This window comes from Pipistrellus hanaki (genome assembly GCF_964339955.1).
Source record: "Pipistrellus hanaki genome assembly, chromosome: 2".
Lineage (NCBI taxonomy): Eukaryota > Metazoa > Chordata > Mammalia > Chiroptera > Vespertilionidae > Pipistrellus > Pipistrellus hanaki.
This window is the reverse complement of record NC_140504.1, coordinates 185,147,458-185,217,620: the sequence shown is the minus strand read 5'-3', so window position 1 is coordinate 185,217,620 and position 70,163 is coordinate 185,147,458. Positions and strand designations below refer to the sequence as shown.

Below are 70,163 nucleotides of genomic sequence, written 5' to 3'. Positions count from 1 at the left end.
CATTTCCAGCCTCAAACAAGGAGCCCGGGACCTCAGGATTCCTCCTTCCAGGTTCCCGGCCTCCCTCTCCCTCTTCCCAAATGTCTCCGAAGCCTTCCGTGGGTCCTGGGACACCAGCTACCCATAACGCGGAAAGGAAGTTGCTGCCCGCGCCCCTTTCCCTTTGGCTGGGGTTAGGGGTTGGGCTGAGAAAAAGAAATTGCTAATCCCAGACGGAGTAGGGTGGCACCCAGGCCGGGCAGGGAGGGGTTACTCCTGGAAGGTTGGCTCTAGGAGCCATGGGGGAGGGGAGGGGAGGGGAGGGGAGGGGAGGATGTGGGGATTAAGGGTTGGAGCCTGAGGGATGGTATTCTGGAGGGGGAGGGGTGGGGAAGGGAGGTGCTGGGTGGACTGGTTGGAAGGCCTCATCGAGGATGCAGAGTGAGGGGAACAAGGGGGATGGAGGATGCAAGATGGGGACCTGCCCGTTCATGCTGGCGACTTGGGGTCACTGGACTCCTTGAACATCTGCAAAGGACGCTTACCTACCCCCTTACAGCACGGTCTTACCCCTCACCCCCGCCAGACAACTAGTTCTAGCTGGGGACATGGCCACCTTTCCTGTCTCATTTACATATGTGTTTGATAACCACAGGAAGTAATTGTGGGAGAAAGAAGGGAATTGGCCTCTTTAGATCTATTAAATCACTTTATTACAGGAACCAGTTTTGAATGGCCCTCCTCGGCAGGGTGCCAGCCCCCCCACGGCCATCTATCTCATCACAAAGAGATTATAATCCCTCCGGGCCTGGAGATGGACTAGACAGCTTCCCCAACTTTGGGAGTCTTGGGAGTAAGAGTCAGAACCAACCTTTTCCTGCTTTCATTCCTGAGGCTGCCAAATAGGGAGGGGCTTAGGGGAATGTAGCCCCAACCAGAAACTTTCCTCTACCCTCAAGGCTCTTTTGGCTGGTCTAATCCAGTAGACATTTGACAAATGATTAACTCCAAATAACTACTGAATTTAATATATTTGTATGGGAACCCCGAATCTAGGAGACTCAGAGACCTCCACATGCACAGAGATTTAAAAATATAAAGGGAACTTGGGTAAGACATTCTGAGCTAGGGATGGGGTAAGGTGCCCTGGGGGCTTCAAAGGGTTACTGCAGTACAATAAAAGCAGATGTTTAGTAAATAGGAGTTTGTCCAGCTCTGTAGATAGGTCAATGAGGTCACCTCTGATACACTCTTACTGTGGGCTAGGGCCCTAATTCAAGTTCTTATAGGTAGGGGCAGAAGTCTCTCTTGAGCCTATAGCTTCATCTTGAAAACAAACCACATCCCACAGAGGCACATCTTGGTGTGGCTAGTTCTGAACTCCCACAGTGACCAAGCCCAAAGCCCAGCCCGGGGAGGATTTTCCTGAGCAAATGGATCTGTGCCTCAAGGCACTTACCCCGAGGATCGAAAGCAACTGGGAATGTTGGATTGAGGAAAGCAGGAACCTTCAGTTTGGGGAGTGGAGCCCACACACACCATCCGGTTCAGATGCGTCATCCAGGAGATGACCTGGACTTCGGTTTTGGAAGGACATTCCACAGGTGAACCAGTTATCTGGAGGGAGTTGAGCTAGGATAAGGAATCAAGAATTTACGAGCCACAGTCACGGGGCCGTGACGGAGCCTTACTTGCTGGGTCTTGAGAGCACACTGCCTGGGCTTGAATTAACCCTGAAACCCTAGCGTAGCAGTAAGTTAGACTAGTGATTTCAGTCCCTGCGCTTGAGAAATTGGAATTATTCTTGTGGAAATCTAGTACAGAGGAATTAAGTAGTTGTAGGCTGATCCCTAAATATTGCCATGGGGGAGGAAAGTGTTCCCAAAGTGAGGGGAAGGGTAAGACATTTCTCTTTAAGAAGAAAAACACCCCTCCTTTGGCTGCTGGTGGTGGGCAAAGAGAGGGGAGGGGGGAGCCATTCACCATTTCTTTTCCCTTTCCAAGTGAGCCTGTTTAGTGCCTAACCACTACTGCTCCCTCTCACTTCACGCCCCCCAGGTGTGAACGAGTGAGAAACAGAATCCAGCCTCGGCCTTTAAAAAACTAAAGCAGCGATTTCTCATCAGCCCCAGGTAGTTGGATCTGGAACTCTGCCTCCTGCACATGCCCCTACTGGGGATTGAACCCACAACCTGGGTTAGGTGCTCTTACCAGGAATCGAACCCACCACCTTTTGGTGTATGGGGTGATGCTCCAACCAGCTGAGCCACACAGGCCAGGGCCCAAATATTTAAGAAATAGCTTTCTGGCTAAAGGGCTGTAATAGAAGACTTGAAAGCAAAGGAAGAGCCCTAATTTGACCTAGGGACCGAGTTTGGGTTGAGGGGTGGGTAGTATGTGTGTAAAGAGATCTTTCACCTGGTTTAAACATTTCTGGTATCTGATTGCTCACCTCATATCTAGGTTAGTGATGTGCTTGTCTTATCTCCTCACCTAACCTGTAAGCTCTTCCATGAGAGGGACCCGCTAGCTATCTGGTTAGTTTTCTAGTTCACAGTTGGTAGGCTGAAGGAATGAATGCAAAGCAGCATGGTATTCCTGAATGATCCGATACACAGTTTGGGGTCCTGGTCAGCAGAAATCGTCCTCCGGAGCAGAAAACCTGAAATGGGGAGGGGATGTTAACTGTTGGCTGCTCTCTGGCTGGGTTTGGTGGTTATTCATTAGTTATTTCAATTCCATCTTAATAGGGTAAAACAGATTTTGACTTTCAAGGAAGTTGGCAGAGAAGTACCTGGGTTAGTTTGAGCATTATGGGTTTTCTTGGGTCCTTTTCTATCTGAGAAGACATGCTTACTACACAGTTGTCCCCAGTAAAGCCTGAACCACCATCCTAAGCAAAGCTTCCACCATGACAAATTTAGAACATGTATTTGGTGACATTACTACTTGCCCTGGATGTCATTTTCAGTGCCTTTCCCCAGGGCAGATAGATTCTGGAACATTCTTAATCAAAGTATAACGCCATCCTTCTGGGTTAAATTTGGGGGGTGGGGTAGAGGGAAAACCTCTACTCCTCCTTCCTGCGGGCATGAATAATAATTGCTTAATTACTATGTGTTCAGTCTTGGGAGGTCAAAGAAGGTGGTGGAGGAGGAAGAGGAAACATTAAAGAATAGTACACAATTAATACAGGCTAATTTTAAATTATCTCAGCTTGGAGTTAATTTAATTTAGATAGGAATCCGAAATCCAAGTTAATGGCTTTTGTAAATGGCACAGGCGCAGGGTTACTGGCTTAAAATTCCAAGATTCTTCTGTGCTCCGAGTGGGAGTGCGGGGGCTGGGTGAGGAGTGAGCACCCCGCCTAATTGGGACTCACCCTGGACGGGTCCTCCTCTGAGTGCAGTCCCCTTGACACTCCACTTTCCTGAGGACAGAAGAGATGTGCTCGTAGTCTCTGGGAAGAGAAATCTAGGCGAACACTTCTGTCCACGGGCAGCTCCTTCTGCTGCTGGTCTCCCTCTGGCTGCCTTTGTACCGATGGGCTGATGAGCAGCGCCATCTGGTGGAGAACTCCAGGCAGGAGCTGCGGTCCTGGCTACTGTGTCTGAGCAGAAGTGATTGGGGGTTCTGGACAGATCTTTCCTCATCCTCCCTAACAAGTAAACTGTCATAAACTGGAGAACCAGCTGGTTTGTTCTAGCCCCACCAAACCCTTCTATTTTCAGAAATGAAACTCAGGTCCAACCCTGAGAACACCACAGGACTGAGTCATTAACATTAATTTCACCTGCTTTTTAATATGTTTTTTAAAAATATATTCTTACTTACTGATTTCAGAGAGGAAGGGAGAAGGGTAGAAACATCAATGATGAGAGAGAACCATTGATCAACTGCCTCTTGCATGCCCACCACTGGAGATTAAACCCAAAACACTGACTAGGCATCATCATAGGTCGATGCATAGCCACTGAGCCATGTGCTTTTTACTTTTAAATGTGGCTTTTCGAAAGTTTTAACATGTCTATGTGACTTGCATTACAGTGCATAGCGCTAGTTCTAGAGGCAGGCTAGTTGCAATCAGTCCAGCTGTGCCCCTCACTGTGCTTTGGGCAGTGCTTAACTCCTCTGCCTTCATTATATCAGCTGTTCAACGGGGGTCATAATAAGGCCTACCTCACGAGCTTGGCATCGATGTTTCTCCCTCTCCCTCTCTGAAAATAGGAAGATTTAATTAAAAAAATAATAAAAATGAGAAAGGAGTGGTGTGACAAAAAGAGGGCTATGTTAGAGCTGGCAGGACCTCGTTAAGCAAATTGGGAAAGGACGATTGGAGACCTGCCCTCCCCCGTCGCTTTTAAAATAATTTATCTGAATGAGTAACCCTAATTCTGGTTCTTGTTTATAGGATTTGACTGAAGGCACTGAATTGGGGGGCAGGGGGCAGAGAAGGGAGTCAGATCCTGTTTTATTTCCATCCCTGGAAGAGTGGGGTGGCCTGTCGGAGAGAGGAAAGATGGCTGCTGGAGGTGACTTTGGCAGACCCAGCAAGCTTGACTAGGGAAGATGGTTATCTCTATGTCCATTTCTCACACATGAAGAGGAAGGAAGGAACGGTGAATGTGGTGGGTGGGAGTCCTGGGGGTCGGGTGGGGTGATGTGTGGAATCTTGCAGCCTCTGGAACTCCAAGAATCTGACCATCAGAACCAACCAGTGTCAACTCTTTGTTTCCTGGGGCTGGGCTCTATTGGGGGAGCTCCAGGCTCGCCCCTCCCCCCCAAGCCTTTTCTTTCTTTCTTTCTTTTTTTTGAGGGGTTGGTTGGGGAGAGAGGCTGGCTCTGCTTTGTGTGTGGTTGGGGGCGGGGAGGGGGTGGTAGCAAGAATTTCTGGCTCCTTTCTGATGCAGGCCCTGAGAGGCTGGCTCAGAGGGCAGCATGCTGATTACCTAGCTGATAAGAGAGGAATTCAAAGTATGCCTTTTAGGAAGGGGCAGAGGGGGCAGGGAGCCTCCCCTGGAGACCTCCAGTCCCAGACCAGTTGTGGGGAGGTGCCTGCAGGTTTTTTGTTGTTGCTGCTGTCGTTTTTAACTAAGTGAAAGTCTTAACCAGACCACAGATCCTCCAGTGATGGCGTGGGTGACCTGAGCGGACCAGTCAACTTCATATCGTCCCCACGTCCCCATTTATGTTATCTCCGTAAGCCTATGAGGCATAGATAAGGAGAGTCATCCTCTGTAAATTGAGCTCACAGGAGATAGTTTTCTGGATTTCCACTGCTCGTTAGTGATAGAAACCCTGAGTGAAAGTTCCCACTGTTACCCTACCCTGATCCAGTTTGAAGAGGTTGATAATAATTGCTACTCCGTGGAGATGTATGTGTTCATTCATTCTCATGCATAGAACCTCCCAGCACTACCATAAAATCGGTATTTACTTCTATTTTGTAGGTTAGAAAGGAGGAAACAGGGCCTCAGACTTGTTCTTAATCACGTATCTGCTGAATCACAGCCAGGCCCGGGGGTGTATCAGCTTGGGAGAGGCTGGAGTTGCCTGCGCCTGGTTCAACTCCCCCAGCATCGCCTCGTTCACTCTGGCTTGTCCCAGCTCAACAAAAGACAAGTCAAGTCTAACTTCACATTCAGGGCGTCACCATGCTATGGTAGAGCCTTTTGGCAGATGCCGAGGGTCTGAGGCAGAGGGGGGAATGGCTGACCACGGTCATGCTGCCAGATATTGGTAGAAGTAGCATTTCCTGAACCAGGATGTGTCTGGGACCTAATCAATCAACACGTAAATCTCCACTGAGTAGCCTGTGCTCTTAACTTGCTTCTAAATGGCTTCGATGGAAGTTTCTCCTTAAGCAATACCATGTGGATGAAAACAAAAATGTAAGCAACTGATGAGCTGGGGCTAAAGAGCATTGTCACCCGAGACCCAGTTTGAAAGAGTCCACCCCCACCACCAACAGCATAAAACACTGCTCGTGCTGATCCTGCTCCCTCCAGCCGCAGGACAAGGGCCACGGTGATCCCTTTTGCTTCTCTGAGCCTTGTTTTCTATGATGATGACACCTTGCTGACGTTTGTCCATGTAAATGGAAGAAGCTGGAATGGAGTCTGTTCTGGGTAGGGCCTGGGAGGGACTGTCCCCTCCAGCAATGCATTGTTGTTAAGCAGTAAGTGGTGAGGTGGAATGGCTGTGAGCTTCAAACCAGGAGCCCTAGGTTCTTCTTTATTTTTAAATATATTTTATTGATTTTTTACAGAGGGGAAGGGAGAGGGATAGAGAGCTAGAAACGTCGACCAGCTGCCTCCTGCACACCCCCTACCGGGGATGTGCCCGCAACCAACGTACATGCCCCTGACCGGAATCGAACCTGGGACCCTTTAGTCCGCAGGCCGACGCTCTACCGCTGAGCCAAACCGGTTTGGGCATGCTCTAGGTCAGGGGTCTTCAAACTACGGCCCTCGGGCCACATGCGGCCTGCAGAGGAGTCTGATCCAGCCCGCCAGGTTTTTTGGGCAGTGAGCGCAACCGAGGTGTTACAGTAGGAATTAGTAGTTCATATAGTCCTGCCCTCCAGCTCTCTGAGGGACCGTGATCTGGCCCCCACTTTAAAAAGTTTGAGGACCCCTGCGTCTAGGTTCTTCTGACACCAGGCTTTGCCACACAGCTAGCTGTGCGAGTAACTCCCACGGCTATCAACCATCCAGGCGGCCACAGCCACAGCCACGGCCAGTATTTTAATGCAGTATTTTAATGGGATTGCTCCATACGTTATTCTAAATCGTTTTTCCTTTTAAAAATATTTGGTCATTTTTCCAAGTCAAATAATTAAAATCTACTCCTTTCTCATGAATCCAAAAATGTGTGAGCCATTATTTATGTACAAAATGCAGCAGTGAACAAAACAGGGACTTGACATTCTTTTAAATGGTTGCATGGTTGGTTTTTATTTTTTTAACTTTTTGTTTTGTTAATCCTCACCTGAGGATAATTTTTCCATTGATTTTTTTTTTTCTTTCTCCTTTATAGTGAGAGGCAGCCAAAAGGGAAGGAAGGGAGGGAGAGGAAGTAAAGAAGGAAGGAAGGGAGAAACATTTGGTTGCCTCCTACACCAGGGCTGGGGATCAGACCTGTAGCCCAGGTGCTCACCCTTGACCTTGACCTGGAATCAAGCCCACCACACTTCAAGTACTGATTTTTCTAACCACTAGCACACCGATCAGGGTGCTGTGTTTTTCAAACCAATTAGATTGTCATGGACACCCCCCTGAGCCAAACCAGTTTTGGCTATACTTGTTGGCTTCTTAAATGCTATCTTTAAATTATTCCCTCCTATTTTACTTAGAAATTTAAATAAGAATAGCTGTATAAAATGTAATGTTTATATAACAATTGTACTTGGTTAATGTTACGTAGATTTCTTGTTCAACATTAAAGTCTACCGTGTTCCCCTCCCGCAGAGTAAACTGCACATGGAGGGCTTCCGGAGCCTGAAGGAAGGCGAGGCGGTGGAGTTCACCTTTAAGAAGTCGGCCAAGGGCCTGGAATCCATCCGAGTCACCGGCCCTGGTGGGGTGTTCTGTATTGGGAGCGAGAGGCGGCCCAAAGGGAAGAACATGCAGAAGCGCAGATCGAAGGGAGACAGGTATGGATTGGACGGTGGTTTGTGTGGGCATGCTGGGGATGGGGAGGGCTCTCTCCATCTTGTCTCGTTACTTGGACCAGGTTGCCATTGACCCATGAACCCGGAGGTCACTGTTCGGTTCGGTGGGCACATGCCTGAGTTTTGAGCTCAATCCCTAGTAGGGGGCATGCAGGAGGAAGCTGATCCATGATTCTCTTATCACGGGTCTTTCTATGTCTTTCTCCCTTTCCCTTCCTCTCTGAAAGCAATAAAAAATATACTTAAAAAAATAAAGCAAAATGAAGCCTATGGTCCCTGGCAACGTCTCTGTGGTTGGGGTACCCGCTATGGGTGTGGAAAATGAGAAGAGGGCAGATGTGAGGAGGGCGTTTGAAAGTCATTTTGCTCTGCGAGCTCTAGACTCAATTACTCAATGGGAAGAGTGATGTTAACCTCACATGATTATTTTAGAACTAAAGAAGAATGAAATGAAAGTGTAAGTTGTGGGGACAAGACTGTGTGTCTGTACTTGTTGCTCCTTCACCGGGTCTCCATATGACGTCTCGTTCATCTTAGCTTTGTGCTCAAACAGATCTTATAATCTGACTCCTTAGTTTTTTTTTGTTTTTTTTTAAGGGTATGTTAGAATCTTACCTATCCCCCAAACTGCAGTGCTCCCTTGGGGTCTGTGGTTTCTCTTCTTGGTATTTCAGTATTTTCTAGATGACATGAATCTGAAGATCATCCAGACAATTGCAGGTTTGGAAAGGATTTCAAGATATCTAGTCAGCCCTAGCTGGTTTGGCTCGGTGGGTAGAGCGCTGGCCTGCAGATCCATATCCCTGTCCTGCTCCCCAGGTTCGATTCTGGTGAAGGGCATGGACCTCAGTTGCAGGCTCCTCCCCGGCCCTGGTCTGGGCGCATGCAGGAAGCAACCAAATAGATGTGTTTCTCTTATATCAATATTTCTCTCTGTCCCTCTCTTTTCCACTCTCTGTAAAAATCAATGGGAAAATAGCCTTGTTGAGGATTAAAAAAAAAAAAAGGCATCTGGTCAGATTTCTCCTTTGATGTGGGGAGAAATTGGTTTCCAGGAAGGGAAGAGCTAAGTGTCCTCACTCAGAGAAAGGCTTCTGAGCTCTTCTCACTCCTTTCTCAACTTCACCATCCTGCTTTTACCAGGTGCTACAACTGTGGAGGTCTAGACCATCATGCCAAGGAGTGCAAGCTCCCGCCCCAGCCCAAGAAGTGCCACTTCTGCCAAAGCATCAGCCATATGGTGGCCTCCTGTCCACTGAAGGCCCAGCAGGCCCCCAGCTCACAGGGCAAGCCAGCCTACTTCCGGGATGAAGAAGAAGAGATCCATAGCCCTGCCCTGCTCCCAGAATCCCAGAATTGAGCCCGAGTGGGTGCCGGGGGCTATGCCTTTGTGATCAGAAAGGTTCAAGGAGCAGGCATCAATCGGCAGATCGGAGAAAGTGGGGACAGGGTGGGTAGGGGGCAGCAGGCACTGCCACGTATCTCTGACCGGGTTCCACAGCATCACCCCCTCTTCCCTCTTGGCAGGGGGGGAGGGGTGAGGCAAAGGAACTCCAACTACACTCGATCCAAATGCGAGGGGGTTATCTGAATCTCCACCCCCAGAATCTCCAGCTTTTGAAAAGTGGCCTGGATACAAGGCAGTTGTTTTCCTTTTAAAGGAGGATCTGTAATCAGGATATTTCCCCTGCCAAAGTGAAAAAATGAACATGAAGCCAGAACCCAGACCACAAACAACTGCATTCTGTGGGAGGGAATCTCTCAGGGCTACGGCAGGGTTTTCCCACATCTTGTCCCCTTGTAACCCACTCTTGGGATCGGGTGCTGAGAATTGTCCCAAGCAAGGGGTTGTGATGATAGGCAAAAGGGATGCTCTCCCCCACCCCATTTCTGGACCAATACAATTTTATTTATTTGGTCCCTTGGGTAACGGCACCCTGGGCCCCACTTTCTCCAGGAGGCAGCTGCACTAGCTGTGTGCGAACGACGTATCTTGTGCATTTAGACTTTCTTTTTTTCTTTTTCGTAATATAAATATTCTGGGTTTGTATTTTTGTGTATTTTAATCTACAGCCCTCCTTCCTGCACTGTGTTCTCAGGTACATGAGCAATCTCAGGGATAAGTGGGCGGGAGCTCCGGGTCTGCACAGCAGGAATACTTTGTTTTCGCATCAGGGAGAACACCTATTTGGAGTGTATAGTCTATGGAACTACCTCATTTTTGCCAATTAGAGCCGGATTTTCTGCCACAGTATCCTCTTGAAACCCCTCCACCTTCAGTGTTTTGTGGATGGCTAGAATTTAATGGGGTAGCCTCATTCCTTGATCTCCTACTAGAAGACTGGAAATTGGTCTGAACGGGAATCAGTGGTTGGTGCAAAGGTGAGAGGCTGGGCTAGGTGAAAGGCACAGAGGGGAAGCCAAGGTGAGATGCAGGATGTCTATATATGTGTAACCAAGGATTCCTGTCCCATACCTGCAATCCCAGGGGTTTGGGACTCACATTACATACCAAATCCATCCCTACCTGGATTGGGCTAGGGCCTACAAGGCACAACAAGGTGTATGTATGTATTGATAAAGAGCTTTTAAGAACACTACCTCTCTATCCATCTTGAGCTGCCCAGGGATGGATATATGAAGCAATGACTACATTCCTTAACCATTAAAAACTCTTTGCTTTTTCCTCTTTGACTTCCAGAGACACCATAAGCAATGGCTTCTTTGTGGTGCTCAGAGCCAGTGTCCTTCCCTGCTGCAGCGATGATTAGTGTCTTAGTAGCTAAAGGAGAAAAGCGGGTTTCGTGAACATGCTGTGAGATCGCTGAAATCCTACCTCACTGTTGAAACGGGGCAAATGCAATAGAATGCATTGGGTGATCCTGGGTTCTTGTCCCCCCCCCCAATTGCTGCCCCTCTAGTTATTGTGTTTGTCTGGGCTCTGTAGGACTTCACAGTAGCTGATTTGGTGATTGCTAGGTGGCCTAGTCTGTGTAAATGTGTTGGTCTTTCTCCATGTTCTTTTGGGGTTTATTGTTTACAACCTTTTTTGTATTGAGAAAAATAGCCAAAGCATCTTTGACAAAAGCTTCTGCACCAGGCAAAAAGGATCTGAAACATAACCTTGGGAACACCTCTTGAAGGATGGTCTTGAACCATCCTTTCTTTTGCTTTCTCTTCTGCTATTTCCTATTTTGGACCAGATCTTCTGTCCTTAAAATTTGACTCTGACCCTCTTCTATCCACACCCCGAAAAGCCCATCTTCCCACATGCATACACATTTAATGTGTGGGCTTGTCACCCCGTCTCTTAAATGATTTGTGCAAAAATCCTGAAGAAGTTAAGAACGCTTCATCCCTTCTTCCCAATATCCTGAGTAAAGACGATCCTTTGATATGTGATTCATGCCAAACATTCAGATTGCTGTTTTAATTTCTAATCCTACGGTAGAGAGCAGCAATGATGGCGCCTTTCATTTTAAAAATGGGGATGGGAAACCAAGAAAGGGGAGATGAATGTATATCCAATTCGCTCAGGAACTTTTATGCCGGTGCAAAAAAAAAGACAAAAAACTTATGTCAAAGTAGCCACAAGATTTTTTAATAGGAGACGGACGAATGTAACTCCCATGTTTACTGCTAGAAACCAAAGCTTTGTGTGAAATCTTGAATTTATGGGTGGGAGGGAGGGAGGGTAGGAAAGCATGTACCTGTCTGTTCTTTCCCTGATTCCTTCCCATTTCTAAACTGCAGAGGACTGAGCCCCCTGGGGCTTTGGTGACCTCCGTCACCGGGGACTGTTGATTTGATGGTTGATTTTGCTGTGCCGGGTACTCTCACTTGCTATCATTTTGTAAAACACATGCTGACTTTTCCCCTTCCCCTCTTTTCCCTGGGAAAATAAAATGAATGAATAAAGACTTATTCCTACTGAAACTGTCATCTCCTTGTTAAGATATTTAAGGTGCTTTTCTCCTCCCATAATTCTCACCTCCTTGGGTTGGGACTCAGAAGTCAGAGAAGAACCATTAAGTTTCCGTTCAGTCATTTTGATTTGATAGGAATGAATCTTGAAAGTTCAGTCTTCTTAGCACCTCATTACAGTGGATTTCTGTAGGCCTCTTGTCCTTCCCTTGGAAATGGCCACATTCAAGAGGGGATTAGGAGCATGGCATGCATAAGAATGGGTTTGTCTGCCACTGGCTGGGATGAAAGGATGGGGCCATGCCTTGGGGCATGAGACCCTAATAATACCTTGTCCCTTGCTCTTCAAATCCCTTCACAAATCTTAATTAACCCCCTGAAGCACCCTGTGGAACTGGGGAAATTGAGGCTATAAGAAAACACCTTAACATTTTATTTGAGCCCAAGTTTGCTAGATTGCTAATGAACAATGCTTTTTAAACATCTAGCCTTCCCCTAACGGAAAGAATTTAAAAAGGAAAAAAAAAAAAATTTTCCTTTAAAAAGGAAAAAAAAAAAAGGCATACCTTTTTTTTGCCGACTAAATTCCTAAAATTGACAGAAACAGGAGAACAAGGATAAGTTTGATACATCCACTCCAGATACCTTGTACCAACAGTCTTATTTTTTGTTTTTTGTTAATTCTCACGAGGATATTTTTGCCATTGATTTCTAGAGAGTGGAAGGGAGGGGAAGAGACAGAAATCTCAATTGGTTGCCTCCACACCCACTCCTATGGGGGCTGGGGAACCTGCAACCAATGTATATGCCCTTTAAAGGGGGGGAGGGGCGGGCAATAGAACCTGTGACCCCTTTGGTCTGTGGGTTCTGTTGAAAAAATCGGCCAGGGCTGTACCAAAGTCTTAAAGCAGGCTGTTGAAGCCAGCTAGGCGGTGGTCGGCAAACTCGGTCAACAGAGCCAAAGATCAACAGCAAAACAATTGAAATTTTAAAAAATATATATATTTTATTGATTTTTTTACAGAGAGGAAAGGAGAGAGATAGAGAGTTAGAAACATCGATGAGAAAACCATCGATCAGCTGCCTCTTGCACACCCCCTACTGGGGATATGCCCGCAACCAAGGCACATGCCCTTGGCCGGAATCGAACCTGGAACCTTTCAGTCCGCCCCAACGCCCTATCCACTGAGCCAAACGGGTTTTGGCTGAAATTTCTTTTGAGAGCCAAAATTTTTAAACTTAAACTACATAGGCACGTACATTGTTATTAACTTAATTAGGGTACTCCTAAGCTGGCCTTTGCTAAAATCTCAAGGGGCCAAAGAGCCACATGTGCCTCGCGATCCACAGTTTGCCGACCACTGAGCTAGGCTGAAGCAAAGCAGAAAGAATGGATAATACGCTATTGCCCAGCCGGTATGGCTCAGGCTCAATGGATAGAGCATTGGCCTGCGGGTCCTCGGTTCAATTCAGTTTAAGGGCACACCGTGTTTGCAGGCTCCTCCCAGGCTGGACCCTAGTCCACGCAGGAGGCAACCAATAGATATGTTTCTTTCCTATCCATGTTTCACTCTTTTCACTTTGGAGAAATATCCTCGGGTAAGAATTAACAACTTAAAATATTGTTCATGAGTGGGTTACTCATCTGGAGAACCTAGTAAAATTCGTCAGAAAGAGTGGAAGGCACAGTGAACTGGGGATTACTAGTGCCATATTTCTTGCCTTGATTCCTTGGTGAGAGACACTTCAGAAAGGTTCTTTGAAAATTGTAAAGGTGCGGAAACCGGTTTGGCTCAGTGGATAGAGCGTCGGCCTGTGGACTGAAAGGTCCCAGGTTCGATTTCGATCAAGGGCATGTATCTTGGTTGCGGGCACATCCCCAGTAGGGGTGTGCAAGAGGCAGCTGATCGATGATTCTCATCGATGTTTCTAACTCTCTATCCATCTTCTTCTCTGTGAAAAATCAATAAAATATATATATAAAAAGAATTTTAAAAAATAAAATAAAATAATTATAAAAAAAAGAAAATTGTAAAGGTTTCTTTTTGCTGCTTTTTTCATTTTGAGAGAATTGAACTCCCAATTTCTTTGTCAGTGCCTCAAATTACTGCAACAGTTTCCTGGGAAGATTTGGTACAGAGCTAATGCCCTTGATTTTTCTATTAGGGTCAACGGATGGCCTTCCTGTTTAATAGTAGAGCCCTTAAAACAGCTCTTTCTGGCTTCAAAACTGGTTTCCTTGGTGTAGGTCCTGAGAGTCTGCACATCCTGAAAACTGAGTGCCCGACATCAGCACAAATGGATTGGTATACAGTGCGTCTGCGCGCTTGCCTAGGGCTGGGAACTTCCCAAACGAAGAAATCCACTTAGACTTGCACGAGGGGCTCTGCCGCCCAGTCCTGCGGCCTCCTGAGGCCTTCCGCCAGGACGCTGCTTTACACCGTTTCCCAGCAGGCCCGAATACCACCAGCAGCTGAGAAACCCTCCATTCTGGTCGAGGAGCATAGCCCCCTGGCGGCCTACCGAGGTACAGCTAACGACCTCTCCGCTCCCGCGGGGGCCTTGGCTCCGCCTCCCCCAGCGCGCGGCCTGGAGCCCGGCCGCCCTCCCCATGCGGTCACGTGAGCGCGCATTGCTCTGGGCTCCGGGGAAAGCGCGAACTGCGGCTGCGCACGCTGGGGCGGCTCCGCCTCCGAGCTGGCAGGACCACGCCCACCAAGGGCGTGCCCGGACGGGTGGTGATGACGTCATCTCCCAGCGCCACGTCGAGAGGAAGTGTCTGTCCTCAGGGGCAGTGGAAGGCGCCTGCAGAGCCGAGAGGATCCTGCGTTCTAGCGGTTAACGAGAGGAGAGGTGACTGGACGGGGAGGCAGCCATAGGAATGAGGGGACAGACAAGTGAGGGGATAATTAACCGGGAGGCCCTGAGGTAGGAGGTAACGGGGATGACAATTGAAGGGGTTAGTCCGTGGGAGCGCGGGGAGTGGGAAACGGCGTGGGGGAAGATGGAGAGGGAAGAAGCGGGGAGGATCGGAGTTTAGGCACTGTGATCCGGCAGGAAGCGGACTTAGAGGTTCGGGAAAAGCCGGTGCACATGCCGAGGAAAAGGGGATGGAAGCAGGGAAAGCCCTCCGCCCCAAAGGTCCCATGCATTGGCTTATTGAGAGGCTTCGGCCAGTCTTTGGATTCTAGTGCTGGCTGCTCTCCACTGCCCGGGTGAGTCCCTTACAAGTCAGCCGCAGCTGTCTGCAAGCCTTGGTGACTTCTGTTCTCTTTCTTGTTTATCCAAGGTTACCCGATTGATATCTTCTTATTCTGGGCTTATCTTCCGCTCGGGCAAGAACTATGTCATGGATCAAAGAAGGACAGTTGACACTGTGGGAGCGGTTCTGTGCCAACATCATAAAGGTGAGCCCACAGCACCAGTTGGCCTGGCCAGTTGTGTAATCTTGTATCATAGTCTGTTAATTCAAATTGAGTAATCCACGATGCTGAGTAGAATTTAGCAATTTTGTAGGGTAACTTCTAGGTCTTACATTTCTGCCAGATTATTGTCCTAACTCACATTTTCAGGAAATCCAAGTCTTAATATCATTGGGCAGCATAGACTATTAGGTTTTCCTTATAGAGAACTGAAATTTATTTTCCTGAGACTTTTTTTAAAATATATTTTATTGATTTTTTACAGAGAGGAAGGGAGAAGAATAGAGAGCCAGAAATATCGATGAGAGACAAACATCAACCAGCTGCTTCCTGCATGCACATCCCCCACTGGGGATGTGCCCGCAACCAATGTACATGCCCTTGACCGGAATCGAACCTGGGACCTTTCAGTCCTCAGACCGATGCTCTACCACTGAGCCAAACCAGTTTCGGCTCCCTGAGACTTTTAACTATTATTCTTAATACTATCCTCTGGATTTAGAGAAACTAACTAAACTTTGTTTGTAATGATTGTGTTTTGGTTTTTGGGGACAGACAAAACAACAACAGAAGCCCTAGCCTATCATTTATGAACCATGTGACTTTACATGTTGTTGTTGTTTGAGGATTAAGTGAAACATACATGGAAAGCGTTTAAACTCAGTGTCTAGCAGGTGCATGTGTTTTTTCATACTATAAGAGAAAGTTTATTTGGAAAGTCACAGAGGTAGAAGTGAGCAGTAGAAGAAATGGGCTCAGGAAAGAAGTTATAGAGGCAAAAGCACGGGTCCTTGGAGCTTAGGAGAGAGAAGAATAAAAGTTCTGCGCCTGCCGAATCCGGTTTGGCTCAGTGGATAGAGCGTTGGCCTGTGGACTGCAGGATCCCAGGTTCAATTCCGGTCAAGGGCCCGTACCTTAGTTGCAGGCACATCCCAAGAGGCAGCTGGTCGATGTTTTCTCTCTCATTGACATTTCTAACTCAATCCCTCTCTGTGTAAAATCAATAAAATATATTAAAAAAAGAAAAGAAAAGTTCTGTGCCTGGGGAAGAAGACTTGGACAGAAAGGCGTGGGCATGCTCCCGAGAGAGGGAGAGAGAGAGAGAGTCTATAGCAGTTCTTAATTACTACTGTCACAGGGCTGACTTTTAGCCATTTCAAGACTGCAGTCCCTCCATTTCCTATACTCTCCCTTGCTTTCCTAAATCTTCCTTCAGCTTGTTCTCTTAAGATTCACAACAATGTTATATACTCTGCCCATGATAGGTTTGAGGTGGAAGCTAGTCAGCTTGGATTTGTTTTCAGCCACAGACTGTCAAGCAGTGGGTAGCAATGAGTTTATGAGTCAGTAGCCTTATACCCTCTCACACACTAACACAAATACCAAGATCACTCAGGCAGGCCAAGATGTGGAAATGCCTCCTCAGGCGACCACTGCAGTCATGTGTTGGGAAGAACAAGCTGCATGATTTGATTGGCATTTCTTTTAAAGGCTGCGTGTGGATCCCAGCCAGTGCGGCTCACTGGTGTGACCCATGAGTCAGGAGGTCACAGTTTGATTCTCAGTCGGGGCACGTGCCTAGGTTGTGGGCTTGATCCCCAGGAGAGGGCGAGTGGAAGGCAGCCAATTGATGATTCCTTCTCATCATTGATGTTTCCATCACTCTCCCTTTCTCTGATAGCCATAAAAACATTTTTTTAAATATATATTTTATTGATTTTATACAGAGAGAGAGAGAGTTAGAAACATCGATGAGAGAGAGTCATCGATCAGCTGCCTCTTGCACACCCCCTACTGGGGATATGCCCGCAACCAAGGTACATGCCCTTGACCGGAATCGAACCCGGGACCCTTCAGTCCCCAAGCCGACGCTCTATCCATTGAGCCAAACCGGTCCCGGCGCAATAAAAACATTTTTAAAAAAATATTATTTTATTGATTTTTCACAGAGAAGAAGGGAGAGGGGTAGAGAGTTAGAAACATGGATGAGAGAGAAATGTCGATCAGCTGCTTCCTGCAACTCCTACTGGGGATGTGCCTGCAAGCAAGGTACATGCCCTTGACCGGAATCGAACCTGGGACCCTGGAGTCCGCAGGCTGACACTCTATCCACTGAGCCAAACCGGTTAGGGCAAAACATTTTTTTTTTTTTAAAAAAAGGGCTGTATGTGGAGACAAAAGTAGAACATGATGGAGAGGTGTGGGGGAGCAGTTTGAAGAGCCCTTCCAGTGGTGACAACAGGCCACGGGGTGACTCTTTGCTGTGTTAGACAACAAAAAGCTGCTGTGAGCCCGATACCAAGTTTTCTTTGGCCCCAAAATGTCCTTTGTTTGCTTTGAAGTGGCTCCTGACATTTATTTTTTAATAAAATTCCTGAGTAATGGCATCATTTGTAAAATTAGAAGATCCAACAATATTAGCCCCGTTTCTGTGTGTCAGCGATCAGGTAGAGCTGAGGAGTGGATATCTCCATTCAACCGCACTGTCAGTATATCCTTTCTGGGCCTTCCAGTTGGAGACTGACGAAACCAAAGTTATGGTTAAGAACATACGGTTAAAAGATGAAACCTGGGTTTAAGTCCCCACTTTGCCTTTTAGCTGTGTGACTTGTGCAAGTTACTTGACTGCTCTGAGCCTCAGTTTTTTCGCCTGTAAAATGAAGCTAAAACTATATATATATACTTTATAGATTTTTGCATGATAAAAACACTAAGGTGAGGTATAAAAAGCCTAGAACAGTTTTTGGCATGTAATAAGTGCTTACTAAACACATAAATAAAAATAAGTAACCTTGGTCCAGCCGGCGTGGCTCAGTGATTGAACATTGACCTGTGAACCAGGAGGTCACGGTTCCATTCCCGGTCAGAACACATGCCCAGGTTTCAGGCTACTGGGACAGCCAGGCAGCAGCTGATCAATGATTCTCTCATCAATGATTGAACCTGCAAAGTAGGTATCAAACCCACAACCTGCCGAAACCGGTTTGGCTCAGTGGATAGAGCGTCGGCCTGCGGACTGAAGGGTCCTGGGTTCGATTCCGGTCAAGGGCATGTGCCCTGGTTGCGGGCACATCCCCAGTAGGGGCGTGCAGGGGGCAGCTGATCGATGACTCTCTCTCATGGATGTTTCTAACTCTCTCTCTTCCTCTCTATAAAAAAATCAATAAAATATATTAAAAAACAAACAAACAAACAAAAAAAACCCCACAACCTTACGGTGCACGGGATGGTGTTTCCTTCTCTCCCTCTCTCTCTAAAATTAATAGAAATACATATTAAAAATAATAATAAGTACCCTCGGTTGGTGTGGCATAATTGGTTGCAACATCATCCCGTGCGCCATAGGTGGTGGGTTTGATTCCTGGTCAGGGCACATACCTACTTTGCAAGTTCAATCCCCTGTTGGGGTGCATATGGGAGGCAATTGATTTATGTATTTCTCTTACATCAATGTGTGTGTGTGTCTCTCTCTCCCCCCTTTACACCCCTTCTTCCTGTCTAAAATCAATGTTTAAAAATAAACAAGTAAGCAGATTGCTTAATACCCAATTCCCTTCTTCAGGGCTTTTATCATCTCGCTCAAGCCTCTCGGCTCAGGGTGTAATGCCATCCTTTTCTTTGAGGAGCATGTGACGTGTTCACCGTTTGTCTTCTTACTTCACAGGCAGGCCCAATACCCAAACATGTTGCATTTATAATGGATGGGAACCGTCGCTATGCCAAGAAGTGCCAAGTGGAGCATCAGGAGGGCCACTCACAGGGCTTCAACAAGCTGGCTGAGGTGGGTGCGGGTGGCAGAGCAGAACATTGGATTATAGCTAGAAAACCTGAGTTTGCTGTGGTGTGAGAGTGGTTTTTTTCTTTTTATTTATTTTTTTGAGTGTTTTGTATAGCTGTTTTATTGCTTGCTTACTAGCTATAGGTGTTATATCAACATTAATAAAAACTGAATCATCCAGACACATCACAAAATATTAGAAATAAGAACAAAATTGCCATCTCTCACCACCTTTAACCCATCAACAGCTAATTTTTTTGTGCCTGATCCGAGTCCTTGTAACTTGTTCTAACATGACCTAACATTTATAAAATTCCATTTATAGCTTCAATAACCTTGTTTTTACTTGACATTTTTGGAAGTATTTTTCTAGGTTATTAAAAGAAAAAAAGAAAAAAAGTATTTTTCTAGGTTAATATATATATCCTTTCTAACTACACATTTTAATGACTGTAGAGCCTGTTATCATAAAGAGCTGACAATTTGTTTAGTTGCTCTACTATTATTGGACATGATGAATAGTACTATTTTAGAATAAATTCTAAGAAGTGACGTTTCTGGAGCAATAGTGAAGTGACTGCTCTTTCTGGTTTGCCTGAGTCTGAGGTTTCTCAGGACACAATTCTTGCAGTGCTTAAACCAGGAAACGTGCCAAACTGAGGAATCACTTTAAGCAAAGGTCATGAATATTTTATGGTTCTTAATATCTACTGAAGATTGGAAAACATTGACTCTAACAGTAAGATCGGAATATGTTAATTCTTGTGAAACTAACTTTAAGAAGAGTGGAAACGTGGCCTCTAGCTTCCTGGCACAAGAACACGGCCTGATGCTGGAGCAGTGATATTTTTTGCTTAAGCAAGTGGCGGTGGGGTTCTCTTTCATACTGTGTGGAGGTCTTTAGGTTTGTTGACCCCAGCTTCTCCTTTGTGACTGATTAAGAGACAGTTTTTGCCAAAACCTGTTTGGCTCAGTGGATAGAGCGTTGGTCTGCGGACTGAAGGGTCCTGGGTTCGATTCCGGTCCAGGGCATGTACCTTGGTTACGGGCACATCCCCTGTGGGAGGTGTGCAGAAGACAGCTGGTCGATGTTTCTCTCTCATCGATGTTTCTAGCTCTCTATCCCTCTCCTTTCCTCTCTGTAAAAAATCAATAAAATATATATATATATAAAAAAAGAGAGAGACAGCTTTTCCTGGTGCTTAGAAACTTAAGCTCTGGAGTCACTCAGAACTCAGTGGCACCCCTGCTCTGCCACCTCCTGGCTCTCTAACCTGCAGGGAGTTATGTCGTTCCCTATTTCTTAGCCTACTTTCTTTCTTTTTTAAATATATTTTATTGAGCTTTTACGGAGAGAAAGAGAGAGTGATAGAGAGTTAGAAACATCGATGAGAGAGAAACATCGATCAGCTGACCCCTGCACACCTCCCACTGGGGATGCGCCCGCAACCAAGGTACATGCCCCTGACTGGAATTGAACCCGGGACCTTTCAGTCCACAGACCGATGCTCTATCCACTGAGCCAAACCGGTTTTGGCTTAGCCTAGTTTCTTGATCTGCAAAATGGGGAGAGCAATAACCTCTACCTCAGAGATTATGTGAGGATTAAACAAGATGTATAATAAAATGAAAAGCATGTGGCACAGAACCTGGCATAAGGGAAGTGCTCAAAAAATGAAGCTGTTGCTATTGGCTTTTTTTTTTTTTTAAGTGAAAGAGAGTTTATTAGTGAAGCACTGAGACAGAATGGCTACTCCATGGGCAAGCAGCCTTTTGACATGTTTTTTTTTTAATATATTTTTTATTGATTTTTTTATAGAGAAGAAGACAGAGGGGTAGAGAGTTAGAAACATCAATGAGAGAGAATCATTGACCAGCTGCCTCTTGCACACCCCCTACTGGGGATGTGCCTGCAACCAAGGTACATGCCCTTGACCAGAATCGAACCCAGGACCTTTCAGTCCACAGGCCGACGCTCTATCCACTGAGCCAAACCGGTTTCGGCTTGACATGTATTTTGAGTGAGGTCAGTGGTGGATACCAACCCAAGTGTACCAGCGAAGACCATGTAAGGTCCAGCTTGACCCTATTTAAGTATCAGGATTCTCACTGGTGATCTTCCTGAGGTGACAATGAGTTGGTTTGTGTGTGTGTCTATGAAGGGATTAGTGTTAAAACAGGGAACCTTGAGGTTAAAGGTAGGGGGTGGAAGACATTTAAACAGAACTAAAGAAATAAAGCTGAAGAGGTATCACCATACATTAGTTTTTGTTCATATAATGGATTCATTGTAGGCTTTTTGACACATTTCTTCAATCCTCTGAGCCTCAGTTTTATCCTCTATACCACATGTGTCAAACACAAGGCCCGCGGGCCAAATCCAGCCCGCCAGGCCTTGCAATGTGGCCCGCACCACGCTGTCATCACTGCACTCCGCTGTCAGTTTATGACATTGTCAGTTTATGACTGTTCAGTAAACCATTCGGCCCGCGATTTAGGCTGGATTTTAGATTTTGGCCCCTTCTCTGATTGAGTTCGACACCCCTACTCTATACAGTGGGTATGAAAACAATAATGCCAGTCTCAGGGGGTTGTTTGAAGAATTAGTTGAAATAGCATATGTGAAAACCCTTTGCAGACTCAAATGTTGCTTTTTTTCTTCTAACCCATTGGCCTTTTTGTCTACCAGAATAATGAAGTTACATTGTGAGTAATAATACCTTGTGTTTTATACTGTTCATTAGCCACTTTGTGAAGGATGGATTGTAATCTCTTTTTATTTGCATTTTTATTTTTTAATATATTTTTATTGATTTCAGAGAGGAAGGGAGAGAGAGAGAGAGAAAGAAACATCAATAAAGAGAAAGAATAGTTGATCGGCTGCCTCTTGCACGCCCCCTACTGGGTATTGAGCCTCAACCTGGCATGTGCTCTGACTGGGAATTAAACCATGACCTCCTGTCCTGATTTATAGGTCGACACTCAATCACTGAGCCACACCAGCTGGGCTCTTGTTTTTTTTGTGTGGTGTTTTTTTAAGATTTTATATATATATATATGTATGTATACTTCAGAGAGAAAGGGAGAGAGAGGTATAAACATCAATGGCTGTACTGGGGATCGAGCCTGCAATCCGGGCATGTGCCCTCAACTGGAATCAAACCTGGGACCCTTCAGTCCGCAGGCCAGCACTCTATCCACTGAGCCAAACCAGCTAGGGCTAGCCAGGCTCTTTTTACAGACAAGGAGACTTAGGCCCAGAAAGGTTAAATGATTCACCTATACTCACATAGTAAATGCATGATGGAGCCAAGGACTTGAACCTGGTGGTTGTTTGTTTGTTTGTTTGTTTGTTTAATATATTTTATTGATTTTTTACAGAGAGGAAGAGAGAGGGATAGAGAGTTAGGAACATCGATGAGAGAGAATCATCGATCAGCTGCCTCTTGCACACCCCTTACTGGGGATGTGCCCGCAACCAAGGTACATGCCCTTGACCGGAATCGAACCCGGGACCTTTCAGTCCACAGGCCGACGCTCTATCCACTGAGCTAAACCGGTTTCGGCTTGAACCTGGTTTTTTATTCTCTCCTTGGAGAGTTCTTTCCAGTAGACAACAGTGGCATCAACCTAGTAGCAGTCATTAGGTTCACATATTTTGGTTCTAAAGTGGTGGCTTTCTGCATATTTCATTCAATATTCTGACAGAAGCATTGGTGTTATCCTAGCTTGATGCTTTCCTGAGTCAGGGCCAAGGCACCTCATTTCCCTTCCTACTCTTCCTTGCACCTTAGCTCCTTGTCTTCTCCCTTCTCAGACTCTGCACTGGTGTTTGAACTTGGGCATCCGAGAGGTGACGGTGTACGCGTTCAGCATTGAGAACTTCAAACGCTCCAAAAGTGAAGTGGACGGGCTAATGGATATGGCCCGGCAGAAGTTCGGCCGTTTGCTGGAAGAGCAGTAAGATGCTGTCAGTGGGGGAGGGTGTTCTTCTAGGACCTCCAGTGAGGACAAGCCCCCACCGCCCCAATATCTGTGTCCATTGATTATGCTAATATCTCTCAGCTCTCCTACTGAGGCTTATTTAAGGAACTTTGCACCCTTTCAATGTTAGTCAGATCTCTGGAGTGGCAAATATGACAAGCTAGTTTTTCTTTTGTTTTGTTTTGTTTTTCCAAAGCGAACATTTACTTGAGGATATAGAGGTATTTCACAGAATTCAAGGACAAGTCAAACCAGCCTCAATCAAACCTGAAACCAGGATTCATATCCATTAGGTAGCGCCTCTTTGGACATTTCCTTCTCTGTACAGACCTGCTTTCCTGCTTCACGAGAAGAACTGGATCCTTTCATTAGCCCACCTTAGATCCCATTTCCATGCCAAGACCAATAAGCTGAGTGATAGGAACATTGAGTCATTTTCTGCTGTGCAGTCATCTCTAGAAAGTTACTGTATTCTCTTGGGAGGCATGGATGACCATAAGAGGTCTTTCTGGGGAAGCATCACTTAATGTTAGCTGTCATTAAGTTTAAGCTTGGGGAGCAGAGCCAGAAAGGGTCACAGAAGATTGAGAGAGTTTGTTTGCTTTAAAGTATGGAGCCCTTTCCCAGACTGCCCAGAGTCTTCATTATAATCATTCTCCGCCCAGCTCCTTCCCATCCAGGTCCGGGACAACGAGAGAACAGAGCCGAGAGCCCAGTGGAGCTGGGCCTAGAACACTGTCTTTTCTGTCCCTGTGTGACTCAGGATGGAGGGGAGAGGAGCCAGCCTCTCTGTCCATTTTAGGATGGAGACTCTGGGCCACAGACGTTGCTCCCTGGTTCTCAGCAGAGTCCCTGTGGCTCAGAGTTCACACTCAAGGGGCTGGAGATGGAGGCGTGAGTGCGTATTCCAGGTGTTCAAATTCCTCTGTACTGCTCTCTAATCTTAGCTTTTTAAAGTACTCACAAGGCCTTGAACCTAACATGTATTCTCGTTTAATATTCACATTACCCTTGAGAACGATATCACCCCATTGTAAAGAGGAGGGAAGTGAAGCCTAGAGGAGTTCAGGTGTGTATCCTGAGTCACACCGCTATTGGAGAGGCAGAGCCCAGACAGACAGGATCTTTCTGACTCCAGCTCTAAGCTGTTGTCTACGTTAGGAGGCAGTCTTACAGTTCCTGAAAGTTCATGCATGGTGGTAGAGGTGCAACTGAGATTACTCTAATCAGTCAGTAGGAAAGACAGTCTTAGGTTACGAAGTCCCGGACAGAGCAAGAAAAAACCCTAGTGGTGGTTTTCCAACAATGTGAGATAGAACCCTAGACTATCTCTGGGTGTGCAAAGAACCCAGAGGGAATCGCATATGGGGTACTGGTTTGATTCTGTTTATGATTTGATTTGAAGAAAGAGTACTTTGGGTGAAGTAGGGGTAGGGAACATCTAGCCCGCAGGTAGTATAAGACTTGTGAAATCGTTTTGTCTGATCCTGCCAAGGCAACCACAGGCCAGACTTGAAATTCAATAAATCTAGGAGCTTTTTTCATAGCAACATAAATTTATATTAAATGAATTATAGTTAGCAAATCCTATATAATAAAAGGGTAATATGCAAATTGAACAGCAGAATGATCGGTTGCTATGTGTGCATTGACCACCAGGGGGAAGACACTCAATGCTGGAGCTGCCCCCTGGTGGTCAGTGCGCTCCCCCTCTCAGCCAGAAGCCGGGCTGATGGCTGGCGAGCGCTGCAGCAATGGTGGCTCCCACCTCTGCAGCAGTGACCTCTGCAGCGGTGCTAAGGATGTCCAACTGCAGCAGGGAAGCGGGCCTAAATCGTCATTTGGACATTCCCTGAGGGCTCCCGGACAGCCAAAGGGTGCAGGCTAGGCTGAGCGATCCCCCACCCCCCACTCCCCCAGTGCATGAGTGTTGTGCACAGCCTCTATGGATGTTATGTCTAAATGGCCCTTGGCAGAAAAAAGGTTCCCACCCCTGGGCTAAAGGAAGGTTGGAAAACTACGGGCCTACTTCAGCTTCATCAGTTGGGAAGCTAAACCCTAGTGAAGAGAAGAGAAAGCTTGCTCATGGTCACAGAGCAAGCTAGTGGTAGAGCCACATTGGGAACCCAGGTCTCCAGGTTCCTCACCAGGGCTTTTGCTATAACCTCTAGTTTATTTTTATTATTTTTTTAATCCTCACACAGGACACGCTTAAAGGAAGAGAGAGAGAGAAATAGACAAGCAGACACGGATTTGAGAAAGAAACGTTGATCGGTTGCCTTCTGTGTGTGCCCCAATCGGGGACTGAACCCACAACCCAAGCACTGACCTTTCTATGCACAGGACGATGCTCAACCAACTGCATCACTGTGGCGAGGCTGTAGTAACCTCTACTTTATAGACCTCGCTCAAGTCATGCACCTGGTGCCTGAGAATAAGCACATTCATGTGTTTTTTCTCACTCAACACGAGCCGATACTGAGACTATGGCAGGGATGGTTACCCCGTTTACAGAGCGAGGGAGACTTGGGCTCAGAGAGGCTAAGTAGTTATTCAAGATTTGGCACTAGGACTTAAATCTAGGTATTCTTATTCACGTTTTGCTTTGATTTGTGTATACATTTGTGTACTGTAGCTCCAGTGGGTTCTCAAAAGTAGGTGATTAGGTCTCGTTTCACCCTTAAAGAAATGTGGTTGAGGGTTAAAGGATGCATTGGCTGAGGACGTGGCCTTCAGCTCTGGATCAGGGTTCTCCAGAACCTGCCGGATACCTCCACTCCACAGTATACTTCTTGTTACTAAGCTTTCATTTCCCAGTCATTAGTTGTTCAGTTTCTCCACACCTTCCCGGTAGAGAAGCTGGCTGGGTTCATGCTCACTGCCTTTTGGGAGTTGCTGTGTAGAGGCTGTGGAATGTCAAGATGAGGAGGACAGGCTCTGGAACCAGACTCCCTAGGTTCAAATTCTGGCTTTCCACTCACCAGCTTCTGATTTTGAGCAAATCACCCAATCTCCCTGTGCCTACTGTCATCATCTGTAAAAGGTGAATGACAATGATCTCTGCCTCCAAGGCTGGTGTAAGGATGGAACGTGCAGGTAGATATCTGAAAGTGGTTAGACCATTGACCGGCACTTAGTAAACATGTAAGTATTTTAGATGTCACTATTATTACCAAATTTTTCCAGAAGATACAAAGGTAACCAATAGTACAGCTCCTGCCCTTGAGAAGTTTATTTAGTTGTCAAAATGGGACAAACATAGCACAGAATATGTCAAATGCAACTTGCCGACAAGGACACATGAGGCGACGTCCTGTGTGGTAAAGAGTTGTTATTTTCGGCTGGTTGGTGTGGCTCAGTGGTTGAGCCTGGAGGTCACGGTTAGATTCCCAGTCAGGGCATAAGCCTGGGTTTTGGGTCCAATCCCTAGTAGAAGGTGTGCAGCTGATGATTCTTTCTCATCATTGATGAGTCTCTCTCTCTTCCTATCTCTGAAATCAATTAAAAATAAACAGACATTAAAAAAAAGAGTTTGGATTTTCAAATCAGACAGACCTGGGTTTCAATTTTGACACAACACTGATGTGTATATGATCTTGGGCAGTCTGACTATCCTATCAGTTTCCCACTGTAGCATGGGGAATGGGGCGAACTCCTTTCAGAGTTCTTCGGGGGGTTGCAGTGAAGTAATACATGTAAGACAGTGCCTGACATGCAGGAAAGCACTCAAAACTGCTAACTGAGTATCATCTAAGCACCCTGTCTCCAGCTCAGCAGGTGCTGTGTCCTAGCCCTGCCTCCTTTTCGCCAATCAGGGAGAAACTGCAGAAGCATGGAGTATGTATCCGGGTCCTAGGTGATCTGCATTTGTTGCCCTTGGATCTCCAGGAGCTGATTGCACAAGCTGTGCAGGCTACCAAGAACTACAACCAGTAAGTTTTCGGATTGCCCCTTGGGGACTAAACCAGTCTTTGACTCCCTCTACTGGGAGACATTTTTGGTCAGAGACACTGAGGGGGTGGTTTTGGATGCTTAGAGACGATTCTGCAGTACTGCGCTGTACGCGTGTATACCAACTCATACAGTTTCCCATCTTCTTCCTCCTTCATTTCATGTACCTCTTCCCCCCAACCCTCTCCAAGGGATGGCTTGGGGATGCAGCAAGCCTTATCTCTGTCTCTGAAGACAATTCCTTTCAAGAAATTCTTTTTTTTTGGTCTCACTTCTTTAACCACAGATAGGATGACCTTGGGAGGTGGTGCAGATGCAGAGGGGAACAGAGTTTAAGAATCCAGGCTTCGCCAAAACTGGTTTGGCTCAGTGGATAGAGCGTCGGCCTGCGGACTGAAAGGTCCCAGGTTTGATTCCGGTCAAGGGCATGTACCTTGGTTGCAGGCACATCCCCAGTGGGGGGTGTGCAGGAGGCAGCTAATTCTCTCTCATTGATGTTTCTAACTTTCTATTCCTCTCTCTTCCTCTCTGTAAAAAATCAATGAAATATATTTAAAAAAAGAATCCAGGCTTCATTTTGTGTTGCTCTGGAATATAGTGTATGCTTGGCAGTGGATTTGTTTTTGCATCAAATTTCCTTTCTGATCTCCTTGTTTGTGGTATGTGCCCTTGACCGCTAATATCACAGTGGATTCTCTTCCTCTGAAAGCTGGTTGGTAATAGAAGTGGGAGAGGACTAGAAAGGTAATAGGTCATTTAATACTTGTCTTATTACAAAGCTAGTAACATGTTTATTTCAAGAAAACTTGGAAAATTCATAATCTTGGGGGTAAGGGAGAGGTGGAGGAGGTTGTAGGGGGAATGAATGGTAATGGAAGGAGACTTCACTTGGGGTGGTAAACACACAATATAGTGTACAGATGATGTGTTGTGGATGTGTGGACCTAAACCTGTATAATTTTGTTAACCACTGTCACCCCAATAAATTAAATTACAAAAAATTCATAATCTGCCCTAGCTGGTTTGGCTCAGTGGATAGAGCGTCGGCCTGTGGACTGAAGGGTCCTGGATTTGATTCTAATTAAGGGCACATGCCCAGATTGCAGGCTTGCTCCCCAGTGGGGGGCATGCAGGAGGCCACTGATCAATGATTCTCTCTCATAATTGATTTTTTTTTTCTCTCTCTTTCCCTTCCTCTCTGAAATCAATAAAATACATATATTTTTTAAAAATTCATAATCTGACCTTTCAGAGGTGTCTACGGTTAACATTTGGTGTTGTGTTTTCTTCAAGGGGAAAGGTGCTCAGGAATAAGTGGTTCCAATCCTCAGTCTCTGTCCTGTTTTGGTAAATTATTCTGTTCTTCCTTCTCAGGTGTTTCCTGAACGTTTGCTTTGCATACACGTCCCGTCACGAGATCAGCAATGCTGTGAGAGAGATGGCCTGGGGAGTGGAGCAGGGTCTGCTGGAACCCAGGTATCGCTATTTAGCGTGGCCACTGACAGGGGAACCAGGCATGCACCAAACCATGAAATCCCTCCTAAGCCGTGTGCTTGGGCCAGTCAAATCAGGCGAGCATGTGGAAAGATTGGGGGGGGGGCCTTGCCTCAGAATGTCTCTGTGTTCACTGCACACCAGGAAGCCCCAGAAAAAAATGGCATAGCAGGTAGAACTCTGTGGTATTTGATAAAAAATGATACCCTCCTAGCTCTTGGACAGTGTTTCTTCAAAATTGTTTTTCAGGAATGCAGTTTGTTGGGGGAATAATCTCTTGGGGCTCTCGTGTTACAGTTTTATGCAAGATTCAGGTATTTTTCAAAAAGAAAATTGCCCATCATTGGCAACACAATAGAATCCTAATTATTAGAGCTCGGAGAAACTTTAGAAGCCACCTGGCTACTCAGTTCCTCTCATATTATTAAACTAATAAGAGCAATAGTAAAATAATAGAAGCAAAAAATAGCCCAGGCAATCTGTTATTTGTATTTTATTAAGTCATTAACCTCATATGTAAGAGATTTGCGTCTTTTCTCCATGTAATAGATGAGAAAACTGATCTCAGCATTGAAATTATTTTCCCAAGGTCATTCTGCTAATAAATGCCAAAGCCAGGACTCCTTTCTAAAGCTGATTCCAGAGTTCTTCTCCTTTACCTCTGTTATATGGGATCTTGGGACCGAGGAATTTTTCTGATCCCTTTCTGAGGTATAATTCAACTTATCTGGGAAATGAAATTAAAAATCAAGAGGTTGCTCAGTGAGAATGGATTTAGATAAGAAGAAAAGGAGATGTTTTTGTTTTTTTTGTTAATCCTCATTTGAGATATTTTTCCATTGATTTTTAGAGCGAGAGAAAGGTAGAAAGAAAAGCCAGGCAATAAGTATTGCAGAAGCCAAGAAAAGAGGGTCAGGTATTGGTCAGGAGGGGCCTGGGCACTGGTGAAAAAAACTGTCAAATACTGTAAGGAAGTCAGTTAAGATGTGGATTGAAAATTATTCAGCTTGGCCAAGTAGTTCAATTGGTGTTGATTACAGCATCATCCCAATATGCCAAGATTGTGGATTTGATCCCCTGTCAGGGCACACACAAGAATCAACCAATGATGCATAAATAAGTGAACAACAAATCAATGTTTCTCTCCAAAAATCAATCAATAAAAATGTTTGCTTGTTTTTAATATATATATTTATTGATTTTTTACAGAGAGGAAGGGAAGAGGATAGAGAGCTAGAAACATCAATGAGAGAGAAACATTGACCAGCTGCCTCCTGCACACACCCCACCGGGGATGTGTCGCAACCAATGTACATGCCCTTGACTGGAATCGAACCTGGGACCTTTCAGTCCGCAGACCGACGCTCTATCCACTGAGCCAAACCAGTTTTAGCTCAATAAAAATGTTTTAAAATAGAAATTAAAGCCCTAACTGGTTTGGCTCAGTGGATAGAGCATTGGCCTGTGGACTGAAAGGTCCCAGGTTCAATTCTGGTCAAGGGCATATACCTTGGTTGCAGGCACATCCTCAGCAAGATGTGTGAAGGAGGCAGCTGATCAATGTTTCTAACTCTCTATCCCTCTCCCTTCCTCTCTATAAAAAAATCAATGAAATATATATATATATATATATATATATATATATATATATATATAAATTTTTTTTTTTTTTTAAGAAAGAAATTAAAATGAACTATTGGAGGGAAAATTGAGATAGTAAGTTTTGAGGGTTCTTACCAGACAAGAAGATGAGATATATAAGTAGAAACAAGTTATTGGTAATTTTCTAATTCTTGGCGTGGGGGTGATTTCATAATTATTCATTATAATATTGTGTTTTATAATTGACGTTTCATATAGTTTTTTGTGTGAGTGAAATAATACAGTTGATCTTTTAACAATGTGTTGGTGGGTTAGGGCCACTTACCACTCACATAGTTGAAAGTCCATATATAATTACAGTCAGCCCTCCACAACCTTGGGTTCCTAACCATGGTTCGAAAATACAGTTAACCCTTAAACAATACGAGTTTGAACTCTGCAGGTCTACTTATATGTGGAATATGTCAACTGTATATAAAAAACAGTAAGGGATATACAATAACAAAGGATGTATTAAAAAATAGTAAGGGACAATTGTTTATGCTAGAAAGAAAGCTATTTAGCAAACAGATTGTAATATGCATTTCTGCCTAAGACTAGTGTTCTGATCTTGACTCCTAAATTCAGTGCACTTTATACTCATACCACATTCCAATAACTACTGACCTTTATCTTCTTTCTGCTTCTTGTCCAGCAAGTTTTTCCATATCCGTTTTCCCGGCCCTGCATGGCTTACTAACTTGTCTACGTGGGGTTGGTCATGCAGACATGGTTTAGGCTGGGCAGGGTGACTCCACCCACCAGCTCAGGAATCTTGGTGTTCAGCTAAGACGGGTCTAGTAATCAGGACCTGAGGCAGTGCTCTTTACATTATTTAAATTTAGACAAATCTGCATTTATAACAGAGTCAATGAATTAATTACAATTAGGCTCTACCCTTCCAATAGCTATAACTTTTCTATTCTCGCATTACCATCATCCAACTCTTCGTTTTCCTTTCTTCCAGGGTATATTTAAAAAAAAACACATATTAATGTTAGATTGATTTTTGAATCTGGAATTACAGGAAAGAGGTTAGTTTGAGCATAAAGGACAGTTAATAAACTCTTTCACTGAGTTACCTTGAGCAGGTCACTTGACCCGCTGTAGGTCTCTGTGTTTCTCTTAGAACAATAGTGTTAATAATATTAATAATTGCTAACCTTTACTGAGCATTTACTCTTTGCCAAGCATCTGCCAGGTACTCCCTACAAGTTTATTTTATTTAACCCATTAGAGCAGTGGTTCTCAATCTTTCTAATGCTTCAATCTTTTAATACAGTTTCTCATGTTGTGGTGACCCCCAACCATAAAATTATTTTCATTGCTACTTCATAACTGTAATTTTGCCACTGTTATAAATCGTAATGTAAATATCTGTGTTCCGATGGTCTTAGGCGACCCACTGCTGTAAGAGCTTAAAACCATCGGAAAACATAGATATTTTCATTATGATTCATTAACACCAAAATTACAGTTATGAAGTAGCAACGAAAATAATTTTATGGTTGGGGTCACCACATCATGAGGAATTGTATTAAAGGGTCACGGTATTTGAAAGGTTGAGAACCACTGCTTTAGAGGCTATGAGGTAAGTATTTTTTATCACCATTTTTAATATGAGAATATTGAGATATAAGGAAGTTAAGTAACTTGTTCAAGCCCACCTAGTTGGCAAAGCTTGGTGCCAGGATTTCAACCTGGCTCCAGGGCCTTGCTGTTTCATTCACTACTAGAAGTGCAGTGCACTGGGGTCCCTCATCTTGGCCTGCGGGGATTGGACAAAAACCAGCTCTTTAGCATTCCCTGAGGGGTCCCGGATTGTGAGAGGGCAGTTCTTGGGTAACGCACCCCAGAATCAGGCTCCCTCTTCTCTGGTTCCGGGTCCATCACCCAAGAACTGCCGCTGCCAAGTCACTGCAGCTGGGCAGCTCCTGCTTGGAGTGTCTGCCCCCTGGTGGCCAGTGTGCATCATAGCTACAGTCAAATGGTCAGCCGGTCACTAAGCCTTTTATATATATAAATGGTGTACTTAGAGTGTGATATATAGGAAAGTTAACATGAACAAAAATACAATATAAAAATAAAAGTTACTAATATTTATTGGATCTTATTATGGGGTAGGTGCTAGACTAAGACTTTATTATACATATTCTCATTTCATTTTCATATAAGGTAGTGATTATTATTTGCCCCATTTTATAAATCCAATTAACTGAGGTTTAAAAAGGTTAGTTGACCTACCCAAAGTAATGTATGCTTTTAAATGGAACAGCCTGGATTCCAGTCAACTATATCTACCTCCAAAGTCTATGCTGTGTTTGCTTTTTAAATATGTTTTTATTCAATTCAGAGAAAGGAAGGGAGAGGGGGCGAGAGATAGAAACATCAATGATGAATCATAGATCAGCTGCCTCCTCTATGCCCCACACTGGGGATTGAGTCTACAACTGGGCATGTGCTCTGATTGGGAATTGAATGAACTGTGATCTTCTGGTTCATATGTCAACACTCAACCACTGAGCCATGTTGGCTGGGCTGTTTTGTTTTATTTTGTTTTGCTTTGTTTTTTTATTTTTATTTTTTTTAAATGTATTGGGGTGACATTGGTTAATATGATCATACAGGTTTCAGGTATGGGTTTCTATGTTACAAGATTTGTATATTGCACTCTGTGGCCACCACCAAAAGTCAAATCTTCTCCTGTCACCATGTATTAGGATCCCTTCAACCCTCACCCCTTCCCTCTGACAACCACTACATTGCTGTTTGTGTCCACAAGTTTCAGTTTTATATCCCACATATGAGTAAAATCAGATGATTCTTAGCTTTTTCTGATTGAACTATTTCACTTAGCGTAATATTTTCAAGGTCCATTCATGTTATTGCAAATGGCAGTATTTCCTCCTTTCTTATGGTTGAGTAGTATCCATTGCCTGTATACGCCACATCTTCTTTATCCAGTCCTCTATCATATAACCTATATTTAGGTTATTTCCATGTCTTGGCCACTATGAATAATGCTGTAGTGAACGTAGGGATGCATATATCTTTGAAAATACATGTTTTCAAGTATATACCTAGGAGAGGGATTTCTGGGTGGTATGGTAGCTCTATTCTTTTTTTCTTTTTTTTTTTTTTTTCAAATCAATCTTTATTGTTCATATTATTACAAAGGTTCCTCATTTCTTCCCCCCTCCACCAGGTTCCCACCCCACCCTCCGCCCCCTCCCCATCCCCCATTGTCCTCATCCATAGGTGCACAGTTTATGTTCAGTCTCTTCCTCCCTCCCTTTCCCCGATAGTAAATCCCTTTTCAGATAGTAAATCTGTTACTTAGCATTATCTCATATCAATAATACCTCCACATGCCCAATGATACACTTCACACAAAAGACATTTCCAAATAGGTCAACCAGCCTCATCCAGGCCCCACCCAAGGCACTTACAGATCAACACCCCAGCGCTATACTAACTCAACACATCCAGATCTAAGCCTTCATCACTTGATTCAGCAGACCCTCAAGTTCTCGCAAAAGTTTCCAGCCATGTCTGAGAGGCAGCCGTGGGCAGGTACAGGCGAGGAGCGAGCTGTTTCGGGCCTGGCTGCTCCGGGCCTGGCCTCTGTTGCTCTGGTTCGTTCCACAACCAGCTGCTCCGGGTCTGGTCACTGCCGCTCCCGACCTAGTTGCTCTGGACTTGGCTGTTGCTGCTACAGGCCTGGCCGCACCCGACCCGGCTGCTCTGGGACCGGTTGCTCCGGTCCCGGCCGCTCCGGGCCTGGCCGCTCCCAGCCTGACAGCCGCTGCTCCGGGCCTGGCTGCTCCCAGCCTGGCAGCCATTGCTCCTGGCCTGGCCGCACCAGACCCGGCTGCTCCGGGCCTGGCCGCTCCCAGCCTGGCAGCCGCTGCTCCTGGCCTGGCCGCACCAGACCCGGCTGCTCCGGGCCTGGCCGCTCCCAGCCTGGCAGCCGCTGCTCCTGGCCTGGCCGCACCAGACCCGGCTGCTCCGGGCCTGGCCGCTCCCAGCCTGGCAGCCGCTGCTCCTGGCCTGGCCGCACCAGACCCGGCTGCTCCGGGCCTGGCCGCTCCCAGCCTGGCAGCCGCTGCTCCTGGCCTGGCCGCACCAGACCCGGCTGCTCCGGGCCTGGCCGCTCCCAGCCTGGCAGCTGCTGCTCCGGGCCTGGCCGCACAAGACCCGGCTGCTCCGGGCCTGGCCGCTCCCAGCCTGGCAGTCGCTGCTCCGGGCCTGGCCGCACCAGACCCGGCTGCTCCGGGCCTGGACGCTCCCAGCCTGGCAGCTGCTGCTCCGGGCCTGGCCGCTCCCAGCCTGGCAGCCGCTGCTCCTGGCCTGGCCGCACCAGACCCGGCTGCTCCGGGCCTGGCCGCTCCCAGCCTGGCAGCCGCTGCTCCAGGCCTGGCCGCACCAGACCCGGCTGCTCCGGGCCTGGCCGCTCCCAGCCTGGCAGCCGCTGCTCCGGGCCTGGCCGCACAAGACCCGGCTGCTCCGGGCCTGGCCGCTCCCAGCCTGGCAGCCGCTGCTCCGGGCCTGGCCGCACCAGACCCGGCTGCTCCGGGCCTGGCCGCTCCCAGCCTGGCAGTCGCTGCTCCGGGCCTGGCCGCACCAGACCCGGCTGCTCCGGGCCTGGACGCTCCCAGCCTGGCAGCTGCTGCTCCGGGCCTGGCCGCTCCCAGCCTGGCAGCCGCTGCTCCTGGCCTGGCCGCACCAGACCCGGCTGCTCCGGGCCTGGCCGCTCCCAGCCTGGCAGCCGCTGCTCCAGGCCTGGCCGCACCAGACCCGGCTGCTCCGGGCCTGGCCGCTCCCAGCCTGGCAGCCGCTTCTCCAGGCCTGGCCACTCCCAGCCTGGCAGCCACTGCTCCGGGCCTGGCCGCACCAGACCCGGCTGCTCCAGGCCTGGCCGCTCCCAGCCTGGCAGCCGCTGCTCCGGGCCTGGCCGCACCAGACCCGGCTGCTCCGGGCCTGGCCGCTCCCAGCCTGGCAGCCGCTGCTCCTGGCCTGGCCGCACCAGACCCGGCTGCTCCGGGCCTGGCCGCTCCCAGCCTGGCAGCCGCTGCTCCTGGCCTGGCCGCACCAGACCCGGCTGCTCCGGGCCTGGCCGCTCCCAGCCTGGCAGCCGCTGCTCCGGGCCTGGCCGCACCAGACCCGGCTGCTCCGGGCCTGGCCGCTCCCAGCCTGGCAGCCGCTGCTCCGGGCCTGGCCGCACCAGACCCGGCTGCTCCGGGCCTGGCCGCTCCCAGCCTGGCAGCTGCTGCTCCGGGCCTGGCCGCTCCCAGCCTGGCAGCCGCTGCTCCGGGCCTGGCCACACCAGACCCGGCTGCTCCGGACCTGGCTGCTCCCAGCCTGGCAGCTGCTGCTCCGGGCCTGGCCGCTCCTAGCCTGGCAGCCGCTGCTCCAGGCCTGGCCACACCAGACCCAGCTGCTCCGGGCCTGGCCGCTCCCAGCCTGGCCGCCGCTGCTCCGGGCCTGGCCGCACCCGACCCGGCTGCTCCGAGCCTGGCCGCTCCCAGCCTGGGTTCTTCGTGGTTGTCTACTGCTGTTCTGGGCCTGGCTGCTCCCAACCCGGCTGCTCTGGGCCGGGCTTCTCCGGGCCCAGCCACTCCGTGTCTGGGTGTTCCTGGACTGGCCACCCTGGGCTTGGCCGCCTCTGCCTCAGGCCTGGCTGCCACTGCCCCAGGTCTGGCTGCTCCAGTGCTGGCCGTTGATGCTCTTGTTCTGGCTGCTGCTGTTCTGGGGCCTGGCCACTGCTGCTCCGGGCCCAGCTGCCACTGCCTTGTGCCTGGCCACTCTAGGCCTGGTCGCCGCTGTTCCAACATTCTGTCCCTTTTTTCTCTTCTTTTCTTTTTCTTTTTTTAAAAAAAACAACAAAACGCATTTATGTTGCAATGTTGGCTGGTGCGTTGAGTTCTGACTTAGTCTTTGATTTTTCAAGATCTTCTTTGTATTCTTTCTTAAGTAATTTTACTATCATTTGCTCTCACTTGATTTCTTCACATTGAGAACTTCTTTGGTTTCTTCCTCCTTGTCCTGGGAGCTCAGCAGGTTGGCCTGTGGCACCCCTTTGTTCTCCGCGGGCTCCGGCGCTGCTCCAGCCTGTTGCCGGGGTCGGCGCCGCCCAGGAAGCAGCCCCCGTCCTTGGCTCCGTTGCCAGCGCTCAGCAGTCGAAGGCTCAGGGGCACCCCCCCCACTGGGGGCCCCGTCGCCCGGCTCCTTGCTGGCGCCCAGCTGGCCGGTGTCCGGCAGGGGCTCCTGCTCCTCGTGGCGTTCCTCCAGTCTGGAGCTTTCTTTCTCCCTCCCACTAGGGGAGTCCAGGATCAGAGTCAACAGACTGTCCTCTGCGCACAGTGTGCGCGACTCCGGGGGCTCGGCCTTTCGCCGCGCTCCCAGGACTCCACCTCACAGCCCCGTCTCCCCCTGCCCGAGCCTGGGTCCCCAGGGACTGGCCCAGACCTGGAGTTCGGGGAGGTCTGGACTGAGGCTCAGAGCTGCCACCGGAGGCTTTGTTTCTTCCGGCTAGGGTAATCCAGCATCAGAGTCTTTTTCTTTTTTTAAAATATATTTAATTGATTTTTTACAGAGAGGAAGAGGGAGACAGAGAGTTAGAAACATCAATGAGAGAGAAACATCGATGAGAGAGAAACATGGATCAGCTGCCTCCTGCACACCCCCTACTGGGGATGTGCCCGCAACCAAGGTACATGCCCTTGACCGGAATTGAACCTGGGACCTTTCAGTTCACAGGCCGACGCTCTATCCACTGAGCCAAACCGGTTTCGGATATTCTTAATTTTTTTAGGAATCGCCAGGCAGTTTTCCATAGTGATTATACCAGTCAATAAAAATATTTTTTAAATTAATAAAAAAAAAAAAACCACAAGATTTTTTTTAAAATGAAAGTACTTAATATACTTTGTCAATCATCACTATTTTACTGGCTCACAAATGAACTATTTCTAAAATATGTTTTCATTGATTTTTAGAGAGGGGGGAAGGGAGAGGGATAAAGAGAGAGAGATATCAATGAGTGAGAAACATCATCTATCAGCTGTCTCCTGCACACCCCCTACTGGGGACCGAGCCCACAACCTGGGCATGTGCCCTGACAGGGAATTGAACGGGCACCCTCTTGGTTCCTGAGTTGACACTCAACTGCTGAGCCACACTGGCCAGGCAAAATTAAGATGTTTTAAGTGGAGACAGCACGTTCTAGTGGGTGCATTTGGTTTTAGGCCTTTGGCCAAATGACTTTGGGCACAGTAATCATCTTCTTTGAGCCTCAGGTTCCTTAATTAATTTATTGAGCATTTTGTGAGGGCCTCTGTGTACTAGGTAGTATTGACTAATATATTTGATGGTATTCTGTAATCTGGGAAGCCTTATATCACCCTGAGAAAAATCCAGAAAGAGGTGTGTGCTTACCTTTGTCTCTTCTCCACTCACTTTAGTGATGTCTCTGAGTCTCTGCTTGATAAGTGCCTCTATACCAACCATTCTCCCAATCCCGACATCTTGATCCGGACTTCTGGGGAAGTGAGGCTCAGCGACTTCCTGCTCTGGCAGGTAGGTAGTTTCTAACCACCGTTCTGTTAGTGTTAGCTGAAAACCGCATTGCACCCACAGAATGGATTAGAGGGGCTCATCCCCACTTCCAGCCATGCAGCCACAGAGGACCCTGTGGGGAAGGAGACCTAAGTGGAGAAATGTTAATGTTTGCTATGCCTTTCTTATCTATCCCTGGCTCTGAGAATTGTGTCCTTACTCCCTAACATTCCTAGGGGACAAAAATCATGGCTCGTCAACTGTGATGAAAACTTGACCTGGGCCATGTTCGAGGAATTGGGCTGCGGACCCTTGTTCCTGAGTATGATCCCCTGCCCTGGTACCCCAGCTCCTCTGGGATAGACCCTTTCTTTGCAGTTACTTGTCTGTCTCCCTCAGAATAAAGGGCTGCATCTGTTCAAGCGTAGTCCACAGGGGATGTAAGCTAAATGCAAACAGTTTCTTAGGGGCCACTGTCCTCAGGCCGGTTCCCCCAGTGTAGGTAGTCCCCCAAAAGCTCAGAGTCAAATAAATTTGCCTTTGCTCAAAAGTCTATCATTTGTTAATGGCTCCTGGGTACACATCACAGGGAAAGCCTTTGTTCAAGGAGAGGTTGGAGGGAGGGACTCAGCTTGGAAGTAGTTCACATGATAAAATTCTAGAAATCCTAATGGACCATAGTCTTAAAAGTGAAATAATGAGAGATTTAGCTACTGAAGATACTTTCAGTGTTTGGCTATATTGAAGTATAATGTGCTGCTTATGGTTCTGTGGCCTGCTCTGCTGGTCAGATCATGTCTGCGCAGAGTTTTAAGAGACTACTTGGTAAACTTAGAGGACTTACCAGAAGAGGCCAACTTGGAGGGCCAGGAAGCTGAAACTCACAGCTTACAGAGAATGAGTGAAGGATGGTGTTCTGAAAAGGGAAGCATGATGACACTTGTTTCCCTTGGGGGGAAAAGATTGAGTTCCTGCTTTGTGCTGGGAATGTTACAGTGACCAAGTCAGAAATAACCCCTACTATCTTAAAATTTACATTTGTTGGCCAAGACCAAGTGAACAAGTCATTACAACCTTGGCAACAGATAATAGGCAGCTCTAACTTAGCCTTCAGATATTTGAAAGAATGTCACTTTGAAGAAGAAACAGACTTGTTCCCGGAAAAGATCTGAGATCATGATAGAAGTTCCAGGGAAAGTGGCATTGGTTTTCACAACTAGAGTTATCCCCCTTGAGGCGCTGAATTCCTGGATGCCCTAAAGGTCTCCCACAGGGGCTGTCAAGAATGTTCCAAAGGGACTCTCACATCAGTGGAGGTTATTAAAGTTCATCCAGCTCTGTGCTGACTGCTTTCTGTATATTAACCTGTTTAATTTTCATAGTACTACTTTAAAAACCAGGTGGGTTTTTTTTTTAAATATATTTTATTGATTTTTTTTTTTTTACAGAGGAAGAGAGAGGGATAGAGAGTTAGAAACATCGATGAGAGAGAATCATATATCAACTGCCTCTTGCACACCCAATACTGGGGATGTGCCCGCAACCAAGGTACATGCCCTTGACCGGAATCGAACTCAGGACTTTTCAGTCCTCAGGCCGACGCTCTATCCACTGAGCCAAACCGGTTCCGGCAAAACCAGGTATTTTTATTACTCAGTTTTACAGTTGAGAAAACTGAGGCCCAGTGAGGTTAGGTAACTTGCTTCAAGTCAAATAGAAGGTAAATGGGAGAGCCAGGTAGTCTGGCCCCAGAGCTCATGCTCTTAACCACTGTGCCACATTCTGCTCCTTAAAAATAACAATGGCAGCCGTAACCGGTTTGGCTCGGTGGTAGAGCGTCGGTCTGAGGACTGAAAGGTCCCAGGTTCGATTCCGGTCAGGGGCATGTACGTTGGTTGTGGGCACATCCCCAGTAGGGGGTGTGCAAGAGGCAGCTGGTCTATGTTTCTCTCTCATCGACGTTTCTAGCTCTCTATCTCTCTCCCTTCCTCTCTGTAAAAAATCAATAAAATATATATTTAAAAAAAATAAAAATAAAAAATAACAATGGCAGCCCTAGCTCTGTTTGGTTCAGTGGATAAAATGTCGGCCTACGGACTAAAGGGTCTCAGGTTCGATTCTGGTCAAGGGCTCAGTTGCAGATTTGATCCCCAGCCCTGGTTGGGGCGCGTGCAGGAGGCAACCAGTACCTCTCTCACATCGAAGTCTCTCTCTCTCCCCCTCCCTTCCCTTCTCTCTAAAGATCAATGGAAAAATATCCTTGGGTGAAAATTAACAAACAAACAAATATTGTTAAAAAGTAACAATGGCAGCTACCAATTGTTCACTGCTGACTTTACCAATGTGTTTCCCAGGTGACCTATAAGGATCAAGAGCCAAAATAACATAATCCAAGTCCTAAACTTGGCTCCTAGAAAAATCCTGGCGAAAATGTTGGTCTAGTAGTGTTTTAGTTCAGTCTTGCTACAGGCAGGTGATCTAACTGCCTCAGACTCCTGCCCTATTAGTCAGTAATCAGGGCTGGTGGCAGCAGCTGCAGCTCAGGATGCCTGTGCTATCTCATCTCTGGGTTTCTGGGTCCTGCTCAGCCTCCTCCTGGAACCTTGCCCAAGAATATGCCCAGCAACATGATACTAAACTAAATTATCTTCCTCCTCCCTTTTCCCAGACCTCCCACTCCTGCCTGGTGTTCCAGCCTGTTCTGTGGCCAGAATACATGTTTTGGAACCTCTGTGAAGCCATCCTTCAGTTCCAGATGAACCATAGCATGCTTCAGGTCAGTTCCAGGTGAACCATAGCATTCATCAGGTATGGTTCTAGAGGAACCAAAGCATGCTTCAGGGCTGGCCTGACGGAGGGGATGGAAGACAAGGTGAGCATTGATTGACCATATACTAGATATATATGAGACACCAGCAAGTAAGTATGTTAATAATGATGATAGTAGCTTTCACTTGCTGTGTATTTACTATGTGTCAGGCACAGTGAATATTTTCTATACACTATTTCATTTAATACACCTAAGAACCCAATGAGATAGGTATTATTAGCCCCATTTGTGCAAATGTATAAATCAAAATGATTTTATTAACGACACAACCAATAAGAGATAGAACTTAGATTCAAATTACAAGTCTTTACTCTCTTTACTGCAGCAACCCAGGAAAGACTTCTAAGAGAAATAGGCCATTATTCCCTGAAGGTAATAGCTTTGATCACTAGATCTTGAAACAGGTTTCATTAGAAGGCCGAGTCACCTGCATCTGATTAGAACTCTTAATAATAATGGCAGTGTGTGTGGTGGTGGCAGCTAACATGTTGAGGGTCTACTTAGGTGTTTTCATGTGAGTTTTCTTATTTAATTCGTCTCAAGAAGCCACCTTTGTGGAAATACCAAGGGAACTTCAACCCACCGTGTGACCTAGGCCCGTGGTCGGCAAACTGCAGCTTTTGAGCCACATGTGGCTCTTTGGCCCCTTGAGTGTGGCTCTTCTACAAAATACCACGGCCTGGGTGAGTCTATTTTGAAGAAGTGCCATTAGAAGAAGTTTAAGTTTAAAAAATTTGGCTCTCAAAAGCAATTTCAATCGTTATACTGTTGATATTTGACTCTGTTGACTAATGAGTTTGCCGACCACTGACCTAGGCCAAGTTCCTTCAGCCTTTAGTGATCCTTTAGGATTTCCCCTGACTCCATCATCCTAACAGTGACTTGCTGATTCCTGGCACACAGCTCCAGACTTAGCTGGAGCCTCCCTGCCCAGCACTCAGACTGAAGGTGCTATTTGCAAGATGCCTGAGCTTCATAGAGCAACTTTAACCAGCTCTGTACTCCTTCCCTCTGTGACGGGGTGGCCACATCCTTTCTGTCCTGCCAGAACATGCTCATTTAGCCATAGCCACAGTGGTACTGATAAAAGGACAGCCAAACATTAATAGCAGGCACCAGGTTGGAACTATATTATCTCATTTTCCTCAAACCACCCTGTGAGGTGGATACTGTCATCCCCATTTTGTAGATAAAGAATTAGGCTTAGCCGAAACTGGTTTGGCTCAGTGGATAGAGCATCAGTCTGCAGACTGAAATGTCCTAGGTTCAATTCCACTCAAGGGCATGTACATTGGTTGCGGGAACATCCCCGGTGGGGGATGTGCAGGAGGCAGCTGATAGATGATTCTCTCTCATCGATGTTTCTGGCTATCTATCCCTTTCCCTTCCTCTCTGTGAAAAATCAATAAAATATTTTTAAAAAAAGAAAGAAAGAAAGAAAGAATTAGGCTTAGTCAAAAGCATTTGGCTCAGATAAAACTCTATAAAAATAATAAATAAATAAATAAATATATTTATTTATTATTTATTATTTATTTTTTTTCCTATTGATTTTCCACAGAGAGGAAGGGAGAGGGACAGAGAGCTAGAAACATCGATGAGAGAGGAGCATCGACCCAGCTGCCTCCTACACACCCCCTACCGGGGATGTGCTCGCAACCAATGTACATGCCCTTGTCCGGAATCAAACCTGGGTCCCTTCAGTCCACAGGCAGATGCTCTATCCACTGAGCCAAAGAGTTTTTATAAAACTCTTATAAAAATATTTAAAAAAAAAAAAAAAAAAAAAAAGAGGCCTAGAGGTGAGAGTTCTTTGGATAGGAACTTCTGGAGTTCCAGAGCTACAAGAGGACTCACTCTGGCTTGACCATTTTCTTCAATCAATTTCATGTGTCTTGGCTCATTGTTCCATTACCTGATATTCTTTCCGACCATACACACCCCATCTTTATCCAATTCCTCCCATTAAAGTGCAAATATTACCTGTCCATGAGGTTTCACTGCTCCTTGACCTTCATGGCCACAATTTTTCTCCCCTCTAGGCTGCATGGCCTTTTCTCTTGCCTCCTTGATGGCCCTTACTACATCCTACCTGTAGTATGGGATTTTGTGTAGAGATCTGTGTCTTAATCAGCCTGTAAGCCACATGCTTGCTTAGACTGTATCCTGAGCATCTCCCTATCCCCACATAAGGTCAATTACATAGGACCCATGGTTTCTCCTGACTAGGCAACTTCTCAAGCCCGTTTTAGTCTTCATAGCTCTTACATATGAGTTCATTATCATACCCTTGAATACCTAGAGGAGAATATTCCAGAATTTTCATTTATGCAGTAAACTTTTATTACGGAGAGGCGTTAGCAAATCAGTTTCCTATTCTCAACCTCCATGTCTGTCTCCAACCGAAAAAACCTTTCTATCTTTGTTGCAAGACTCAGTGCTTGTTGCACATGGAAGATACCGTGGTATCTTGGTTCTTGAAATTAATTCGATCTGGAAGGCTGTTCAAGAAGCAATTTGTTTGAAAACTGAATATAATTTCCATTAGAAATAATGTGAATTGAAATAATCCATTCTAGTCCCTCAAATGATTCCATTTTAATCTATCTCAATTGCTTTTGATCATTGTTTCGTGAGCACTTTCACTGTCTTAGCAACATCACTCTTGATGGCCTCTTAATGTTTTAAAATTGTTCTAATTGTCAATTTTGCCATGCCAAACTCAGTAGCCATATTAGACATGCGGATACCTCTAACATACTTTGCAATTACTTCTTTTCTTTTTTAAATATGTTTTTATTGATCTTAGAGGGAGAGTAAGGGAGATAGAAACATCCGTGAAACGGAAACATCAACATCAATCAGTTGCCACCTGTACACCCCCTACCAGGGATCTGTCCCCTAATCTGGGCATGTGCCCTGATGGGAAATCAAACCAGTGACTTCTTGGTTTATGGATCTACACTCAACCACTGAGCCACACTAGCCAGGCTTACTTCCTTTTTTAAGCTCTATCATTGCTCTCACAAGTTTCTTTTTCACATTGCTGCTATCACTAAACTTCTTAGGACCCATGGTGATTCACTGTATGTATTTAATAATAACAAAAAGCAAAAAGATATGAAAATATTGACAGCACAATTTCCTAAGACGTTAGCAACAGGGGGTTTAGTGGTAAACTGACTCATACTCTTGAATTCTCTCCTTTGTTTGTTGCATAAGAAAACTGAGTGATCATACAGGTGTTAGCATGAAAGGGCTGTCAGATTGAAATCCAAGTTTTGTTCAACAACCAAGACATTTCTTTCATGAACAAATTATTCGAGGTGGGAGACGTTGGAGAACTGAGGTTTAACTATATTCCTTAAAGGATGAATTCAGCAGTCCAGATGTTTACAGGCTGAGTAGCACAGAGACATGTACAAAAATACAGTGATATACAGTGGAGTCATGTGGTAAGGGTCACCAGAGTATAGGATACCAAGTTGGCAGCAGAGCAGTTTCTCACTTGGCTTTGGCACAAGGTCCAGCGCGCTAAAGTGGCAGGAGCAGAGTGCATCAGTGAGGAACAGAGGGTCTTAGTTCTGCTCCAAAGGATTTCCCCCTCCCCACAGCCATCCTCTGAGCCCTCCTGGGACCACATGATCAGTCACTTGAGTATTTCACACATACAGGATGCCCCAAGTGCCAGAGGAAAAGCCACAGTTTCTGCCTCTAAGAGTTTATGATTTATTTGGAGACACACACAGGGTATAAGAAGTGCTGCTGTGAGTATGATCACCTACCTGATGTCAGAGCAAGTTCCAGGAGCTTATTTTCTAACAGGAAAAGTAGATTGTTGACTATGGACATTAATACTGACTCTACTGGGCAGAAATCAATAAGTGGCTTAAGAGTGCTGCACAGAAAGGTCATTTGCTGGAAGAATCAGCTGGTCCCTATATAGTAGGCAAGTCTGGAACCCAACTCTGAAAACACAGCTTAAAGAATTAGGAGAATGAGCTCAAAGGGAGCCCTGGGAGAGAACTTCAGGCACCAAGAAAGGCTCGCCTGCAGGCCCGGGGCAAAAAAAAAAAAAAAAAAGAGGAGAATGAACCAAAACCGGTTTGACTCAATGGAGCGTAGGCTTGGGGACTGAAAGGTCCCGGGTTCGATTCCGGTCAAGGGCATGTACCTTGGTTGCGGGCATATCCCCAGTAGGGGGTGTGCAAGAGGCAGCTGATCGATGACTCTCTCTCATCGATGTTTCTAACTCTATCTCTCTCCCTTCCTCTCTGTACAAAATCAATAAAATATATTAAAAAAAAAAAAAAAAAAAAGAATTAGGAGAATGACACCCTTAGTGTGACCTGGGAAACCAAAGGGAAATGACGCCATGGATATGCCCCAAGCAGGAAATAGAACCTTCCTTACAATAGAGAACAGATAGTAATAACAGTAAAATTGCTGTTTGAAAGCCTGCTAATATGCTAGAAAGGGTTTCGCATATATTAGCTCTAATCCTTAAAATCACTCTTCAAGATAGGTACAACCCCCACTTTACAGATGAAGAAATGAGGTTAGGAGAGGATTTAATCAAAGCCACAAAGCTAGCTGGGGAAACCAGAAATCAGATCCATCCATATTTTCTGGTTCCCTCAGTGCCAACCTGAGAATTTCAAGAAATACAGATGCTTCCACCCAAAACAAACCAAGATGGACCCCGAACTTCCACTCCCCTCCCTGCACAACATGGTCGCCACCATCACACACCTATTGCCTAACCTTCCCAATCTTGTACAACTTCCCCACTGTTCTACCTGACTTGGCCTGCCCTGTGCCCCACCCACACCTAAAAATGATCTTCCCAGTGATCTCCCCCAACTCCCACTTCTCTTTAGCAGAAGGCCCGAGACATGTATGCAGAGGAGCGGAAGAGGCAGCAGCTGGAGAGGGACCAGGCTGTGGTGACAGAGCAGCTGCTGCAAGAGGGGCTCCCGGCCAGTGGGGACGCCCAGCTCCGAAGGACACGCTTGCACAAACTCTCAGCCAGACGGGAAGAGCGAGTCCAAGGTTTCCTGCAGGCCTTGGAACTCAAGCGGGCTGATTGGCTGGCACGACTGGGCACTGCATCAGCCTGAGTGAGGCTGGCCTCCTGCTACTTGGCCCTGCCCTCCACCTCTAGGGCCCCTCTCCCCTTTCTTGCCTTGAAGGGCACCTCCCTCCTGATGAATTGTGCTCCTTTTGCTTGGCAGGGAGCCCAGTTGACGGTGGCCATAGATACCTTTGGGTTGCCTGGGACAGTGGCCCCTTGGGAGAGTTGAGGATGAGTCTCCAACAAATACACTAAATGCAGTTCTCACCACCAATAGGTTTGGAAAGCAGGCAGCGCCAGGTCTTCTGCTGCCTGCTCCTTCCGCCTTTGCCACCTCTACCTGTGCTTCTAGATGCACTCCCCACCTCCCCCTCTTCCCCCCTGCACATCCTTAAATACCCAATTGTGGGGAAGAGGTCTCCCCAGACCCTCACCCTTTACCCATCCATCTTAGCTTTCCATCCGACTTTCACAAAAGATTTGGCTCCACCTTAGATCTGCTGGTAAATAGCTAATGGGCAGCTGGCGTCATTTGGGCAAGGAGGAGAGATGGAAAGAAAATTTGCCCATCTGCTGGTCCTCCCCCTTGGCTCTCCACCTGGGATTTGCTATTGAATCTCTACCCCCTCCCACCACGCAGTGCTGATTGCTCACTGAAAGGCTCAGCGCCCCCAATGGCACAGAAGCCTGGCGGGTGATTACAATCCAATTACCTATTGTCGACTCAGCCCACACAAGCTTTCCTCCTCCTGCTGCAGGGCTCGGGGCCAGGCTCCAGGGTAAAAGAAGGCCTTGTAGGCCCTGGTGAATCTAGTCCAGCACAGGCCTCTTGCCTGGAACACATCAGAACCAAGAACACAGAAAGAGCCACTTCCCAAATGACTGCCTCCTGCCCTCACCACCTCACACTCTCTCCCACCTCCTGTCTTTTGAGGCCTGGCTTCCTAAGCAGGCCCTGAGACCATCTATTCTTAGCATGTCAGAGTGTCAGCTTGTGAGGGCATGGCTGCCCACAAGGAAGAAGAGGGTTGAGTCAAGAGCTGTGTCCTTTCGCTTACCTCTCCCGCCAGGCCTTGCTGCAGAGGTGCGGAGAGGATTCGTGCCTTTGAAGAGCAACCTCTGCCTCAGGTGCCCCCGAGCAGCCAGCACCAGCCAGAATACCATCCAAGGCTGCTCCAGTCTTCCCATCTTACTTTCTGCAAGCGGTTTCTCCACCTCCTAGGGGAGGGTTGGGGTCTTGCAAGCAGTGCTGCCAGTATACTCTCTAACCCCCGACTTCCCTATACTCTAGTCTTCCCGCCTTCCTCTGCCTAAAGACCTGGTCCAAGAGATTCAAGTTTAAATGGCAGACACTGCGATTGAGAATCGGATTGATGCACCCTTTGGCAAGCCTCCCTCACACCGGGCACAGGGTTCCCAGAGAGCAGGTGCTGTGCATTTTGCCTCTTTACAATGGGGCAGTTGACAGCCTTAATTAGGGAGGCATGAATTATGGGGCTATAATGCAGAGCCCTACAATTAAGGGAATGGGACTGGAGGCAGCAAGCGGAACCTGCCCTGTGAGCATGGCTGAGTCTTGTCTCTTCTGGGTTTTCCCTAATATGATTGGGGTGCAGAAGTGATTAATGGGGCTGGTATCTCTCTTTGGCCTGAGGCCCTGCATTCTGGGAAAGGTACGCAGAGTGGGATGGGCAGGGGATGCCCCAGGAGCACTGGAGAGGTGGAAAGAAGAGACTGAGGGGCCTCTGCCGCCCAGGAGCAGGGGATGCAGATAGTTGATGTGGCCGCATTGTGGTTGCTTCCTACAGACATTTGTACCAACCAGCTTCAACCCTCGCCTCAATAAACTAGGTGGGACCTATTTAAATATCCTCCCACCCGTGAGCTAAGCCCCCACTTGAGGATATTGATCGTGTTCTTGTGTTCCCCTGGTGTCACAGGAATTGAAGAACTCTTAGATGTAAAACTTGTTTGCTAAGACTGTGACAGAAGATAAACCTTGTTTTGCTGCTGCAATTGTCTACCTTCCCTCAGGTGCACCTGGTTACCTCCAGGATCCTTAGCTTTTGGGGGCGTGTGGGGTAAGGGAGCCAATGGAAGAACCCTTTTGCCATCACACCACCTGTTCCTCTACTTGTTTCCTAATCGCGGGACGCTTTCCTCCACCCTCCTTGTCCTCGCGCAAGTGAAAGGAAGCCAGCCTGCCAGTGTGGAAGGAGGGATTTCGCCAGCTGCGTTTGCAGCGCCCAGGCTTGGTGGCCGCGTCGGGTGGGGGCAGCTGAGCTTGCTGTCTCCGAAGCAGGTGGAGCGTAGGGGGAGGAGAGAGCTGGTAGGCAGGCGGCGGATCTCCATCACTCGGTGACGGGGTCCTGAGGTCGGGAAACGGGAACCTCTAGGAGCTGCCCGAGGCTTTAGCTGGGGGCTTCGTGCATATTTGGGGAGGCTGCCGGGCAACGGGTGCTGAAAGGACAGCTCCCACCTGCCCCTCGGCACCCGAAAGTAACCTCTCCGTGTAGTCTCCCTACGAAGTCCCGCTCCACCTTCCCGGCCCCTGTCGGGCTGACTTCCAGGTGAGAGGCATGGCAGCTTCCCCCGGGTGGCAGCTTGGAAGGATGCGCGTCCGGCTGCGCCAAGCGGGCCCCCGCTCTCCCACTTCGGCGTCAGCTCTGGCCTGGGAGCTGCAGCCCGTGCCGCCAGCCGCGCGCTTTCTCCCGCCCCCGGCGGCGCGGCCAGGCCTTGAAAACCCTTCTGGGCCCCAGCGGGAACAGGAAGGAGAGCGGCTGCGATGGCTGAGTGTCGCGCAGCTTGGAGAAGTGGGCAGCTCGGTTGCATAAGGTGGAAGGAACTTGGTAGTTTGCAAAAGCCGGCTCTCGAGATGCCGAAATCCAGAGCCCGCGGGCTGCCCCCCCTCATTTACTGCCTTCTCCGCGCGCCTCCCCTGCGCCCCCACCCCCAAAGCGCGCCGCCGTCTCCGCGCCCTCCTCCCAGGCCCCCCTCCTCACTCCCTCCAGAGGAGGTGAGTTTAAACCCCGCCCACGTGACCCCAGCTGGGCCAATGAGCGGCGGCGGGAGGTGAAATCCGGTTCTAACCGGTCCGGGGCTCCCAGCGCTATAAAAACTTTATAAACCCCCCGGAGCCCTAGCAGTGTGAGGAGACGAGATCGACCCCCGGACCGAGCGAGGCCCGCGCGCTGCTGCATCCCTGCGTCCCGCCCGGACGTCCCGCCGCCGTCGCCATCATGCCCAAGAGAAAGGTACGTGGCGCGAGGGCCCCGGGCGCCGGGCTGCCGCCGCCGCCGCCGCCTCCGTCTCCGCCGCTGCCGCCGCCGCCTGCCGGGCTTCGGGCGCGAGGATCGGCGCGGGGCCGGAGCAGCTCTGCCCCCACCGCCGGCTCGCGAGCCGGTGTCAGCGGCCCCGGGTAACCCTGCGCGTCTCGGCTGCCCGCGGGCGCCAGAGGCCATATTGGAGGAGCGGCGGCCGCGGCAGGAGGAGCCATGTTGGTGGCTGTTTACCCCGCTCCCCTCGGGCTAGACGTGCCCGCCCCGCGCCCCCTCCCCCAGCGGCACCCCCCTCCCCGCGGGCGGGCAATTCAAACCCGAAAAGGCGGGAAGGCGGTGCTTGGGCTTGGCGGGCGGGGTGACGCGCTGCCGCCAAAAAAACCGCCGCCGGGAGGGGGCGGGGCTTCGCGGTGTGGCCCCGCCCCCTCCCACGCCGGGCGCGCGGGACTCGCTACGCCGCCCACGAATTCCCGGGGCTGCGCGCGAGCCTCACGGCTCCCGCCCTCGACGGCTGCCATGGCAACGGCGCCCGGGCCCCGCCTCCGAGCGGGTTTGTTTGCACCAGCTGCAGCTGTTGCTTCTGCTGCTGCCTCTGCCTGGTGCGGTGGCGCAGGCCGCGCTGCCCTGCGCTGCCCTCCTCCAGCCTAGCGCGTCTCCCTCGGGCCACTTGGCGGAGACTGGGAGGCTGAGGTTCCGGCACCCTGCGAGCTTTGGGCTGGATTTGGCATGATGTGTACACAGATGAGCACGCCCACAGTTTCTAAGCTCTTCGGGTATTTGCATAGGAGGCACGGGTGCTAAAAGACGATTTGTATATCCTAGGGAAGTTGTGTGCAAGACTACTTTTCTCTCCTTTGGACTGGGTTAAGCTTAGTGAGTCGTTAAAAATTGCCTCGGAGGCTGCAGGTTTCTGAGTTTCTGTTTTTGTTTCTCATAGGCTGAAGGGGATGCTAAAGGAGATAAAGCCAAGGTGAAGGACGAAGTAAGTCTTGTTTATTCTCTTTTGGAGTCTTGCAAAGCTTTGGGTTCCTCTGGTGGTAATTAATCATACCCCTATTCCTGAATTTGCCCAAGTTCTCTTCCCATCCTATAGCCTAGAACAGATTGGCATTAAGATTTTTATTTTATTTTTAAGTGGTTGGACTATTTTATTTCTAACTTACTCATTTTCTATTTTTTTAAATAGCCACAGAGAAGATCTGCCAGGTTATCAGCTGTAAGTATGTCTGCTTTTAAATTTTCACATTTATTCCTGAAACTAGCTTCCTATGAGTGATGGTCGGTGGCTGGTTTTAATGAGCTGCTGCTACACTGTGGACTCTCACCCATTTGAGATCCACTGGCTAGGAAATTATCATGGCAGATAGTCAAAGTGGAACACTCCTGATTGTTACTTGAGTGGGTTTCTGAAGATTGGAAATTTTCATGGGGAGTCAGCCACAAAATCTTTATGAAATATGGAAGATCTTTAATTCGGTGCGACTGTGATTTGGTGGTTGTTTTTCTTTGGCTCATCATACTGATGTTGTCTTCCCCTCTCTCCTCCAAATAAAAGAAACCTGCTCCTCCAAAGCCAGAGCCCAAGCCTAAAAAGGCCCCTGCAAAGGTGAGTGGGACTGGGACAAGGTGTTTCTAGGAGTCTTAAAAGGCTGAGCGCGATTTCATGTTTACGGGGGGTTGCTGTATATAACAGCTTCATCTGTTGGCACAAAGTTGAGATATGACAAAGTTAGCAGGACTGGGCCTTATAATTATGCCCTAATTGTTCACTTTCACAGAATGAGGACTGCCCTTCAGTATCTAAATGCAGCATAATGGTGACTCCGTTATGCGTATTCTGAATTGTTTTGATAGCTTGACTTATCCCTGAGATTTGTATAAAAGAACTATCATTAGTTAGAGGAAATTGCACATCTTCAGTATTTAACATCTAAGTTTTAAGCTATCTTATTCTACCCTATTTCTCATACTCGGATAAAAAATTCTGTATACTTAGGACCACAGCAAATTATAGATCATTTGGCCTAGTTTTGATCAGTGTTCTCAGTGAGAGAGGGTTTATAGTTTGTATGTTATCTTTAATAAATAATCCTGCCTTGTACAGAACTTTCTAGGCCACACAGTGGTAATATGAAGTTAAGAGAAACAGCTTTTTTCTTTCTCCCTTCTTTTAGAAGGGAGAGAAGGTACCGAAAGGGAAAAAGGGGAAAGCTGATGCTGGCAAAGACGGGAATAACCCTGCAGAAAATGGAGATGCCAAAACAGACCAGGTACAACTGCCACCTCCCTTTTTGCAAAGCCTTGCTCATTGGATTGTTTACTGAGCCCAAAAGGTCTTAGTTGCCTTTTTCCTGCATCTACATCATTCCAAGTATATCTTTCAGTTAGAATCTGCTTGTGATTTCCTATTCGCTTAAATCCTGGATTCCTGGAGTCTTTGCTATTCAATAAAGGGCACTGTGGTACTGATTTTTGTCCTATTAGGTGTCACACTTTTGCTACCCTATAGAGTTTTGAAGCTGAGAAGAACCTCAGGTCTAATGCTGATTTGTCCCCTACCCTGATTTTAGCAAAGTTTCCTACCAACTCATTCTCAGAAGTACTAAGTCTCAGTTTTAAACTATCTGAAACCTGAACTTCGGCTGGCCCAAGAGCAAAATACTGTTATATATGGGATATGAGTGAAGATAGTCTCAAACTCTTTAAGTGCTGTACTAATCTGTCTATTTTTCTTTTAGGCACAGAAAGCTGAAGGTGCTGGAGATGCCAAGTGAAGTGTGTGCATTTTTGATAACTGTGTATTTCTGGTGACTGTACAGTTTGAAATACTATTTTTTATCAAGTTTTATAAAAATGCAGAATTTTGTTTTACTTTTTTTTTTTTTTTTTTTTTTTTTTTTTTTTTAAGCTATGTTGTTAGCACACAGAACACTTCATTGTTATTTTGGGGGGGAAGGACACATAGTACTAATAGAATGTCTCCAAAGCTGGACTGACATGGGGGGAATACCCTTCCCTTCTAGTTTTGAGAAACTTCCTCTTGGTTCCCGGGAGGAGGGATCTCTTGATGTTGACACACATTAGCCATCTTGGCACAAACACTTTGTCGTGTGGAAAAACTAAAATTCGTTTTTATGTCCTTTTCTCCCTCTCCACTTTAAGCATAGACTTTGGCTGTCTTAAGCCCAGAGACCTATGGGACCTGACCCCAAAAAATTGATTTCCAGTATGTTGTGCAGCCTGGACTGTCCAGTGTCACCACTGAGATGGCATTCCTCAAAAGAACGGCAGTTCCTTTTTAGATTGTGGATCTACAGATTGATCTTCTCGGCCATTTTCATTTCATTTCCTGAAAGTCAGGGTCGGCTTGTGAAAAGTTGTCAAACAACATGCTTAATGTGAAATGTCAACCCTCACTCTAAACTTTCGCTGTTCAGAGCATCAGATGAAGACTTCATTGGGTTTTATAGTGGCTTTCTGATTTTGGTAGTTCATTGAAGAAGGGAGTTTGAAAATTGTTGTATACTGTTAATTGTCTGCCCATGTCCTGCCTGAAATACCATGATTGTTTATGAAAAGTATCTTTAATAAAGCTGGATACAGTTTGGCTTGGAATGCTGCCTCTAATCTTTTCCCAAGTCTAAGGACAGGACCGTTCTGGTGTGCGGTGTAAAGGCTCCACGTACAGTCTGTCTGGAAGAGTGAACAGCGCTGTCCTGTTGACAGAATACAGTGTGAGGTGGAGTTAGAAAAGATCCCAGAAGTAGGAAGTAGACAGTGGTTTTTGTGCTTGGTCGCGCAGTGTACTTTTTTGGTAGATGTAAGATTTCAGCCTGGTAGTTAACAGCAAAATAACTCTACAGTTAACGCTTAAAATCCCCGTAAAATTAACGTTAATAGATCCAACTATAGTCCTGTGTCAGGAGGAAGTGCTGCTCTGTATACATTTGACCATGAGACGAAGGCAGAAGGCAGTCTGCTTTCCAGCAGACCTGCGAGTCTTCTGTGAATTGATGAAACTCTTGTCACTGGTGACCTGGAGCTCCCACAAGGAAGCCATTAACAGACTCGGATTGCTTTAGTTCGGAGATTCTGCAAAGAGCCCCTTTCCTCCGGGGAAATAGGGAGTTCATCTGTTAGAATTGGAACTTGCAATAAATTCATCACAAATCACTAATTTTTTTTGAGGGAATTAAGTAAGTTGAACATTAAAAAAAAAAAAAAGGTACAATACATTTCCATGGCTGGGTATGTTTATCTGCTTAGTCAAAACTCATACCAGTGAAGCCCTTCCTGGTAGGTTTTCTACCTGATCTTCAGTCTTGGGACGATTGTGTAATGTAAGTTAACCACCATTTTTATGGATGAGGAAACGGGCTCGGATGGAGAAACTTGTTCCGGGTTATGTGCACATCTGAAGAGCAGCGGTTATGTGCACATCTCATGAGGAGTCTGGATTCAACCCCCCAATTGTGTCAAAAATGTCTGACTTCTCCTTGGGAGGCCCCTTTTGTATAAAGTATAATTTGTCCACTTAAGTAATTTCCAGCCATTTGCTTTCATTCTTGAAATAGTTTCAGGTTGTAATAATTTTTTTTAATATATTTTATTGATTTTTTTACAGAGAGGAAGGGAGAGGTAGAAACATCGATGAGAGAGAAACATCAACCAGCTGCCTCCTGCACACCCGCTACCGGGGATGTGCCTGCAACCAAGGTACATGCCCTTGACCGGAATCGAACCTGGGACCTAAGACTGATGCTCTATCCACTGAGCCAAACCGGTTTCGGCAATGTAATAATTTTTATTTGGTGGCAGGGGGTGGCATCTTCCAGAGTGGACCCATTACAGCTGTTAGGAGTAGGGGTTCAATAACTTGGTATTTGAGCAGAAGTTGCAGGATTTGAGGAAATGGGGTTACTTCATTAATATTTGTAGGAGTTCAGATTCAGTAAAATGTGAGCCTGTGGACTGTTAGAAGCTCTGCCATGTGCTCATCTAATGTTTAGGTCAATCCTATATAGATTACCCTCATTGTGTAATTAAGGAACACATAATTGGCTGAGATTAAACTCGTGAGAGACCCTCTTTCTGTTACCTAGAAATTAGGATGGGTAGGGTGAGCTTAGTGGGTTTTTTTTTTTAATATACATTTTTATTGATTTCAGAGGGGAAAAGAGAGAGAGATATCAACAATGAGAGAGATCATTGGTCAGCTGCCTCCTGCACACTCCACACAGGATTGAGCCCACAACTCAGGCATGTGCCCTGATGGGGAATCAAACCGTGACATGATTCATCCCCTGAGCCAGGCCGGCTGGGCGGAGCTTCACTTTTTGTTGTTTTTACTTCCTGGAAAATGTTTATTGATTGACTGGCTGTGGATCACAAGAGTACCTAGGCTTAAACCAAGAAACCAGACATGAATATGGTAAGGATGTTTAAGTCAGCCATCATAGTATGCTCAGTGCCAGCCCCTCCCTGAACTGAGTCTGGTCATAGGAAAATGTAAATGTGGACTCTTCCCCTCGGTCCAGCCTCGAGCCCACTCCTGTATCTCTGGACGATCACCAGTTGCTACATTCGGGAGCTTTGGGGTGGGGCGTGACGGGCTTAAGGAGGATTGGTCTCAAGACAAGGTAGGGCTGTTCTAGGCTCTTCACAACCTCTGTCCTCTGCTGCCCTCAGTAAGTCCACCCACCTCACCAAGCTCTGCTTCAGGCCTCAGCTTGTCAAAAATGTCCAGAGGCAGCTTTCTTTCCCTTTTTTCTCTTTCAAGAATAGTGAAGCCGAAACTGGTTTGGCTCGGTGAATAGGGCATCGGCCTGCGGACTGAAGGGTCCCGGGTTCAATTCCAGTCAAGGGCATGTACCTTGGTTGTGGGCACATCCCCAGTGGGTGGTGTGCAAGAGGCAGCTGATAGAGTTAGAAATATCGATCTCTCTCCCTCTCTGTAAAAAAGTCAATAAAATATATATTTTTTTAAAAGGAGTGAACGGTCAAAACCGATTTGGCTCAATGGATAGAGCGTCGGTCTGCGGACTGAAGGGTCCCAGGTTCGATTCCGGTCAAGGGCATGTACATTAGTTGCAGGCACATCCCTGATGGGGGGTGTGCAGGAGGCAGCTGATTGATGTTTCTCTCTCATCGATGTTTCTAGCTCTCTATCCCTCTCCCTCCCTCTCTGTAAAAAATCAATAAAATATATTTATAAATAAATAAATAAAAAGGAGTGAACCCTGGCTGGTGTGGCTCCATGGGGGGTCATCCTCCTGCATTGAAAGGTGCTGGTTTAGTTCTCCTTCAGAGCACAATGCCCCATGGCCCATCGATGTTTTCTCCCTCCCTAAAAAGCAATTTTAAAAATCATGCCGAAACGGGTTTGGCTCAGTGGATAGAGCGTTGGCCTGCGGACTGAAAGGTCCCGGGTTCGATTACGGTCAAGGGCATGTACCTTGGTTGCAGGCACATCCCCAGTAGGGGGTGTGCAAGAGGCAGCTGGTCGATGATTCTCTCTTATCAATGTTTTAATCTCTATCCCTCTCTCTTCCTCTCTGTAAAAAATAAAATATATTTTTTAAAAAATTTACCTTAAAAATAAATCTTTTTTTACAAAATTTCCCACAGGCCCCTCAGCCACCCAAGTTTCACTAGGCAGAACTGAGTTGCCTGTGTACTAAACCAATCATGGCAAGAGGGACAAAACTCTAGAGTGTGTTCAGGGTCAGACTACTGGAACTGAAGGAGGGAGGGACAGATGTTGGACAAGAGGGGAAGGGGCTGTCTGAACCCCAACAGTGGACAAGCTTCCTGCCATGCTTGGATCCCATGCTGTCTCACCTGCAGCATTACACTGCTGAGCACAACCCCACACTTTCTTAAAACTGAGCTGTATAATTCACCATAAAATTCACTATTTTAAAGCATACAGTTGAATGGATTTTAGTCTCACCACTAATTCTAGGATATTTTCACCACTCCAAAAAGAATTCCCATACAAAAAGTAAGTCACTTGCCTAGCTGGTTTGGCTCACTGGATAGAGCAGTGGTCGGCAAACCGCGGCTCTTTGGCCCCTTGAGTGTTCTAGCACTTCTTCAAAAACTGATTTCTGCGCATGGGCCACGAAGTTTCTATCGCACTCTATGCGTGCGCCTGCACGTGGTATTCTGTGGAAGAGCCACACGCAAGGGGCCAAAGAGCCGCATGTGGCTCACGAGCCGCAGTTTGCCGACCACTGAGTTAGGTGGTGAACATTTGCATCATTTCCACTTTTTGGGGCATTTATAAATACTATGAGTATTACATAGAATTTTCATGTGGACTTATTCTCAGCTCTCGTGGTCATAGGCCTCAGAGTGGGATTGCTGGGTCATAGGGTACCTCTGTGTTTACATTTTGAGGAACTTCCAGGCCATGTTCCCACATTTCACATTTCCACCAGCGATCTATGAGGGTTCTGATGTTGTGGGCTTGCTCCCAGTAGGGGGTGTGCAGGAGGCAGCCTATCAGATTCTCCTCATGTTCCTCTTCCTCTCTGAAACCAATAAAAGTAAAGTATTAAAAACAAAACAAAACAAAAAAAAAAACGGTTCTAGCCTGCTTTCTGGGCCTTCCACTTTCTCAGACATATCTGTCTAGTTCTAGGCTCTGTGCTCCTTCCTCAAATCCCTTTGAGATCCCTTTTCTACAGTTCCTCCCTGTGAGGTCACTCAGTGACACATTTTCATCTGCCCACGTCTTGAGTTCAGTATTTCTACCAGCCTGTGCAGTCCCGTGCAAATGTGCCTCAGCACCAAATTTAACACGACCAAAACAGGATCCATCTTGTTCACAAACTCACCTCCCTGCTTTCCTAGATCTAGTAAAAAGCACCACTGTTGCCCTAGTCAGTTTTCCCAGTGGTTAGAGCAACAGCACACAGAGGGAAGGGTCCTGTGTTTGATTTTGGTCCAGGGCACATACCTCAGTTGCAGGTTCAATTCTCCAACCCTGGTTGAGATGCAAGCAGGAGGCAACCAATCGATGTGTCTCTCTCACATCAATGTTTCTCTCTTCCCCCCTCCCACTCCCAAAAATAAATGGAAAAAATATCCTCACTCCTCAGCACCACTCCATCCCTCAAGCAAGAAACCTGATAGATACCTTGTTTTTCACGATCACACATTTCTAGTGAATGCCTAAATCATGCTGACTTAGGGGAATGCTTTTTTTTTTTTTTAATATATTTTATTGATTTTGTACAGAGAGGAAGGGCGAGAGATAGAGAGTTAGAAACATCGATGAGAGAGAGTCATCGATCAGCTCCTCTTGCACACCCGCTACTGGGGATATGCCTGCAACCAAGGAACATGCTCTTGACCGGAATCGAACCCGGGACTTTTCAGTCCCCAAGCTGACGCTCTATCCATTGAGCTAAACCAGTTTCGGCAGGGGGGGAATTTTTCATGGAAAATTTCAAGTATGTGTAAAAGAATATAATGAACCTCCAGGTATCTATCACAGCCTCAGCAATTATCAACTCATGGCCAACGTTTAATTTTTAAAAAATATTTTTATTGCCCCAGCTGGTTTGGCTCAGTAGATAGAGTAGCAGGCTGTGGACAGAAGGGTCCCAGATTTGATTGTGGTCAAGAGCATGTGCCCAGGTTGTCTGTGGGTTCAATCCCAGGGAGCATGCAGGAGGCTGCCTATCAATGATTCTCTGTCAGCATTGATGTTTCTATCTCTACCTCTCTGAAATCAATAAAAAAAATATCAAACCCTGACTTGGTTTATAGGTGGATGCTCAACCACTGAGCCACATAGGCCAGGCAAACCTTTAACCTGCCATATTTCATCCATAAATGTTTATATATATCGACTTTTTTGTTTTTTATTGATTTGAGAGAGACATTAATTTGTTCCACTTATTTATGCATTCATTGGTTGCCTCTTACATGTGCCCTGACTGGAGATTGAACCCACAACCTTGGTGTGCTGGGGCAATGCTCTAATCGAGCTAGCTGGCTACGACTACATATGGACTTTTACAAAATAATTACAGCCCTAGCTGGTTTGGCTCAGTGGATAGAGCATTAGCCTGCAGACTGAAAGGTCCCAGGTTCAATTCTAGTCAAGGGTACATTCCTGGATTGTGGGCTCAATTCCCAATAGGGGGCATGCGGGAAGCAGCTGATCAATGATTCTCATCATTGATGTTTCTACATCTCACTCTCCCTTCCTCTCTGAAATAAATAAATGTATATATAAAAAACAATTACAATAGCATTTAGCATTCCCAAAAATTAATATTAATTCCTTAATATGAAATACTCAAGTTTAATTGCCTGTTTTGTTTTTTGAAAATTCAAACAGGCTCAAAATAATGCAAATGCTAGTCACCAGTGTCACCCCAATACATTCAGTAAAAATTAAGAAATAGTAATAATGCAAGTGGTTGGCATGTTTCTTGGAATCTCTTTGAGCTTCATCTCCGTTACCCAGTCTGGATTGTGCTGTTTTATCTCTGCAGCGTCATTTAACAGGTCTCTCTATCCTTGGTATTTCTGTTCATTGAGAAGATAGATGTAATTGCATTCAGATGCAGTGGCAAAACTTTATAGTGTTGTATGTTTTCATCAGGAGAATCATCGTGCCTGTCTCTTTTTTTTAAAACATATTTATTTGATTTTTCTTACAGCGAGGAAGGGAGAGGGATAGAGAGCTAGAAACGTCGATGAGAGAGAAACATCAACCAGCTGCCTCTTGCACACCCCCTACCGGGGATGTGCCCGCAACCAATGTACATGCCCTTGACTGGAATCAAACCTGGGACCTTTCAGTCTGCAGACCGACGCTCTACTGCTGAGCCAAACTGGTTTCAGTCATATCTGTCTCTTTTTATATTTTGCAGCCTTTGAAGCTAAATGCCTAGATCCATTAATTTATCAAAGGCTGCAAAATGTGATCTTTTAATTAATCCATTCCTTCTTCATATAATACCTGAAATACCTATAAAAGAGAAACTTCCATCTGTTATTTGGTATTCAGTTACAGTTTATTGGAAAAGATAAAAGCCCAAGTCTTTTGCCAGTTTTCAAAGTAATGAGTTGGTTTACTAGCACCCTCCAAAGTGACCAGTGGATGGGTTTTTATTTTTTTTCATAGTTAGGAATTCCTTTATTCCTTATCAAAACTGTTTATTTGTTTTTTAACACATTTCATTGATTTTTTACAGAGAGGAAGAGAGAGGGATAGAGAGTTAGAAACATTGATGAGAGAGAATCATCGATCAGCTGCCTCCTGTACACCCCCTACTGGGGATGTGCCCGCAACCAAGGCACATGCCCTTGACCGGAATTGAACCCGGGACCCCTCAGTCCGCAGGCTGACGCTCTACCCACTGAGCCAAACCGGTTTAGGCTCAAAACAGTCTTAACAGTAATGTAGATCATATGCTTTTTTTTCTTTACATATAAATTGTCTTTTTATATATACATCATTCATCAGGACTCTGCCATTCATACTTTGTCCTTCCAGTGAGAGGGTAAAATTTTACATTAGTCTTATTCGAAGAAAATGCTATTGTAACAGACAAAAAACAACAACAACAACAAAAAAAAAAACAGGCATGGAGTCTATGACAGTAAGGATGGAGTTTTCCACTTACAAGCACATTCTTCCCAGAACAAAAACATTAATGATTTGTAAGATCTTACCCTTCAATCCAGGTAGCATCAGCAAGTATTTTAAATAAATGCCAATGACTTGATATTAAAGTCCAAACTAGATCTTGAATATTTTCTTTATTGCAAATATGATGTCTTTAACCTGAGGTGCACAGTTATCTTCTAGAATCTTCGCATAAGGCACAGGGACGTCAGCACCGGTGACAGGTACTGCAGCAGCATCCGGGAAACTGAACGCAGGGCCTTCCACGATCCTGGCACAATTTCAGCTCCTATTCCAAACTGGCCAACCTCCTCCCATAGTCACCAGGTCACTGGTCTTCATGACACCGGTTTCTGTTGTTTCAATGTCCATTGGTCTGTTGGTTCGCAGCTTTATCTCCTCACATTCAATTCACTCCTTAGATAGCACTGTTGCAGCTTCTAAGCAGTGTCCACCGGCCTTGAATGGGCAGCTACAGTTTTATGTGTCCCTTCCCTTTCTATTTTGACTTTTCCAATAGGAATCAGAAAATCTTTTGACTGAGCTTCTTGGGGAAATTCAAAAGCAACTCCATACATCAATTCACGTTCTAGCGTCACCACTGGGTTGTTATCCCGAATGGCTGGTTTAATAAGTCCTTTAGCACCCTCTGCATTCCAGGGGCTGACCGCCTTCAAGCCCGGGCAGTGTCCATACCGGGCAGCAAAGCACTGTGAGTATCGGGCAGCTACGCCTGCTGAGGCCCCATTGGGCCCCCTGAGGACAATGGGCACACTCTGAAGGCCCCCTGATATGTATTAGGTCTTGGCAGCTGAGTTTATAACCTGGCCAATGGCTTGCAAAGAGACATTGAAGGTCATAAATTCACAAATGGGCCGCAACCCAGCCATAGCTGCACCTATGGCAAATCCAGCAAAGCCCATCTCAGATATAGGTGTGTCTATAATCCTCTTATCGCCATATTTCTTCCATAGGCCTCTCCTAACCTTGTAAGCCCCCTCATACTGGCCACTTCTTCCCCAAGCTGGCCACTTCTTCTCACCTCTTTCAGCTCCTCACCCACACCTTGATTTACAGTAGGGGTGTCGAACTCAATCAGAGAAGGGGCCAAAATCTAAAATCCAGCCTAATTCGCGGGCCGAATGGTTTACTGAACAGTCATAAACTGACAATGTCATAAACTGACAGCGGAGTGCAGTGATGACAACGCGGTGCGGGCCACATTGCAAGGCCTGGCGGGCTGGATTTGGCCCGCGGGCCTTGTGTTTGACACATGTGATTTACAGCATCACGAACTGTCACCGGCAGCGCCGCTGGGGCCGGCCGGTGGAAGTGCCTCCTCCGCAGCCGCAGGGGTCTCCGCACCAGCGCAGGCACCACCACCATCTCAACCATGTCGTCCTCTAGCCGCCGCCGAATGACTCGGATGGGTGTTTAGTGTGTGAGCATCCTGATCACTGAACTAACTTTATCATGTTTTTTAGTTCATTGCGGTTAATAAACTTAATGATGCTCACATTGTCCTTATTTTTGTCCAGTGGAGGCCTCTTCAGTTTGGTTTCTGAGTTCTTTTTTTAAAAATTTTTTTTAAACTCTTAACTTTTTTTCTTTATCATCACCTGAGGATATACATTTATTTTATTTTATTTTATTATTTTTTTTTAAATTTTTTTTATTAAATTATTATTTTTGTACATATACCAATGCCCCCCCCTCCTATACATACCCTCCCTCCCCAGAGTTTTATGTCCATTGGTTGTACTTATATGCATGTATATAAGTCTTTCGGTTGATCGTTTATCTCCCCCAGATCTCCCCAACCTCCCCGCTGTAAATTGACAGTCTGCTTGTTGCTTTATATCTATCTTTTGGTTCTTCAGCTTAATATGTTCTTTATCATTCTGAGTCCTTTTGACACACCCTTTTGTATTTGGTAACTTCCTTGCTATCAAGTATGATAGGATGTTCCTGACTTACCTTGTACATTTCCTGCTCCAGATGTGGAGTCCAATATTTCTGGGGAGAGGGTGCGGGGCGGGACATCCTGGTTTCTCTTAGTGGTGAATAGCATCGCGATACCAAAATCTAGGCTCTACAATGCCCATTGCTGCTGAGTTGGTCATGTTTCTAGCCTTTTTGGTGCACATCACAAAGCTGGGATATGTTTTTTAAAACACCTTTTTAAACATAAAACACATTGATATTTTCTATTCAAATTCAGTCCGCAGGCCGACACTCTATCCACTGAGCCAAACCAGTTTCGGCTATTGTTTTTTTAAGAGTGGAATGGAGAGTGGGAGAGGGAGAGAAACATTGATGTGAGAGAGACACATCAATTGGTGTCTCCCACATTTGCCCCGACCAGGGCCGGGGATAGAGCCTGCAACTGAGGTATGTGCCCTAGACTGGAATTGAACCTGGGACCTTGGCCAACACTCTATTCACTGAGCCAAATCAGCTAGGACTAGGTTTGTTTGTTTTTTTAATTAAAAATTTTTAATGTTGACATTATTGTAGGTGTCCTCCTCCTAAACCCCCTTTCTTCACCTCCCTCCCAGCATATTGTTTTATATTAAATTAATAGGTACTCCAAGTCTTTTCTATCTGGTCCTTTTTATGTAGTTATTCTTTCTTTCTCTCTCTCTCTCTCTCTCTCTCTTTCTCTCTCTCTCTCTCTCTTCTTTTAATGTTTTCTTAGTTGAGTGGTATTTAGGAAGGTATATTTTTATTCAGTGGTTATCTTTATATCAATGCCTTTATGTGAATAATCCTAGTCCCTTCCACCTCGCTGAGGCTTCCTAAAAGGCTGGTTGAGCCCTAGCTGGTTTGGCTCAGGGGATAGAGCGTTGGCCTGTGGACTGAAGGTCCCGGGTTTGATTCCGGCCAAGGGCAAATGCCCAGGTTGTGGGCTCAATCTCCAGTGTGGGGTGTGCGAGAGGCAGCCCATCAATGATTCTCTCTCATCCTTGATGTTTCTATATCTCTCTTTTTCCCTTCCTCTCTGAAATCAATAAAAAAAGATATATCTTTTAAAAATAAAAGAAAAATATCTCTGGGAGAGGATTAACAACAATTACAACAAAATACTTCATCTCCTCTTAAGTCCTCCACCAGGGCTGGAGGGTTTAGCTGAGCAAAGAGTAATTCTTTAAAAAAAAAAAAAATAAATAAATAAATTTAAAAAAAAAAAAAAAAATATATATATATATATATATATATATATATATATATATATATATATTAACATCAATGATGTTTCTCTCTCTCCCTCTCCTTTCCTCTCAAAAATCAATAATTTAAATTATATATATATATATATATATATATATATATGTCTCAGTGCACGAAATTTGTGCACTTGTGGGTATGGCTCAGCTCAGCTTGCACCCTCTCATAGTCCAGGAGCTCTCAGGGGATGTCTGACTGACCCATGGGCCTAAGCCATCAGTCAGACATCCTTAGTTATGCCATGGACATGGGAGAGGCTCCCCGCCACCTCCATTGCGCTCACCAGCCCTGAGCCTGGCTGCATTGAGTGCCTGCCTCCAGGTGGTCAGTGCACGTCATAGCGACCGGTCATTCTGCTGTTTGTCAATTTACATGTTGGCCTTTTATTATATAGGATATTTAAAAAGTCCTAGCTGAAAAAAATAAAAGCCCTAGCAGGTTTGACTCAGTGGATAGAGCATCGGCTTGTGGAATGAAGGGCCCCAAGTTTAATTCTGGTCAGGGGCACATGCCCAGGTTGTGGGCTTGATCTCCAGAGTGGGGTGTGCAGGAGGCAGCCAATCTGATTCTCTGTTTCTATCTCTCCCTCTTCCTTCCTCTCTGAAATTAATTTAAAAATACTAAAGAGAGTGAGAGAGACAGAGGAAGATATAAACAAGTAGACGAATACACCGTGTTCATGGATGGTAGAATTAACATCATTAAAATGTCCATGCCGGGACCGGTTTGGCTCAGCGGATAGAGCGTCGGCTTGGGGACTGAAGGCCCCCGGGTTTGATTCCGGTCAAGGGCATGTACCTTGGTTGCGGGCATATCCCCAGTGGGGGGTGTGCAAGAGGCAGCTGATCAATGACTCTCTCATTGATGTTTCTAACTCTCTCCCTTCCTCTCTGTACAAAAATCAATAAAATATATTTTAAAATGTCCATACTACCCAAAGTAATCTACAGGTTCAATGCAATCTTTATTGAAATACCAATAGCACATTTCACAGATCTAGAACAAACACCAAAAAATGTATATGGAACCAAAAAAGACCCGAAATAGTTGCAACAACCTTAAGAAAGAACACACTTGGAAGGGTCACAAAACCAGATATCAAGTTATACTACAAAGCCCCTGTAACCAAAACAGCCTGGCACTGGCACAAGAACAGGCATATAGATCGATGGAACAGAACAGAAAGCCCAGAAATTGACCCCAGCCATTACGCTCAATATTTGACAAAGGAGGCAAGAGCATTCAATGGAGTAAAGACAGTCCCTTCAATAAAACGCTCTATCCACTGAGCAAAACTGGCTAGGCTCAGTGGATAGAGCATCGGCCTGCAGACTAAAGCAGCAGTTGCCAACTGGTGGTCTGTGAGGTTCGAAAAGTTGACAAACCACTGGACTAAAGGGTCCCAGGTTTGAATCCGGTCAAAGGCATGTACCTTGGTTGCACACTCCTCCCTGGCCTTGGTCCTGGTCAGGGCATTTGCAGAGGCAACCAATCAATTTGTTTATCTCACATTGATATTTCTCTCTCTTTTCCCCCTCTCTTCCACTCTCTCTAAAAATCAATGGAAAAATATCTTAGGATGAGGATTTTTTTTTAAATTGCAATATTAAACCTTTACATTTAAAAAATAATAATAAATGGTGTTGGGAAAATTGGACAGATACATGCAAGAAAAAAATTAAACTAGACCACCAACTTATACCAAACACAAGAATAAACTTAAAATGGATAAAAGATGTAAATGTAAGTCATGAAACCATAAAGAAACCATAGACAGCAAAATCTCAAACATCTCCCATACCAAATTGCTTATAGAGACAGCTCTTAGAGCAGTGGTCGGCAAACTGCGGCTCGTGAGCCATATGCAGCTTGAGAGCCATGGTTGCCGCTCTGTTGACTAATGAGTTTGCCGAAAGGTTCTAGGTTTGATTCTGGTCAAGGGCACATTCTTGGGTTGTGGGCTCGATGCCCAGTAGGGGGCGTGCAGGAAGCAGCCAATCAATGATTCTCTCTCATCATTGATGTTTCTATCCCTCCCTCTCCCTTTCTTTCTGAAATCAAATTAAAAAGAGAAAGGATTGCTGCCCCACTGGGGGCTTTTGGACAGCAGACCCGCTTCGAGCTGTCAGCCCCTTCAGGGATAGCCTCAGAGGCAGAAAGCTGCCTCACCCACGATCACACCTGCCCCGGGACAGCCTACACTGGGTGACTGAGTCAGGCAGGCTATGAAGGCCTGGCCATGTCAGCTGGGCTCAGGACATTCTGACGGGCAACGCTTGCTCCAGAGCTCCCTGCTAGGTTGGCTGGCGGAGGCTTAAGCAGGCCTCATTGAACTTGGACTTCTCCCTCTGCCCAGTCCTGCTTTCACCCACTTCCTTTCCCCGGTGTCGATCGCTGATAAACACCTCTCTCTCCATGTCCATTCCAGAGACACCTGTGGAGAGCTGCTGCAGTTTGGACAGGTTCAAGCCTCAGACTGAGGAGAGGGCGCAGTCCTCTCATTGCCACGTGCAAGGTCCAGCTTGGAGGACAGAGCCCTCCCAGCACAATCAGAGCCAATCATCAGAGCCAACCACTGGAGTTGTAAGCTTGAACCTATGGTCCGAACAGGTGGCCCCTCGTGTCTGAGTGATGTGGGCTTGATAGAGTTCAGGTGCGTGTCATTGAGTAGGATCAGAACCCACGAAAATGTTGTAAACATCTTGACCATGCCCTTACTTTGCCTCGTGGAATCTGGCTATAAAATAAAGACATGGCCGACACCAGTGTTGCTCAGTGGATAGAGCCTCGGTCTGTGGACTGAAGGGTCCCAGGTTCGATTCCGGTCAAGGGCATGTACCTTGGTTGCAGGGATATCCCCAGTAGGAGGTGTGCAGGAGGCAGCTGATTCATGTTTCTCTCTCATCCATGTTTCTAACTCTCTGTCCCTCTCCCTTCCTCTCTGTGAAAATCAATAAAATATATTTTGAAAAAAAAGGTGCCCTGGGCTGAGTATGCCATGGCCGTGCCAGCTCGCACAACACCCGATCTGTATGAACTTACTGAGAAGAGGTTTAAATAATTGGTGGAGAGTGGAGAACATAAAGATTAAGTGACAAAACAGGACACTTGTTAACTCTGGGGAAACAGGAAGAAAAAAATAATCGTGTCTTACATATAACAATGTCCACGATGACTATTAAACTAACCAAAATTCCGTTGGCAGTTCGGGGAGGTGGGGATTATGTGTATGGTGGAGCAGGTGATGGGGAAAGAGAGTGAAAACTTTATCTCCCATGGTAGAAAAACCAAGAGGTAGTGCTTAAAACAGAAACATCAGAAATGTTTGGGACCGGTTTAGCTCAATGGATAGAGCGTCAGCTTGGGGACTGAAGGGACCTGGGTTCGATTCCGGTCAAGGGCATGTACCTTGGTTGCGGGCATATCCCCAGTAGGGGGTGTGCAAGAGGCAGCTGATGGATGACTCTCTCTCATCGATGTTTCTAACTCTCTATCTCTCTCCCTTCCTCTCTGTACAAAATCAATAAAATATATTAAAAAAAAAAAAAAGAAATGGCAAACATGGTACCTAAAGATAATGGAAATAACTGTATAGTCAGCTAAAAGAGTTGAAAATTGGTGTTTCGGGGAAAATGGAAATGGGGCAAGAGGGACTGCCTTGTTTTTAACAGAAACCTGTATACTTAGCCAAAACCGGTTTGGCTCAGTGGAAGAGCGTTGGTCTGGAGACTGAGAGGTCCAGGGTTCGATTCTGGTCAGGGGCATGTACCTTGGTTGCGAGCACATCCCCGGTAGGGGGTGTGCAAGAGGCAGCTGGTCGATGTTTCTCTCTCATCGATGTTTCTAGCTTTTTATCTTTCTCCCTTCCTCTCTGTAAAAAATCAATAAAACATATTAAAAAAAGAAAAGAAAAGAAACCTGTATACTTGTTATTTCTTAAACTATGTGCATATATAACTTTGTGTATAAAAGAAGACCATAGACCTCCCGAGGGCAGGGACTGGGAGTCTTATTACTGTGAAATTCCCAGCCTTCTGCACAGGGCAGGCGCTCAAAGAGTATCTGTTATGTGAGTAACTAACCAGAAGTCATTCCTCTACTTGAAACTCTAAATAGCTCCCCATAGGGCGCGGCAAGCAATTAAGGTCTAGTGAGGCCTCCGGGGACGACAGGCAGGAACTGGCCTCTGCAAGTCCGCTCCCGGCCTCTGCCTCACGCCTCTTTCAAGTGCTCACATGTCCATGGTTCCTGCCTCAGGAACTTTGCACATCTGTTCCTTCTACCTAAAAAGCTCTCCTCCACCATCACCTGGCCCTCTCCCATCAACCTGCGGGATTTCAGCTCCAATGTCACTTCCTCCAGGAAATCCTTTCTCCCGCCTTCCTCTCTTCACCAGCCTGATTGGGCCATGGGGGGGGGGGGGGGCAATCCCAGGGTCCCAAAGGACTTTGCAAGCCATATTAAGGCATTCACTCTTCATCCGGAACAGAAGGGGAGCCACCAAAGCATGGTCAAACGGAAAAGATGAGATCCGATGTGCTGGTAGGTCTGAAGGGTCAGAAAGAAGTATGAAAAGCAGCAAGCCCTTTACTTGGTACATAGATGAAGCTGGCTCAGCAGTGACCTCATCCCACTTAGCCAGGGCGCCTTCACTAGTTCCCTCTGGTAGTCTTTTCCACCGGGGTCTCTAGTGATGGTTTTAGTGGGATATGACCAGATACTTTAAAATAGTACATATTTATTTCAAAAAAATAAAACTTGCATAGTAAACCCATTATTTCATCAGCTTTATTGTTTAGGGCAAACGAATGAAGTTGATAATCAATTTATTAGCTAAAAATTGGGGGCCTCTTCTCAAGTCAAACTCACCAATTGCCTTGAAAATCCCTCCATGCCTTTTTTCTGTAGATACTAGCACAACTTTCCTGCCAAGAATACGTTTCACACACACACACACACACACACACACACACCCGCTATAGAAATTCTATCAGGGGTCTTCAAACTTTTTAAAGTGGGGGCAGATCATGGTCCCTCAGAGAGCTGGAGGGCCGGACTATATGAACTACTAATCCCTACTGTAACACCTTGGCTGCGCTCACTGCCCAAAAAACCTGGCGGGCAGGATCAGACTCCCCTGGGGGCTGCATGTGGCCCGCGGGCCGTAGTTTGAAGACCCCTATTAGATCCTCCAAAATTCTATACCAGGAAAGTGGCCTTCAGTTAGAGCAGGAGATTGGCATAGTGGTTAAAAGCCAACACTTATGAGATGCAAAGTTTAGGCTCTGGGTGATAATGAGGCGTCAGAGTAAGTTCATTGATTGTAACAAATGCACTCCTCTTGTGTGGGATGCTGATAGTGGGCAAGGGGGTATATGGAAACTCTCTGCATCTTCTGTTTATAAAATGAAGTCTATTAAAAAAACAAAAATCGGCCCGGCTGCTGTGGCTCCGTGGTTGAGAGTTGACCTATGAACCAGGAGGTCAAGGTTTGATTCAGGTCAGGGTACATGCCTAGGTTGTGGGATCCCTCCCCAGTAGGGGACCTGCAGAAGGTAGTCAGACAACTGATCAATGATTCTCATCATTGATGTTTCCATCTCTCTCTCCCTCTCCCTCCTCTCTGAAATCAATTAAAAATATATATATTTAAAAAGCCAAGGCTTAGAAATTCAATTCTTAGCTAGCTGTGTGACTTTGGACAAGTTACTTAACTTCTCTGGACCTTAATTTCCTCATCTAGAGAGGAATAGTAGTGCCTAACTTTAGAGGATTGTGGTTGGAATGAAATGCCATCACGCATGTAAATGTACTCAGGAGCCCTGGCTGGCGGCGCTGAGTGTGGGTGTAGTCCAGGGCACTGAAAGGTTGCCAGTTTGACTCTGGTCAGGGCACATTCCCAGGCTGCAGGCTATATCCCCATCACCAGCAGGGCCGGTGCAAGAAGTAATCTATCAATGTTTCCCTCTAACGTCAATGTGTGTCTGTCTCTCTCTGCCTCTCCTTTCCTTTCTCTCTAAAAAATTAATACTCAGTAAATGCCCAGCATACATTAAGCCCTCCTCAAATGTTACCTGTTATTTTCACGAAAACGGGGAGGCAAGAATATCAGAGGACTTCCCCTGCTTGTTTATTCATTTTTTGGTGCTTAAAGCTTTTTGGTGGTTTGGGTGTTGGAGGGATCATTCTCATCCACACCAGGGTCAGCTGGCGGGGGCGGATGCTGGGAATCCACAGGGTCCCACGCGGTCCTGAGCAGGATTCCCCGCGGCCAGAGGGTAGTGCGGGGACTGCTCCATCGTCGCCTTAGCAACCTCCACCCCAGGCCTGGAACCGGGTTAGAGAGCCGCAAGGTCTCGAAAGCGGGTCTTCCCTGGGGAGCTCCGGGGGCCAGGCAGGCGCTGCTCCCCTCCCGCCACACGGTGGCGGCAGAGAGCCGAGCCCACGTCCCAGCGGGGAGATGGGGACGCAGCGCGCCACCGGCGGGGCCTCCGGGGCCGGCTCCCCGCCCCGCCTGGTCAGGTCACCTGCCTCCGGGCCGAGCACACCGCAGGGTCTGAGCTCACCCCGCGGGGCCCCGGATTCCCTGTTCTAGGCCGGGCGTTCCCAGCTCACGTGATGCTCTGCTCTCCACCCCACGACTGCCCCCGGGGGCGCCCCGCTCAGCCTCGGCCCGGCCCGCTCCCGAAGGCGCCCGCCCGGGAGGAGGGAGGGGGCGTGAGCTCTGCGCCCTCCGCCGCCTCCTGCGGCTGCACCTTCCCCGGCTCCTCTGAGCGCCACGGTCCCCGCCGCCCCTAACGCAGGCCGGGGAGGTGGATTAGGGTCGGGATGGCAGGGGTGGCCCCGCGGACCCCACGGGCGGACGGAGCACGCAGGGGCGCGGCAGGTGCGGGGCGGGGCCCGGGCTCCGGTTCCCGGGGCCGCGGCGGTGCGGGCGGTGCGGGCGGTGCGGGCGGCGCGCGGGGCGCCGGAGCGGGAGCCGCGGGGACCGGACCGGGCTGGGAGGCGCGGGCCGGGGGCAGGACCAGGTCTGCCCGGGGAGGGGGTGGCCCCGGGGAGGGGGGCGGCCCCGGGGAGGCGGGTGGCCGAGGAGGGGGCGGCCCCGGGGAGGGGGGTGGCCGGGGAGGGGGGCGGCCCCGGGGAGGCGGGTGGCCGAGGAGGGGGCGGCCCCGGGGAGGCGGGTGGCCGGGGAGGGGGGCGGCCCCGGGGAGGGGGGTGGCCGGGGAGGGGGCGGCCCCGGGGAGGGGGTGGCCGGGGAGGCGGGTGGCCGGGGAGGGGGCGGCCCCGGGGAGGGGGTGTAGGAGGAGCGGGCCCGCGCGCCCTGAGAGCTGAAGGGCGGCCAGGGCTTGGACTGCGGTTCGGGGCCCACAAGCGCGAGGGGCCGGAGAGGGGAGGGGAGGGGAGGGGAGGGGAGGGGAGGGGAGGGGAGGGGAGGGGAGGGGAGGGGAGGGGAGGGGAGGGGAGGGGAGGGGAGGGGAGGGGAGGGGAGGGGAGAGGAGGCAGGAGCCCCGCCTGCTTTCCGGGCCGGTTCTTGGGATCCGCCAGGAAACACTGGGGCTGGATCTGGAGGCCGTACTGTGCAGAGACCCCGGGGTGTGTGTCATCGCGCTCCCCCCCCCCCCCCAAACACACACACACACACACACACACACACACACACACACACACACACATTCCAGAGCTGCTCGGGCTTGTCCCCC

At 47.2% G+C, this 70,163-nt stretch overlaps 3 protein-coding genes and 1 pseudogene across 5 annotated transcripts in view; 3 read left to right on the top strand and 1 right to left on the bottom strand.

The window, feature by feature from the left end:
• The window catches only part of LIN28A (lin-28 homolog A), a gene marked incomplete at both ends in the record, with an annotated part of 10,472 nt that extends 1,461 nt beyond the window's left edge, over window positions 1-9,011 (top strand). Inside the window, 2 exons of the mRNA XM_084875202.1 lie at window positions 7,449-7,633; window positions 8,795-9,011. Coding sequence (XP_084731328.1) covers window positions 7,449-7,633; window positions 8,795-9,011 — 402 coding nt within the window. The remainder of the gene's footprint in view (window positions 1-7,448; window positions 7,634-8,794) is intronic.
• A 5,284-nt stretch (window positions 9,012-14,295) lies between these two features.
• DHDDS (dehydrodolichyl diphosphate synthase subunit) lies at window positions 14,296-47,322 on the top strand. 2 transcript variants are annotated; one of them, XM_084875085.1, is made up of 9 exons: window positions 14,296-14,428; window positions 14,865-14,982; window positions 18,662-18,778; window positions 22,593-22,735; window positions 26,575-26,691; window positions 28,085-28,186; window positions 37,309-37,423; window positions 40,071-40,178; window positions 45,116-47,322. In XM_084875085.1, exons 2-9 carry the CDS (start codon window positions 14,920-14,922, stop codon window positions 45,350-45,352), a joined length of 1,002 nt encoding a protein of 333 aa, XP_084731211.1. In that variant the 5' UTR covers window positions 14,296-14,428; window positions 14,865-14,919; the 3' UTR covers window positions 45,353-47,322. The 2 variants fall into 2 exon arrangements, with proteins under 2 accessions (XP_084731211.1, XP_084731210.1); XM_084875084.1 differs by having other exon boundaries at window positions 45,113-47,322.
• A 1,038-nt stretch (window positions 47,323-48,360) lies between these two features.
• On the top strand, window positions 48,361-52,199 carry HMGN2 (high mobility group nucleosomal binding domain 2). Its single transcript, XM_084875193.1, has 6 exons — window positions 48,361-48,560; window positions 49,522-49,566; window positions 49,771-49,800; window positions 50,140-50,190; window positions 50,759-50,854; window positions 51,323-52,199. Exons 1-6 carry the CDS (start codon window positions 48,546-48,548, stop codon window positions 51,356-51,358), a joined length of 273 nt encoding a protein of 90 aa, XP_084731319.1. The 5' UTR covers window positions 48,361-48,545; the 3' UTR covers window positions 51,359-52,199.
• A 7,150-nt stretch (window positions 52,200-59,349) lies between these two features.
• On the bottom strand, window positions 59,350-60,621 carry LOC311617473 (pyruvate dehydrogenase E1 component subunit beta, mitochondrial-like; annotated as a pseudogene). Its single transcript has 2 exons — window positions 60,520-60,621; window positions 59,350-60,325 (listed from the first exon to the last, which is right to left on the bottom strand). The product of its transcript is annotated as a pyruvate dehydrogenase E1 component subunit beta, mitochondrial-like (transcript).
• Between the last annotated feature and the right edge of the window lie 9,542 nt (window positions 60,622-70,163).

What these genes read in the sequence shown, in the direction of transcription:
- HMGN2 (XM_084875193.1), top strand. An exon ending in GATCTGCCAGGTTATCAGCT is followed by an intron (nt 49,801 to 50,139) that starts GTAAGTATGTCT and finishes TCCAAATAAAAG; the next exon opens with AAACCTGCTCCTCCAAAGCC. An exon ending in CTAAAAAGGCCCCTGCAAAG is followed by an intron (nt 50,191 to 50,758) that starts GTGAGTGGGACT and finishes CCCTTCTTTTAG; the next exon opens with AAGGGAGAGAAGGTACCGAA.
- DHDDS (XM_084875084.1), top strand. Translation starts at nt 14,920, where the DNA reads ATGTCATGGATCAAAGAAGGACAGTTGACACTGTGGGAGCGGTTCTGT. An exon ending in CAGGGTCTGCTGGAACCCAG is followed by an intron (nt 28,187 to 37,308) that starts GTATCGCTATTT and finishes CACTCACTTTAG; the next exon opens with TGATGTCTCTGAGTCTCTGC. An exon ending in TGAACCATAGCATGCTTCAG is followed by an intron (nt 40,179 to 45,112) that starts GTCAGTTCCAGG and finishes ACTTCTCTTTAG; the next exon opens with CAGAAGGCCCGAGACATGTA.